The following is a 72089-nucleotide window of genomic DNA, read 5'->3' as shown; positions in this document are numbered from 1 at the left end:
CCTGGGCCAGGTGAGCGCTTACGTCACAAGCTGCTCCAGGAAGGACAAAATGAAACAGGAAACGCGAGTCAATTAAAAAGGGGGTAATTATTATAAAGTATTAACATATTTACATAACAGAAACAGGCCATTCGACCCATCTGCTCCATGCTGGTGCAATGCTCCACATTAGCCACCTCCCATCCTTCATCTTCAGCATGTTCTCTATTCCTTGTGTGTTTGTCTATCTTCCCACTCACCTCAAATACTCTTGTGGTAGCGAGTTCCACAATCTCACCACTCTTTGAATAAAGAAATTTCTCCTGATTGATCTATTGGATCTATCCCTAGTTATGGTCTCTCCCACAAGGGTTTTCTATCCCAGCTACCAAATCCTTTCATAATCTAAAAAAGTATCTATCAGGGCAACCTTCTCTTTTCTTTTTTAAGAGAAAACAGGCTCAGCTTTTTCAATCTCTCCTGGTAGGTAGGTCTAACCTCTCAGTTCTGCTATCATTCCTGTAAACCTTTTTTTTACACCTTCTCCAGCGCCTGATCTATATTCTTTTTATAACATGGAGACCAAAACTGCACAGTGTGCCAAATGTGATCTAACCAAGGTTCTATGTAGGTTCAACATAACTGCCCTGCTTTTCAATTCTATCCCTCCATTAATGAGCCCAGTGCATTGCTCACTTTTTTAAACTAGCTTTATTAAATTATGTTGCCAATATTAGCGATTTGTCCTGTATGCCCAGATCCCTTTGTTGCTCTACCCAATTTATTTTCCAAGGAGTATGTGGGCTTTCCTTATTCTTCCTAGCAAATTGTGCCACCTCAGACTTCTCTATATTGATGTTCATTTGCCAATTACACACCCATTTTGCCATCCATTAATATCTGCCTGTATTTTGTTGGAATCCTCCTCTCTGTATTAACTACACCCCTAATTTGATACCATTCCCAAATTTTGAAATTGTTTTTCGGGCTCCTGAGCACAAATTGTTTATGTAATAGGTGAATAATAGTGGTTCCAGCACTAATCCAGCACTAATCAGATCTTTTCCCAGTCTGAGTAACTACCTTTTATCTCTATTTTCTGTTTTATAGCCCGCTGGCTCTCCATTCCGCTGACTCCACATGTTCTGACCTTAGTCATGTTAACCAAATAGGCAGGTTCCTACCAAACTTGGTGGAAATTACTGAGCTGTTACAGCAGCTGTTGAGACAAGGTCAAACAGTGGTGCTGGAACGTGGTGTGCCTTTGACAAGATCAAAAATCTCCTAATTTCACCAGAAATTCAAGAGCACTGCGATGCAGAGTTGCCAACAATTGTAGCAGCAGGTGCATCAAGCTTGGGCACAGTGCTGTTCCAAGTTCAAAAAATGGACAAAGAAGACCGTTTCTTACATCTCAAGATCTCTCATGGACACGGAGAAGAAGTATTCAACCATTGAGAAAAAAGCCTTAGCAGCCAATGGGCCGGCAAGAAGCTCACCCAGAAAGGAAACAGTTTGGACCAGTACTCTTTTTTTTCTCAGTTTTACTGGTGTTCCATCTTAAGGTATACAAGACCAGTTCAGACCAGTATTCTTATTTCCCAGTTTTTACTGTTTTTTCCTTCTGGGCACTGATTATGTCATGAGATTAAGGCTTAAAATTGAAACTGACCACAAACCTTTGATTACTCTCATTAACCTAAGGGAAATTGCAAAAATGCTGCCTAGAGTTCAGCATTTTAGAATGAGACTCATGAGATATGATTCATTTACTGAGTACATTCAAGGGAAGTACCAGTGGATGCATTTTAAAGAATACCAGTGGAAGAAGTCAAGCTGGAAGATTTAAATTTTATTGAGGAAGTGGAAACATACACTTCCCCCATTACCAAATACTTACCAGCTAAATTAAGCAAGCACAACAGCAGGATGGTGAGTGCATCAGCCAGAACGGATGGCCAAAGTACACTCCAAATAATCCTGTACTTCGCCAATATTTTGAGCAAAGGAAACATCTCACAATCATCAACGATTTCTTAGTTTTTAACTACAGACTAGTCATCCCCAAGACATCTAACTCAACGTTCTCCAGAAAATCCATCAAGGTCACTTGGCGATAGTTAAATGCTGAGCAAAAACCCAGCAGTCAGTCTGGTGGCCTGGCATCAGTCATTCCATTGAAGAGTTAACCATGAATTGCCTTCCCTGTGCAGTGAATAGCCAACAGCAGAGTGAACCATTGGCATCCTCCACTTTTCCTTCAAGGTCATGGCAGCGCCTGAGAATGGATTTATTTGCATTTAAAGACAAAGGTTTCATCACCATCATTGATTACTACTCCAGATTGTTTGAAGCATGTAGACTGCACAGCATCACAGTGGAGGCAATCATTACATCACTAAGAATCTTCACAACGCATGGCATCCCGAAAGTTGCGGTGTCAGACAAGGGGCCTCCGTTTGCTAACAAGCTGTTCCATAACTTTGCACAGGAATGTGGTTCCATGCATGTGACTAGTTTGCCTAGATATCCTCAGTCAAAAGGAGAAGCAGAAAGAGGAGTTCAAACAATTAAGGAATTGATGAAAAAGAAATATTAATTTAGCCCTTTTTAACTACAGAACCTCACCATTAGAAAACAGGTTCTTGCCATCAGAACTATTGGCGGGAAAATGGCTGTGAACGTAACTTCGAGCTCTACAATAAACACCCCAACTAACATTACCTCAGATGATCGTGAGAAAGTTAGGAAATGTGAGGAGTAACAAAGACACAGTTAAGCCTATAATTTCAACTTAAGGCACAGGGCACGAGACTTGAAAGTGCTACAGCCCAGGGAGAGAGTGTGGATACAAGATCAACAGAAAGAAGACATTGTAATACAGATAGCTCCTCAGCTGAGATCTTATAGAATTGAGACGGACCAGAAAAAAATCAGAAGGAACTGAAGAGCCTTGATATTATTGGGAGGGAAGCCAATGAAACTTTGGACATTGAATTTAGATCCAGATGGAGAGTTTCTAAACTCTACAACCACCCAGGTGGAAGACACTCCTATCAAATGATGAGAGAGTGCAGTTCGTCCTCAAACTCAAAATGAAATTAGGACCAGATCAGGGAAATTGGTCAAGGCATCACAGAGATAACCATGTGAAGTCTCTGTTGGGGGGAGATGTAGGAGTATGTACACAGTTGGGATAAAGACTTGGGGGGAGATATGGCATAAAGAGTGAACATCAGGAGCACCTGATACTGATGTAACTACTGATGTAATTATGATGCAATGTCACATGACTAAGAGACTGAGATCTGGTGAGAAGCAGAAGTACAACCTCGTGTAGATTACTGAGATGTATATCGATCTGTAAATAAACAAGAATGTTTTTTATGAATAGCAGTCTATGGTATTCTTAGGGTAACAGGTATACCCTAAAAAAAACCCCATCTAGACTCCAAACCCAAGATGAAATATTTACTATGCAGTACCTGATCAAAGGCCTTTTGGAAATTCAAATATATTACATTCGCTGCATTACCTTTATCCACCCTTTCTGTTACTTTTTTTTTATTCATTCATGGGATGTGGGCGTTGCTGGCTAGGCCAGCATTTATTGCCCATCCCTAATTGCCCTTGAGAAGGTGGTGGTGAGCTGCCTTCTTGAACCGTTGCAGTCCATGTGGTGTAGGTAGCCCACTGTGCTATTAGGGAGGGAATTTCAGAATTTTGACTCAGTGACAGCTAAGGACCAGCGATATATTTCCAAGTCAGGATGGTGTGTGGCTTGGAAGGGAACTTCCAGGTGGTGGTCTTCTCACCTATCCACTGCCCTTGTCCTTCCAGATGGTAGCTGTCATGGATTTGGAAAGTGCTGTCTAAGAAGCTTTGGTGAATTCCTGCAGTGCATCTTGTAGATGGTACACACTGCTGCTACTGTGCATCAGTAGTGGAGGGATTGAATGTTTGTGTATGGGGTGCCAATCAAGTGGGCTGCTTTGTCCTGGATGGTGTCAAGCTTCTTGAGTGTTGGAGCTGCACTCATCCAAGCAAGTGGAGAGTATTCCATCACACTCCTGACTTGTGCCTTGTAGATGGTGGACAGGCTTTGGGGAGTCAGGAAGTGAATTACTCGCTGCATGATTCCCAGCACCTGACCTGCCATTGTAGCCACAATATTTATATGGCTGGTCCAGTTCAGTTTCTGGTCAATGGTAACCCCCAGGACACCCAACAGCCATAACCATCTCCCTTTGTGCTAGGTATGACTCAAATCAGCGGTGAGTTTTCCCCTGATTCCCATTGACTCCAGTTTTGCTAGGGCTCCTTGATGCCACACTCTGTCAAATGTTGCCTTGATGTCAAGAGCAGTCACTCGTACCTCACCTCCGGAGATCAGCTCTTTTGTCCATGTTTGAACCAAGGATGTAATGAGGTCAGGAGCTGAGTGCCCTGGCGGAACCCAAATTGAGTCAGTGAGCAGGTTATTGCTAAGCAAGTGCCACTTGATAGCACTGTTGATGACTCCTTCCATCACTTTACTGATGATCGAGAGTAGTCTGACAGGGTGGTAATTGGCTGCTTTGGGTTTATCCTGCTTTTTGTGGACGGGACATACCTGGGCAATTTTCCACATTGCCGGGTAGATGCCAGTGTTGTAGCTGTACTGGAACAACTTGGCTAGTGGCCTGGCAAGTTCTGGAGCACAAGTCTTCAGTACTACAGCCAGAATATTGTCAGGGCCCATAGCCTTTGCAGTATCCAGTGTATTTAGCCATTTCTTGATATCACTTCTTCAAATAATTCAATATGTTTGATTAAGCATCACCTTCCCTTTTGAAATCTGTACTCAGTGCTCTATTATATTTTCATTATCTGGATGTTTGTCTTTTACATTTTTGAGTAAAGACTCCATTAATTTTTCTACCATTGAGGTTAAGCCAATTGATCTGTATTCCCAGGAATTGTTGTATCTCTTTTTTAAATATAGGGATCACATCTGGCAATTTTCTCTTAGCTTTGATTAGTTTATATTCTCCATTTCTATCCTAAATGTCTTTATATCTTTTTTATCTCTTCTTCTAATGTCATGTCCACCATGGTAAATACTGAGACAAAATAATTATTTAATATTTCTTTCATTTCACTGCCATTAGCTGTGTGTTTTTCATGTGGAACTCTTGGTAGCCCTACCTTTATTTTTCCTTTGTTATTTACAATATATGTCTGTAGAATACTATTTCTGATTGTTTAATTATGTAGATTCTTTTGCCTTCCCCTTAGAATCAGCTTTATTCCAATTTATTGTTTTCTTTATCTTACTTATGTCCTCCTCAATCTTTACCTTAAACCTTATTATGTTGTGATCACTATTGCCTAGATGTTCCCTATACTTTCTTTTTTGGTCTAGTTTGTTTCCCATTACTAAATTCAGCAGGGCTCACTCTCTTGTTGGACTTTTTACATACTGAGTATGAAAGGAGTCTTATACATTCCCTGTACCCCTTTTATCTCTTCTTGACAGATTCTTTGGGTGTAGTTAAAATCTCCCATGGTTATTATTCTATGTCCTTTACTCATTTCAAATATTTACTTACATACTTTTCCACTATTGGTCTGTAGTACACGCTGTTACTGTGATCAATCCCTTTGTGTCTTCTATTTCAGTTTATATGGATTTTATTTCCAACCTCTGTTAATTGTATCCTTTTTTCCTACTGTATATTTTTCTAATTCTATAAAAGGGTAAGTACTACCATTGACTGAGCTGGCTGAGCCCTGAAGAACATAACTTGCAATCAACATGAAGCAATGGGTTATTTGACTTCATCCTCATCAATGTATCGGTCACACATCCATCTGTCCATAACAACATCGGTAGGAGCGATGATTACATAGTTCTTGTGAACACCAAATCCTGTCTTCACACTGAGGATGTCTCCCGTGTCATATGCTCTTACACCATATTAAGTTGTATAGATTAAGAACATATCTACTTGCTGGAAACTAGCCATACGTGATGCACTGTGGGCCATCAACAGCAGTAGAACTATATTTTATCACAATCTGTAACCTCTTAGCCCAGAAAATCTCTCATTCTTCATCACCATCAGGTCATATAATCAATGTTCATTCAATGAGGAGTGTAGAAAAGTGTGCGAAAGGCAGCACCTGGAGTATCTGAAAATGAGATGCTAGCCTGGTGAAGCTACAATGCAGGACTACATGAATGCTAAACAATGGAAGTAGCCTGTATAGGAAGAGCAAAGTAATCCCACAACCAATGGAACAGGTCAAAACTCTGAGGCCCTGAATGGTAGTGGACAATTAAACAACAACAGGAGGAGGTGGTTGCGTGAACATTTCCATCTACAGTGACGACAAAGTTCAACACATGAGTGCAAAAGGCAAGGCTGAAGGGTTCTCAAACATCTTCAGCCAGAAGTGCTGAGTAAATTATAGATCTTGACATCCTTCTGAGACACCCACCATCACAGATGCCAGCCTTCAGCCAATTCAAATAATTCCGCAAGATATCAAGAAATTACTGAAGTGCAAAGAACACTAGCAGCTATGTCCTTTAGTACTTGGCCAGCTCAGTCAGTAGTGGTGCTACCAAGCCTCTCTCAGTGATGGACATTGAGTCTTGCCACCCTCAGTGCTTCCTTCAAGTGGTGTTTAACATGGAGGAGTACTAATTCATCAGCTAAGGAGAGATGGTAGTTGGTAATCAGCAGGATTTTTCCTTGCTCATGTTTGACCTGATGCCATGAGACTTCATGGGGTCCAGAGTCAACGTTGAGAACTCCCTCCAGACTGTATATCACTGTGTCACCACGTCTGCTGGGCCTGTCCTGCCAGTGGGTCAGGACATTCCCAGGGATGGTGATGGTGGTGTCTGGGACATTGTCTGTAGAGTATGATTCTGTGAGTGTGACTATATCAGGCTGTTGCTTGTCTAGTTTGAGAGACAGCTCTCCTAATTTTGGCACAAGCCCCCAGATGTTAACAAAGAGGACTTTGCAGGGTCAACAGGGCTGGGTGTGCTGTTGTCCTTTCCAGTGCCCAGGTTGATGCCAGGTGGTCTGTCCAGTTTCATTCCTTTTAGAGTTCGTAGCAGTTATAACATACAACTGATACAACTGAGTGACTTGCTTGGCCAGTTCAGAGGGCAGTTAAGAGTCAGCCACATTGCTGTGGGTCTGGAGTCACATATAGGATGGACAAGGTAAGGACAGTGGATGTCCTTCCCTAAAGGGCAATAGTGGACAATGGTTTCATGGTCATCATTAGACTTTTAATCACAGATTTATTAATTGAATTTTAATTCCACCAATTGCTGTGGTGGGTTTCAAACCATGTCCCCAGAGCATTAACCTGGGCCTCTGGATTACTAGTACAGTGACATTACCACTACACCACCGCCTCCCCATCCCACATCCACTCCCTCCACCACCAGTGGACTATAGCTGCGGTGTTTTATCTACAGGATGGTCCAAGGTTTCTTTAACAGGAACTCCCAAATCCAGAAGCTCTACCACCTAGGACAAGGGCAATAGGTATATCGGAACACCAGCACCTCCTGGATCCCCATCAAGCCACACACCATCCTGACTTGGAAAAATATCATTACTCCTTCATCATTGCTGGGTCAAAACCCTGGAACTCCCTCCCTAACAGTATTATGAACTGCAGCAATTCAGCTTGTCAAAGAAATTTAGGGAAGGCAATAAATGGCAGCCTTGCCAGCAATGGCCACATTCTGAAAATTATATTTATAAGGTACAAAGGAAACAATTAGCATCTAACTTAATAAGGTTGTGTAAAATGATGGATGATTAAGAGGTGTAATAATATCCTGTATAATAGAGGGGATAATTATTAGTCTAGAGTTGAGTAGTCTAGCATGGATCAACAGCAAACTAATCACAAATGCAAAGTTTCTTGTGTGCCAGATTTGTGTTCTCAGCACCCTCCTTTAGTGAGGCAAGGACAACTTATGCAAGCCAAGAAAATCAGCTGAACAGCTTCCACCTCTGCTGCCTTAGATAAATATTGGACACCTCCTGGAAAGAAAGAGTGCCATATATGGAAGTGCACCAATGTGCAGGGATCCCCTCTTGAGTCAGTGGTGACTCTGTTGGCTGGGTCATGTGAGTCAAATGGAAGATGACCGCATCCCCAAAGACATGCTCTATAGCAAGCTTTCTCTTGGCACGAGACCAACAGGTCGCCCATGGCTGCGATACAAGGATGTTGGAAAGCGAGACTTCAAGTTGACTGGGATCAGAGTTGATGCATTGGAAGTCCTCGCTGCTGACTGGAGTGCCTGGAGACAAGCCTTGACAATATTCCGGCAATAGCATTGAAGACTTGTACTCCAGAACTTACTGTGTCCCTAGCCAAGCTGTACTAGTACAGCTACAACACTGGCATCTACCCAGCAATGTGGAAAATTGCCCAGATACGTCCTGTACACAAAAAGCATGTCAAATCCAACTCAGCCAATTACTGTCCCATCAGTCTACTCTTGGCCTTCAGTAAAATGATGGAAGGGGTCATCAACAGTACTATCAAGTGGCACTTGCTTAGCAATAACCTGCTCACTGATGCTCAGTTTGGGTTCCACCAGGGCCACTCAGCTCCTGGCCTCATTACAGCCTTGGTTCAAACATGGACAAAAGAGCTGCAGTTCAGATGTGAGGTGAAAGTGACTGCCCTTGACATCAAGGCAGCATTTGACCCAGTTTGGCATCAAGGAGCCCTGGCAAAACTGGAGTCAATTGGAGTCAGAGGGAAAACTCTCCATTGGTTGGAGTCATACCTAGTACAAAGAAAGATGGCTGTGATCGTTGGAGGTCAATCATCTCAGTTCTAAGACAGCACTACAGGAGTTCCTCAGGGTAGTGTCTTCGGCCCAACCATCTTCAACTGCTTCATCAATGACCTTCTTTCCATCATAAGGTCAGAAGTGGGGATGTTCGCTGATGATTGCACAATGTTCAGCACCATTCATGACTCCTCAGATACTGAAGCAGTCCATGTGGGGTGCAGGACCAGAGGGACCTGGATGTATATGTACATAGATCGTTGAAGGTGGGAGGACAGGTAGAGAGAGCAGTTAATAAAGCATACAGTAGCTTGGGCTTTATTAATAAGGGCATAGAGTACAAAAGCAGGGAGGTTATGCTGAATTTATATAAGACACTAGCTAGACCTCAGCTGGAGTATATACAGTTCTGGGTGCCACACTATAGGAATAGTGTGAATGCATTGGAGAGAGTGCAGAACAGGTTTACAAGAACGGTTCCAGGGATGTGAAACTTTAGTTCTGAAGATAGAATGGAGAGGCTGGGACTGTTCTGCTTGGAGAGGAGAAGGCTAAGAGGAGATTTAATAGAGGTGTTCAAAATCATGAGGGGCTGGATAGAGTAGATAGGGAGAAATTGTTCCCGCTCGTAAAAGGATCGAGAACGAGGGGGCACAGATTTAAAGTGATTTGCAAATGAAGCAAATGTGATATGAGAAAAAACTTTTTCACACAGTGAGTGGTTCAAACCTGGAATGCACTGCCCGGTAGTGTGGTGGAGGCAGGTTCAGTCGAGGCATTCAAGAGGGCATTAGATGATTATTTGAATAGAAACAATGTACAAGGGTATAGGGAAAAGACAGGAGAATGGCATTAAGTCATGATGCTCATTTAGAGAGCCGGTGCAGACACGATGGGCCAAATGGTCTCCTTCTGCACCATAACAGTTCTGTGATTCTGTGATACTATGTCCAAATGCAGCAAGACCTGGACAATATCCAGACTTGGGCTGACAAGTAGCAAGTAATATTCATGCCACACAAGTGCCAGGCAATGATCCACTCCAACAAGAGAGAATCTAACCATCGCCCCTCGACATTCAATGGCATTACCATCGCTGAATCCCCCACTGTTAACATCCCGGGGGTTAGCATTGACCAGAAACTGAACTGGACTAGCCATTTAGATACTGTGGCCACAAAACCAGGTCAGAGGCTAGGAATCCTGCAGTGGGTAATTCATCTCCTGACTCCCAAAGCCTGTCCACCACCTTCAAGGCACAAGTCAGGAGTGTGATGAAATACTCCCTACTTAGTTGGATGAGTGCAGCTCCCACAACACTCAAGGAGCTTGACACTGTCCAGGACAAAGCAGCCCGCTTGATTGGCACCACATCCATAAATATTCACTCCCTCCACCACCGACGCACAGTGGCAGCAGTGTGTACCATCTATAAGATGCACTGCAGGAATTCAACAAGGCCACTGAGATAGCACCTTCTAAGCCCATGGCTACTACCATCTAGAAGGACAAGGGCAGCAGATAGATCACTACCTGTAAGTTCCCCTCCAAGCCACTCACCATCCTGACTTGGAAATATATCTCCGTTCCTTCACTGTTGCTGGGTCTCCCTTCCAAACAGCACTATAGATGTACCTACACCACATGGATTGCAGTGGTTCAAGAAGCAGCTCACCACCTTCTCAAGGGCAACTAGGGACTGGCAATAAATGCTGGCCTAGCCAGTGATGCCCACATCCCATGAACGAATAAAAAAAAAGTCAGAGAAGGCATTGGCAAAGCTGAAGACGAAAGAAATGTCCAGATGACAGAAAAGAGAGCCCACTGGAAGGAAAACACCAGTCGTATTCGGACCATGCTGGCCATCTGTGCCAGCTGCGGAAGACACTGCCACTGATGAATCGGCCACTGCAGCCACAACAGACGATGTTCAATACAGAAATGATGGATGTCACTATTAATTATTAGTTGATATAAAGAGGGCAAAACAACATGTAAAAAATGGGGTGCCAACAATGCCCTATGTTAGAGGGAACAATTAATGCCTATGAATTAACAACCCATGCCATTAGCAACCTGTTGCAATCTATTGCTTCTGTGTAATTATTTCACTTGCAAATATATCTAACTACACGCTAAAAGTTCATCTGCACCCATTTTCAGGCCTGGTGATCACAAGTCACAAATGTTGGCACCCAGTCTCATTGAGGCAGACAGTACACAAGCTTTGTACTGCTTCCTCGTTTGCCCATTGTATCACAGTGGTGCTACATGGAGCCTGATTTAGTGGGCAACAAGTTTTAGCCACAATGCGGGGTTTGACAGTGTGGTGTTTATCACCTTTCCAAAAAGATGGGACGAAGTGGTAAGAATACATATGATCCTAGTACAAACTATGTGGTTGAGAAAGTTAGGAATAAAGGAACACTATCCCAGTCATCACCTACATAAGGATGTAATTTTCTGTTCACAGCAGACTCAACTGCTCTTGGAAATGTTCTTTCTATTTTGACCATGAAAGGGGGAGTTCATGAGTAGCTAAAATAAAAGGGGGTCAATGGAAGATAATAATACCCCAGGTTAGAAGGGACTATATGACTGGAGATTACAATAATACCCCTGAAGAGAGAGTCATTACTATCCAATGTAAATACAATGTCATACCCTATACAAAGCCTGCATGCCTCACCCAGGGAAAAGGTGATAAAAACTTCCCTGTGAACACCAATCATCACCCATCGGTTGCACGTTCCCTACATTACTCGCAGTGTGGAGTAATAACATTCCTGGGCTTTTGCTGTATAATATCCACTGACCTTTACTTAATGAGTTCACCCGAGGTTGCTCCCTTGATTTATTTTTGGCAACTATTAACCCATTTACTATTAATACCTTCATTAAAATAATAGAGAGAACATTTGAAATAAAAGCACTAAGGCCTGGTTTGCGAGTATCCCAAGGCCAAATTTCAGACCAGTCGATCATGCAGAAAACAGCAAAAGCTAATTAAACTGTAATTAGTCTGACTTCATGCAGAATGGCTACATTGTTAAATTTCCTGGTTTCTCCGTATTCTCAAACCCCATACCTGAATCTGAGGCAATATTTGCAAAATGGCATCAATCTGAAAGAGCACTATATGTATATCAATTAAATTAACGGAATGACTTAACTTGGGCAGTGAACACAGCCCAAATAGGACACACATTTTACAACTTGTCATAACAGAGAGACCAGGTGAACAGGTGAGTCTCCTATGAACAGAAATCTCATACATAGCATGAGTGGCATAGTGTCCCACGGGAATAACATTACCTTCTTAACTACAGTATATTGTACTAGGATCAGATAGTACTCAGCACTTTGTCCCATCTCTAGATTCAGAAATTGCACCGTTGAATTGGAAAATTGCAAATGTCACTCCATTAGAAAAGGAGGAAAAGAGAAAACAGATAATTACAGGCCGGTTAGTTTTACATCAATTGTGGGAGAGTTACTGGAATCTATTAGCGACACCGACTGAGCTTTATGTAAACCATAACAAATGATGGGGTGACATATAATCGATGAAAGTGACATGATAAATGATATGAGTGACATGGGATCAATGACGAGGTGACATGTATTTTGAGACAGTTACATTTCACTCCTGGTGCAGACCCCAGACCCAGACACTGACCATTTCCTCAATCATTTCCTGTTAGAACTAATGCACTGGCCCGCTCTTCCATTGACAGAAATCTCACAATTTATACTAATGATGTCTAATTCAATGTACAAAACAGTAGGCAATATGAGTAAGTTATATTTTTATTAAATTAACATTTTATTTCAAATAATATTAAATTATCAATGTTCTGTCCAGATTCTGGGATGCTCATGAGTATAATTCAGATGTGATAGTCCCAACCAGTGAGTGTGGATCCTGTTTGATGAACTTCCGACCTCATATCTGCTCCATCACCAAATCTATTTCCACCTCAGTAACATTGCCTGCCTCCACGCCTGCCGTGGCTAATCTGTTGCCGAAACCTTCACCATGCCTTTGTTATCTCCAGATTTGACTATTCCTGTGGTCTCTTGACTGGCCTTCCACCCTCAATAAACTTGGGCTCATTCAAAACTTTGGTTGCTTGTGTTCTAACTTGCACCAAGTCCTTTTTACCCATCATCCCTGTGCTCACTTACCTACATGCTCAGTTTAGTGAGGCCTAGAATTTAAAATTCTCCTCCTTGTGTTCAAATCCCTCCATTGCCTCACCCTCTCCCTATCTCTATAATCTCCAGCCTTACAACTCTCCCAGATTCTGCTCTCCTCAAATTCTTACAACTTGTACATCCCCAATTTTAATCAGTCCACTATCCGCAACCATGCTTTCAACTGACTAGGGTTAGGTTCTGAAAATTCCTTCATCTCTATGCTTCCTTTCTGACACTCTTTAAAACTTAACTCTTTGACCAAACATTTGGTCACATGTCCTGATACCTCTATATATGGCTTGATGTCAAATTTTGTCTGATAGCACTCTTGTGAAACACTTTGGGACTGTTTACTACATTAAAGCTGCTATATAAATGCATGATCTTGTATGTTCAGTAGGTCTCACAAAGAGGTTCTGAGTCTTCTGAACATTGAGGGCGGAATCATCCCAGATTTGCACAAGATGCAGTAGCGGGCGGGCAAGAGGACATTTTACCTGTTGGCTGCAATGATGGGTTTTCATGTCATATTGTCCCATTCCTGGCCTGTCCCACCTCATTAATTATGCATTCCCGGGGAACACGCTGGATCGCTGGTGGGGTGGCCTCTGATTCGCTTGCCCCACTGCCACCTCAGGCCATCAGTAACCCGGGCTCCATATTTAAAGGGTGCCTTTGCACAGAGCTGGAACTCTCTAAGGGATCGGCAGCTGCTGTAAAGTCATGGCTGCCAAAGGGAGGAAACATGCTGCCCCCAAATTTAGCAACACCTCCCTCGGGCACCTACTGGATGCAGTGGAGGCTCGCCATGCAGTCCTCCACCCCAACTCTGGGTGAAGACCAGCAAACAAGGTCACTAATCCAGCATAGGAGGTGGTGGCAGCAGTGGTCAACACCAATGCCCTGCAAAAGAGGACAGCCACCCGGTGTTGAAAGAAAATGAATGATCTCCTCTGTTCCACCAGGGTAAGTCACTCTTCTCATCACTCTCCATTCACACACTCACAAACCCATCACACATCCTCAGGGATCGCACTTACTGTCAGTTCAAGGGGACATCATCATTCACTCTCTCATACACACCTTCATCTGCCTTGCGGATCATGTCTTCATCCTGCCCATGGCACCACCCACCACCCACACGTACCAGGCATCCTTCTCATCTGGCCTGGAAGGCATCCTGCTTATACTTTCTCCATCTATATTCATGCAGGACAAACTGGTACACAACAAAAGGGAGGGGTAGCAGACTGGTGGGGGAATGCCTGACATCAAAGTCCTCACAGACTTTGAAAATAGAGTCATCCAGTTGGCCGGCGAGGATCTGGACCAGTCCTGTGCTGACAGTGAGGTCGGCGGTGCTCAACCAAGTGAGGATCCAGCAGTGCAACATCCATCACCCATACTGTGAGACGGTTCCCCTGTTCCGCAGTCCCCTGCCATGCACTAATTATCTCTCCTTGCTTTCGCAGGCACATCTGGGATGCAGCCAACAAGCCAGGCCCTCGACTCAAGCCTCGAAAGCACCTCGGAAGAAGATGCTGATGACATGTTAATTGAAGACCCATCACAGCGCTCACCCACACCCTCCACCAGTGCAGAGACACACACCTCGGTGGGACCTAGTGCTGCAGTAGCCTCAGGGTCACATTCTGGTGAACACATCGCACTGTCTGATACACAGCTGGTGGTGGCAGGAACTTCCCAGATTTCCAGCACTCGGAGGGCTGCTGGAGGCCAGAAATCTGCTGAGTCCGAGTCAGATGAGGAGCCTCTGGACTCGGTCATACCTCAGTTGCTGGAACTGCTAAGGCAACCTCGGGAACATCAGGAAGGGATGTCCATTGCACTCCTCAGATTGTAAAGCACGATGGAGGAGTCTATCTGCCTTCAGTCTGAGATGATAGCGCTGGCAGGCCAATGTACCAAGGTCAACACTGGTAGGATGGCAGCCGTCATGGAAACCTTGGTCCAGGACATTGGTCCTGCACCACTGCATGGGCCGTACTCCCATCACTGACGCCATATTTGGCCTCCAGCAGTGTCAACACAGGAGGGGTACGGGGCAGCTCGATCTCACTCCAGATTCCCCTTCTCCTCAAGGGGTCAGTCAGGGGCCCTCAGGCACCCATAGGGAAGAGGATCAGCAGGTGGACACCCTGGGGCCATCCGCCCAGATGACTCCGGGAGTGTCCGGCCCATCCAAATCCCCTTTTCCTGTGATCCCAGCAGCTCCATCTCCACAGGCCGAGAAGGGTGGCACTGCCAGGCAGCAGGACCCCGAAATCAAACCTGGGCCCTCCAGTTCGTGACTCTTCAGAGGACGCCTGCCAAGGTCATCACAGACAGGGCGTAGCAGTCAGCAGGCTGCCTCCACCTCCACTGTGGATTTCAAGGGAGAACCAAGACAGGGTTAGAAAGGTTAAGAAGATGTAGTTGTAGTAGGCATGGGTGGTAATCACTTGTACTTAATGTTCACCATTGTATATAAACTCCCAAGGATGTCTCCTTGCCTATGGTTCCTTGTTCTGATGAGCAGTGTTTGTGTCACTCAAATGTGAGTGATAAAGGCAGGTGTCTCAGTCCAGGGCCTCTTCCCTGTGCAGTGTGTAACTCCAGACCAAAGTGATGGTCAGGCCTCACACTCACTGGACACACTAGTGATGCCTGCACCGTTCCTTCACTGTCGCTGGGTCAAAATCCTGGAACTCCCTCCCTAACAGCACTGTGGGTGTACCTACAACACATGGACTGCAGTGGTTCAAGAAGGCAGCTCCCCACCACCTTCTCAAGGGCAATTAGGGATGGGCAATAAATGCTAGTCTTGCCTGTGATGCCCACATTTCATGAACAAATACAACGAAATTCTGTTTCTCAACTACTCAAACAGTAAAATCCTAAATTTACGTGCAGGTAATTTTGTAGATTCTTTAGCTGAATTGAGGGTGTGGGTGAGGTGGACTCCATGAGTAATAATAGAGTTTAAACGCAAAGCCACAGCCGGACAAATTCATACCAGCAAAGGAGACTGATTCTTAAGCATGGAAGAACACATTAGACAAAATTGGACTGACACAGCTTTATAGTCCTATTAGGCATCAATGGCCCAGCATGTGACTGACACAGTGTGACAAACCCATTACACACTATGCGACTGGCTCAGTATCAAAACCCCATTATACAGCATTGGCACAGTGAGATGAACCAATTACATCCGGTGTAACTGAAGCAGTGTGACAATCTAATTTCAACGCAAACTGGCTTGTGTTACTTGGATCAGCAAACCTAATCTAACATGATTCATTTGTAGGTCAATAGCTGAGAGGTAAAATCCCAGATGGTTCCTTAGAAAGTAGATCAAAGAAGGGATTTAGCTGGTCTGGTTCCTTCGTATAAATTTGCCAATTTACCGAAACCCAGCTCTTTTATATTGTTGTTAACGGTTATTACTGTTATTATTATTATCACTGTTGTTTTTCCTGTTACTATTTTTGTTTGTTATTACAACTGTTATTGTTGCTAATATTGTTAGTGAAAAAAAATTCTCTAGGCGTGGGCATTGCTGGCAAAGTCACATTTATTGTCCATCTCAGTTGGTGGTGGGCATTGTTCATGAACTGCTGCAGAGCAGTTTGACACAACTGTCCATTTCAGAGGTCAGTTAAGAATCGACCATGCTAATGTGGGTCTGGAGTCACATATAGGCCATGCTGGGTGAGGATGGCAGGTTTCTTCTTAAAGTACATTAGTGAACCAGTTAGGTTTTTACAACAATCCAATAGCTTCATTATAACTTTTGCTGATTCTAGTATTTTTTTCCCAGCTTTTTAAAGCTGAATTAAATTTCTTAAATGGCCCTAATGGAATATGAACTCATGTTCCCTGGATTTCTAGACAAGTAACAGAACCACTAGACTACTGCACCCCACAGGGCAGTGTGGTAATCCATTAAACAGTATAACTGGTACCAAATGTAAATCCAATACACAGTGTGACTGGAGCAGTGTGACAATTCCATTACACAATATGGCTGGTACAGTGTGACAATCCCATCATACAATGTGACTAGTACAATGTGAAAATACATCATACAATGTGACTGGTACAGTACGGAAATCATAATACACAGTGTGACTGGTACAGTGTGTAAATCACAATACACAGTATGATTGGTACCATGTGTAAAACTAATCATACAGCGTGACTGGTACAGTATGTAAATTGTATTACACAATGTGACTGGTACAGTGTGACAATTCCATTACACAATATGACTGGTACCATGTGTAAATCCCATGACAGTGTGACAAGTACAGTGTGAAAATCACAATACACAGTGTGACTGGTACCGTGTGTAAATCCCATCATACATTGTGACTGGTACAGTGTGAAAATCCACTATACAATGTGACTGGTACCGTGTGTAAATCCCATCATACAGTCTGACTGGTACAGTGTGAAAATCACAATACATAGTGTGACTGGTACAGTGTGAAAATCACAATACATAGTGTGACTGGTACTGTGTGTAAATCCCATCACACAGTGCAACAAGTACAGTGTGAAAATCCCATCATACAGTCTGACTAGTACAGTGTGAAAATCGCAATACGCAATGTGACTAGTACAGTTTGAAAATCACAATACACAGTGTGTCTGGTACCATGTGTAAATCCCATCATACAGTGTGACTGGTACAGTGTGTAAATCCCATCATACATTGTGACTGGTACAGTGTGAAAATCCACTACACAGTGTGACTGGTACCGTGTGTAAATCCCTTCATACAGTCTGACTGGTACAGTGTGAAAATCACAATACCAAATGTGACTGGTACTGTGTGTAAATCCTATGACACAGTGTGACAAGTACAGTGTGAAAATCCCATCATACAGTCTGACTAGTACAGTGTGAAAATCGCAATACGCAATGTGACTAGTACAGTTTGAAAATCACAATACACAGTGTGACTGGTACCGTGTGTAAATCCCATCGTACAGTGTGACTGGTACAGTGTGAAAATCCCATCATACAATGTGACTGGTACAGTGTGAAAATCACAATACACAGTGTGACTGGTACCATGTGTAAATCCCATCGTACAGTGTGACTGGTACAGTGTGAAAATCCCATCATACAATGTGACTGGTACAGTGTGAAAATCACAATACACAGTGTGACTGGTACCATGTGTAAATCCCATCGTACAGTGTGACTGGTACAGTGTGAAAATCCCATCATACAATGTGACTGATACAGTGTGAAAATCACAATACACAGTGTGACTGGTACCATGTGTAAATCCCATCGTACAGTGTGACTGGTACAGTGTGAAAATCCCATCATACAATGTGACTGGTACAGTGTGAAAATCACAATACACAGTGTGACTGGTACAGTGTGAAAATCCCATCACACAGTGTGACAGGTACAGTGTGAAAATCCAATACGAAATATAATTGGGGTGTGTGGCAATCTTCCACATGTGCTATGTTTAGTGAATTCACTAACCAGAGAGCAGCGGAGACTGGGTCATTGAATACATTCAAGGCTGAGTTAGATAGATTTTTCATTTACAAAGGAGTCAAGAGTTATTGGGGGGGGGGGGGTGGAGGCGGGAGCAGACAGGAAAGTGGAGTTAAGTCCACAATCAGATCAGCCATCATCTTATTGAATGGCGGCGCAGGCTCCAGGGGCCACCTACTCCTGCTCCTATTTCTTATGTTCTTACATTACATTTGACAGAACTTAAAAAGCCCATTAGGTAAGAATGATATTGTTTTAATGGACTATTTTGTACACAAGGAATAGTTCTCATTTCTGATTGGACACCTCAGGCAGGTGCATCCACTCCAAATCATGATGAAATGAGGTTATTTAGCAGAACACACTAAATCAGACAGATAGCAATGAGGGAGTTATTACTGGGATCACAGCATCTCCAGCCCAGGGGTTGAGCGAATGATTAGTCTACTAACCAGGGGTTGCTGCCTCAGGACTGATTACTGAGATCAACAAATGGCTAAAGATTAATTACTGAGGGCATGTTACAGGATGAGCAAATTGCAGGTTGCTTGAGGCTGTATGGGCGAGGCAGTTACTCAGAGTAAGTTGCTGTAGGCTGGTTACTGAGGGTCAGTTACTGGGACAATTTACAGCAGTTGGTCATTGGTCACTGGTTACTAAGGCACTGGTCATGGCTTAGGTGATTTGCAGTTAGAGTATGGGGATGTAGTTGTCGATACGAGTGCGATGCCTCTGGGCTATACATTCTGCGATCCAGACGATATTCCGACATTCCTGCTCCTTCAGCTTCATGTAAGCGTGAAACACCCCAAAGTGAAACTGGTTATCAAACGCCAGCACATTGAGTTTCACCTGGGAAGGAAGAGAGTGAGATTTACAGTTGGATAAAGAAGGGTGAGGCCATGTAGTGTGTGAGCACCCTGGACTGAGGTGGGTGAGCCACTTATTTTGGGAACAAGTTACTTTTGCTGAAAGCCCCCTGTCCTTTTCCTGGTCCGTTAGAATTGAGCACTGTCAATGTCTTCGTATCCTTTGGCAATGGTCCCTGTTACCTCACTCCTGCCTGATTTGGGCGGGAAACATTTCAATGTATTGTAACTAACATAGGACTGTCCATCCCCGGTGTTTCTACCCAGGCTGCAGTTCAGGATGTTTCCCCAGTGTTTCTCACACAAAGCACCAAACCAAAAGAATCGGCCATGGTTTGGGATGCTTCAGGTTTTTATAGCTTGCAGCAGCTCCATCCTTTACTCTGGAGCGTGTCTTGATCACCAGGCCAAGTCTGACCCAGCTCCTGGCCAATGTATTTAATCCACAAATACAGCCTCAACTCAAACTCTGCAGAAACAAAATGCACCCCACCTGATACACATTGTGGTGAGGGGGTTGGAGGAGGGTGGAATTGGTAAGGGTGGAGGTGGGTGGGGGGGATTGAAGGAAGAAGGAAGGTGTAGGGGTGAAGGGTGAAAGGGGGAGAGGGGATTGAGGTGAATGAGGGTGGGGTATAGGTGATGAAAAGGGATGAGGGGGTGAGAGGGGATGGGAGGACTGAGGGACCATTTTGGGGCCTTTACCTCATATTCAAAGAACTTGTCCTCCAGCGTCTTCTCATCTGAATTCTTCTCTGCACCTTCAAACAAGAATTTATATTCCTGACAGAAGGGAATAAGAGGCAGGTCAGAAATAAACATAATCCTGGGAAAGGGTCCCACAGCCTGGAATTCAGACCAACCCACCCCACCCCCACCAATAGGAGCAGGCTGGATGTTGGCGGGGAGGGGGGGGCAGCGGAGTAGTGCAAAATCAGATGGGATGGGATGGGAGGGGTGCCTTGCCTGTTGCCTACCCATCCCTACTGGTATTTACCAGTGGCAGGGTAGGCGTCAAGCAGCTCACTTGCCCTTAGGCCAATTGAGGCCTTTAAATAGTTAATTACCGGCCACTGAAGGGCCTCCTCCCAACGCCAGTGGGAGCAGGTGCCATGTGACAAGGTCGCCAGGTAAATCCTGAGACAAAGATGCTCTCAGCTGCCCAAGTAGAGTCAGTCCCAGCCGCCCAGACGGAGACGGCCTCAGCTGCCCAGGTAGAGTCAGTCCCAGCCGCCCAGACGGAGACGGCCTCAGCTGTCTGGTCAGAGATTGTCTCAGCTGCCCGTACAGGAAATTGTGGGCTCTGGATTGGGCTCAGAATCTTCTCATTCACCCTAACACAGGTCAAGGTCCAGGACAGAATGGGAAAGTTTGACTGGCAGGGAACAGGAAGAGCACATTGAATGAACATTGATTGGAGTAACAACGAGAGCTTTGGTATCAGTTAGAGAACGTACCGCATAATATTCAGCAACTGCACGCACATGCTCAAAATCCTCAGCTTTGGACAAGAGAGTCAAACTATCTGGGTGAAGCCTGCCACAGCAAGGGTAAAGTGCAGCCCGATCCTCTCTGCTTAGCTCGGTGCCAAAGGAGTTCAGAGTGATGATAAACGCACGGCGGTCAGCTTCAAACTAGACAGGAACATACCAGCGAGTGAGATAAAACCCCAGAGTGAGGCTGTGCTCATGGAGGGATACCTCAGAATCAGACATACTGAAATGCATAGACAGCACAGCACAGAAACAGGCTATTCTCTCCAAATGGTCTATGGGAGTGTTTATGTTCCACATGAGCCTCTTCCCATCTTACTTTATCTAACCAAATCAATATATCCCTCATGTACTTATGTAGGATCCCCTTAAATGCATCTATTCTACCTATTGTATTTGGTAGTGTCTGTCTACATTCTTACTGTTCTCTAGGTAAAGAAGTTTCTTATGAGCTCCTTATTGAATTTATTAGCAACTATCTTATATTTGTTTGGGTTTGAAATGCAATTGGTTCTACATGTCCTATCTGGCTTTCTGTAGTCATGTGACCTCTACCATGTCGCAGCTCTCTGGAAGCTGCCATCTTGAGTTCAGTTCAATAAAGACTTGCAATGAGAAAGCACTGAGAAGCACTGCTGTCTTTAAACACGAGACAATATTCATGGTCCCTAGTTTTGGGTTTTGGGCTTCTCCCACAAGTGGAAATATCTTCTTTACTTCTCCCCTATTTTCATAATCTTAAAGACTTCTTTCAGGCTGCCCTTCACTATTCTTTTTTTCTGGAGAAAAGAGCCCTAGCGTGTTCAGTCTTCCCCAATAAGTATATCTTCTCGGTTCTGGTGATATCCTTGTGAATCTTGCACTTCTCCAAATCTCTATGGGCAGAATTTTCAGTTTGGCAGGCGGTGGGTCCAGGATCGGCTGGGAAATGGGTCGCTGCCCCCGACCGGCCCCCAGCTTTGATTTCACGTTGGCGGGCCAATTAATGCTCGCCCAGCATGAAACGCAGCTCCTCACTGGTTGGGAAGGGCGGGGCGGGGGAGGGGGTCTGTCAGCTGCTGAGTCCAACAGTGACCCGGCGGCTGGTTTAATAATAACAGCCCCTTGAAGGCTGCCATGGAAGAACATCTCTTCTGTCTCTCGTTACCTAATGTGATGGAGTCGAGTGTGGCTCGGGCCAGTAGGTGGAAGGGCAGGTCGGGTGGGCACTCGGCCGCCTGCTTTTTGGATGGGTGCCTCGTGATCCTCCTGGAGGAGGTGGCCACCAGGAAGGACACCATTGTCCCCAGAGATGGGAAGAGGAGGCCACCGCATCTGACAAAGTGGGCATGGGAGGAGGTTAGCAGCCATGACGTGATGCAATGCACATGGGTACAGTTCCTGAAGAGGTTCAATGACCTGCTGCGCTCAGGAAGGGTAAGTACAGTGTTGGCATGGATCAGTGTGCATAAGTGTTAAGATCTGGCCGTTCCCCCCTGGACCTCGGGTGCTAGAGTCTGAGTGCCAACTGTCAATGATGCCAGAGCTGGCCAAGGGGGTGAGCCCTGGCTGCTTGGACTGAGTGCCTTGTGGCTCAAGGGCTGCAACTCGGATGTGCCCTGTGAGGTGTTCCTCAGCTGGGGTTGGCCAGGCTGCAATGGCGCTGCAGGTAGAGAGTGGACTAATCAATGCTCCTCTGTCCTTTCAGGAGAAGACAAGCCATAACCCATCAGAGAGGTCACATACAGGCGGAGGCCTGCTCAACCTGCTGCTGCTCACCAGATTCAAGCAGGATGCCCTAGAGCTAGAGAGCTGGCACGCTCCACGTGCAACTGGGTGTGGAGAGGTGGGGGTGCCAGATGAAGGTGAGAACGCAGTACACAGAGGTGAAAGTTTTGTACTGTGCAACCATTCTAGTGTAGCCTCTTTGTTGATGGGAGCCTCAAACCAGCAGTCCTCACTGATCATTGAAAGATGATGGCACCATGATGCAGATCTCCATTGTCTCACTAGGGTGCCTGGCATGCACAGTGACAGTGTGATGGCTTTAACTAATGACATGTCCTTGTTCTCCCTTAGATTCGCCAGCGCGCACTCACTCTCTGGACACCGAAGGGCCACCCTGATGCAGGAGGACCACCGGGCTTTATTTGCACCTGTTTCACACCCACTCGCTGAACCAGGCAGCAGCGCAGATACCAGCACCTTGGTGGGCATTAGATCGGCGGCTAGAATGTCAGTGCACATTGATGAGGGCACTTTACACTCGCTTGAGGTGCAGTTGGAGGCAGAGTGTGCCCAGGGCGCCAGCAGTCGGAGGACTGCTGGGGACCAGGACTATGCTGAGTTGAAGGCAGATGTTGAGCCTCTGGAGTTGTCCATTAGGCAGCAGATGCTGGATGTCCAGCAAGATGTGCAGGAGGATTTGGCGGAGGTCCATGAGGAGCATGTGCACTGTATTGACCCTCATGGCCGAGCGCACTGCCTCCTCCATTGAGACAGTGGCGACTCTCATGTCAGTAGTCACCTGAAAAGAGTTGCTTGATGCAACTGTGGACAGCTGATTGGGAGACTCCACACAGATCCCCAACTGACCCCTGGAAAGAGCTGGAGGCAAAGAAGTTGAGAACCACCGTGACCTTCAAAGCCACTGGCATGGAGTGTCCACCCACACGGTCGGAACTGATCTCAGGCCCAATCACCTGACAAATGGAGGTCACTGTCTCCCTTGAGAGGCGGAGCCTTCTTTGGCATTGCACCTCAGACATATTGAGGTAGCTGCATCGCTGCCTGTAAACCCTGGCAGGAGGTTAGTGACGTCTCCTGTGGCCCCTTCCACCTTGGACTGCCAGCTGGCCCTGCGCGCCTTGTGCCTGAGCCACTCCTCCCATTGCTCTCTCCCCTCAAAGCTGCATTGGGGCACCTGGCCTCCTCTCCCTTCTGTCCCTCTCTTCCTCCACAGAGGAGGTGCCACCAGCAGAGACCACAATCCCCATTCCCAGGGTAAGGGAAGGCTGTTTGACACCTGGAAGGGTCCACACGGTCTGAATCTTCTGGGGGCCTTGGCGACGCCAATAAGTCCTGAACTGAAGCCTGGAAATGCTAACAATGAAGCCCTGAACAGAGATGAAGCTGTCAAGTGCCAATAAGCAACCAGCAGCAAACTATCTCCTAAACTCCTCACTACTCGCACTGGCAATGCTGTGGACCCTTTTTATCCCGCCCTTGGATGAGGTTTAGCAAATTGTCGGCTGCCCGCCTGCCCATTTTGCCTGTGCGACAAGCACAAAGTCACACAGGCAATGTAAAATCTAGCTTAATTGCCTTTTTAATGGCCTTAACCAGCCTGGTAATTGATGGCGGGCGCGGCTCCGATTCCTGCGCACACCAGCTGACCGAAATATCATGCAGAGTGCGCGATGATGTCAGGACCCTCGCCCAACATCATCACGTGTTATTTTACACTCGAGCGGGTCGGGCGCGTGCCCACCCACTCAGCGAAAAATTCTGCCCTATATCCTTTTTACGATATCAAGACCAGGACAGGGCACAATACTACAAGTGTGTTCCAACCAAGGTTTGATACAGCTTTAGCATAACCTCTCTGCTTTTCAGTTCTATCCTTCCAGAAATGAACCCCAGTACTTTATTTAATTTTTATGGCCTTATTAACATGTGGCACTATTTTTAGTGCTCTCAGATCCCTCAGTTTCTCTACCCCATTTAGACACTTTTTTTTCATCAGTATGTGGCCTCCTTAATCTTCCCACAAAATGCACCCCCTCACATTAGTCTATATTGAAATTCATTTGCCAAAAACATGCCCATTTTGCAAGTTTAGTAATGTCTTCCTCTAGTTTGTTGCATTCTCCTTTTGTATTAACAACAATGTAACTTCGTGTCATCTGAAAATTTTGAAATTATACTTCTGATTTGCAAGACAAAATTATTTACTTAAATGGTGAACAACAGTGGTATCAGCACTGGTCCCTGTGAAACACCACTCCCCACCTTTTACCCCTACTTTCTGTTTTCTGTTTAGTAGCTATTCTGCTACCTGTCCCTGGCTTTGTATGCTCTGACCTTACTCATGGGTCTACTACCTTATTAAAGGCTGGAACAGGAATCGAACCAATATTGTTGAGGTTATTCTGCATCACATCCTAGCCATCTAGCAAACTGAGCTAACCGGCCCCCAACTGGTCTGCGGCTCCCTGGAATAAAAACAGAAAATGCTGGAAATACTCGGTTATTGACCTGAAATATTAACTCTGCTTTTCTCTACAGGGGCTGCCTGACCTGCTGAGTATTTCTATCTTTTTCTATTTTGATTTCAGATTTCTAGCATCTACAATACTTTGCTTTTGTATAGTTCTCTGGGCTTGTTCTATCTCCCTTTTTAAATATAGGTATAATATTAGATGTCTGACAGTTCTTTGCTATTATTCCCTTTTCTAATGAATTGTTATATGTATGTAATGGTGCCTCTGCTCTCTGTTCTATAAGTTATTTTAATATGCATGGTTACAAGTGACAATCCTTCCAGACCAGGAGTCTTATCCTCTTTAAGTTCATCAATTATCATCCCCCCCCAAATCTAAAATGTCTTTATCTCTCTTTTTCTAATGTCATGCCTACTTTGTTAGGCTCCCTGTAAATACTGAGACAGACATTCATTATTTCTGCCATTTTGCTGAGAGTACCTGTGAGTTTAGCTTGTATATTCTTAGTGGCCCTATCCTTTGTTATTTAAAGTTATGGAGTCATAGCCGTAATTTCACAGAAGGAGGCCATTTGGCCCTTTAAGTCCCTGACAGCTTTCTGTAAGTCCGTAAGTCTGTAAAACGAGTCAGTCCCACTCATCTACTTCAGTCCTGCAGCCCTGCGAGGTTATTTGCCTCATGTGCTTTTCCAATTTCCTTTCAAAATCATTCTTCGTCTCTGCTTCCACCACCTTTGTAGGCAGCAAGTTCCAGATCATTACTACTCACTGTAAAAAAAGGTTTTCCTCACATCTCCACTGTATCTCTTGCCCAAAACCTTAAATCTTTGTCCCCTATTCCTTGTACCATCAGCCAATGGGAACATTTTTTCTTTGTCTACATTATCTAAACCTGTCATAATTTTATGTGTTGTTAGAATATTTTATTTTGTTTTTTACATTGTTGAGTAATTTAGTTTCGTAGTTCCTTTTTAAGTTACTTAATTCTCATCTTTTGACTTCTTTTGTAACCTCTTTATATTCCTATTTGTCATCCTCTCCCATGTTGTTCATATACTTAGTGTTTGATATTTTTCAATCTGACTCATCTTTTTACTCATCCATGAATCTTGTTTTTAAGTGGAATAGATGTCTGCTGCACTCTATTGATCACTGATTTAACTATTTCCCACTGCTGCTCTCACTCCTTCTCTGTATTTTTTTTCCAGTTGCTCTTCCCTATTTCAATTCTCAACCACTCAAAATTAGATTTCTTCCAATCTGTTAATTTGATATTTGTCTTGCTTACTCAGTCCTCATACAGAGACCCTAGAACCATATAGCACATGCTCTGAAACCCTTGGAATCAAGTGACAATGGTGGAAACCCCTATAAATGGTTGCACAGATCCCATCCTAACTGCTGGTCCCTGAACTCCCTTTGACTGGGCTCAAACCTGACCTTCATTGATCACTGATTGTTCATTGTTCAATGTCTATTTTAATGATTCCCTTTATTGTTCCAGAGTCCCAGAGCCAGATTGCGAGAGTTACACTTTACAGAGACATGCAGTCACAGTGGGGGAAGTGGTTAACTTGCTTACCTGCAGGATGGGACACATCACTTCTTCAGTCTGCCCACCCTGTTCTTTACAGAAGCTGTAAAATGATTCGAGATAAGCCTGAAACAGGAAAATTGACAACCCTGAGGCTAGTGAGCAAGAAATCATTTATCAATGGGTTCTGCTCAGATTGATGAAAGAAATAAAAATAATCTCACCAGGGTTTCAGGGGGGCTTATAGGTAAAATAACAGATACCTAGGAGTGAGTTACAGGCTGAAATTTAATCGAGGGGTTGGTGAGGTTTATCTGTAAAATAACAGTTATTCTCTGGATAAGGGGTTGGCCGTTTAGCACTGAGATGAAGAAAATTTTCTCCACTCAGAGGGCTGGGAAACCTTAGAATTCACCACCACAGAGAGCTGTGGTTGCTCAGTCAGCAGATAGATAGATTGATATCGAGGGATATGGGGAGAGTAGGGGTAACTGGAGGTGATGTAAAAGAATAGCCATCATCTTAATGAATGAAGAAGCAGGTTTGAGGAGCCATAGAGCAGACTTCTGCCCCTATTCCTTTTTGTTCTTATAACAGATGCCTGGGAGAAAATTATGCATTCTGATCAGATTTATTGTTCTTACCTTGTAGAGTTTATTTCGTAATATTTCAATATTGACTTCATCAAGGTCATTCTCCGAGATGCAATCTTGGAAGAAGGAAGCTGGGAAATGGAAATTACCAGGTGAGTGTTCAACATACTCACACAGTCTGACATGCTCTATGATCTAACACATGGCCTGTGTTGTAACTCAGCAAGTATGAGACAGTCAGACCCCTGCACTGACCAATACACAGTGAGATAGTCAGAGCCCTGCACAGTGAGACACTCAGATCCCACACTGACCAATACACAGTGAGTCTTCAGACCCCTACACTGACCAATACAAAGTGAGACACTCAGATGCCTGCACTGACCAGTACACAGTGAGACACAGACCCGTACACTGACCAGTACACAGTGATACATTCAGACCCTGTATTGATTGGTACACAGATACTAGGACCCCTGCATCAACCCGTACACAGATACTAAGGCCACTGCACTGACCAGTACACAGATACTAGGACCCCTGCATTGACCAGTACACCATGAAACATTCAGACCCCTGCACTGACCAATCCATAGTGCGACATTCAGAGCCCTGCACTGACTAGTACACAGATACTCGAACCCCTGCACAGACCAGTACACAGTGAGACACCAGACCCCTGCACAATGAGACACACAGACTTCTACACTGACCAATACACAGTGAGACACTCAGACCCCTGCACTGACCAATACACAGTGAGAATTCAGAACCCTGCACTGACCAATACACAGTGAGACACAGACCCATACACTAACCAGTACACAGTGAGACTTTCAGACCCTCGCACTGACCTGTACACAGTGGGACATTCAGCCCCTACACTGACAGTACACAGTGAAGACATTCAGACCCTGTACTGATTGGTACACAGATACTAGGACCCCTGCACTGACCCGTACACAGATACTAGGACCTCTTCACAGACCAGGACACAGCGAGACACTCAGACCTTTGCACTGACCAATACACAGTGAGGCACTCAGACCCCTTCACTAATTATTACACAGATACTCAGTCCCCTGCCCTGACCAGTACACAGTGAGATACCAGACCCCTGCACTGTGAGATGCTCAGATTCCTACACTGACCAATACACAGCGAGGCATTCAGATCCCTGCACTGACCAGTACACAGTGAGACATTCAGACCCCCGCACTGACCAGTACACAGTGAGACATTCAGATCCCTGCACTGACCAGTACACAGATACTCGATCCCCTGCATTGTCCAGTACACAGTAAGTCATTCAGAGAAGTTCACTGACCAGTACACAGGTACTCAGACCCCTGCACTGACCAATACACAGTGAGACAGTCAGACCCCTGCACTGACCAATAGACAGTGAGATATTCAGACCCCTGCACCGACCAGACCAGTACACAGTGAGACATTCAGACCCCTGCACTGACCAATACACAGTGAGACACTCAGACCCCTGCACTGACCAATACACAGTGAGAGACTCAGACCCCTGCATTGACCAATACACAGATACTCGGACCCCAGCACTGACAGTACACAGATACTCCTCACTGACCAGTACACTATGGTCCTACATCGTATTGCAGCTGCTCCAGACTATTGATCAGATGGTGCTGAACGCCATCTGGCCGGTACTGGGGGCCGTGAGTCCATCTCTTACCTAACGGTGTATCGACCAGGATGGCGTTGTAGAGTTCAGCGGGGGTCTGGGCAATGTGAACGGCCTCCATCTGTTCGAAGCTGCCCAAGGGATGGCACTTGGGAAGGAGCTCAGAGATAGGACGCTGGTGCAATGTGCCAGTAATCAGCAGGATAACGTTGTCAATCATGTAACTGTACCTTCAAAACAGAGCAAGCAATGGGCACAAGTTACACTGAACTGCACAGAACTGGAGCCATGGGAAAGTTCACATCAAAACTCAATGTCCAGGCTAATGTAACCCAGCAGTCATTCACTCTCTGTCACTCTCACACTTACTGTCGCTCACTCAGTATCACTCCCTCTATCACGCTGTCACCCTCTCAATGTCACACAGTGAGCAATGTGACTGAGTTACTAATGAAACACTGATTTCCTCAGACGTGCTTTCAACTGACTCTTCAAAATATTCATGTGACAATAAACTAAACGCAAAACCCCGATTACTAACGTGATATAATCCAGGAAGGTGGTGAGAGGCTGCAAGGAATGATTTCGCAGATAGACAAACTCCACCAGCAGTTTTTGTTTCAGTTTGTCGTCAATGATGGAGACGGTGAGAGGGCCAGTTTCGTTGGACAGAAAGCTGCCATAGTCTGTACTCTGAAGGTGCAGCTTCAGGTCTGCAGAAAGACAGCACGAGTCTCTGGTTAGATAAGGGTTTATTCTGCACGAAACAGTGCTCGATAAACACCACTTATTAAATGCAAGATTATTAACCCTTGCTGGGACTGAGGGCAAGAGGCGATTAATTCCCAGGATTAACCTCCACACTCTTTGAACCAATGGGGAGACTGACATCTCCAGCTCCACCATTTCCATTATCAAAATAGCTCATACCTCAGTGTCCACAGCAAATCGTCACCTTGACTCACTACCTCTAATATAACCAGGCACATTTGCTACATGTTTGCTGTCAGCTCACAGGCCAAAGAGGGAAATCACTGAGGATCCTACTTCCCGCCTTTGCTGGGCCCTCACACTGGAAGCTGCACCCAGCCAGACACTGAGCGAAGGCAGGAGCAGGCTCGGTTACCCTTCAACCTACATCCCCCTCCTCCCCATCTTCCCTCTCCTCCACATATCCCCCTCCACTTCACACCCCACTCCCCTTCCCTGGATTCCCCCGACAATCCACCCTACTCACCCTCCCCCTCCTCAACCTCCCCACCCCCAACCCTATTCTCTACCTATTCCATCCGCTCCTCAATCCCCCCACTCCTGTACCAGCACCCCCACCCCCTCTCCCCACCATAGCCACAGCAATTCCAACTGATACTCAGGGGCTGGGTCCACAGGGGAAAAATTGCACTTTGAGCACACCCCATTTGCCCTCTCGCGAGGATGTAAAAGACCTCACTGCACTGTATTAAAGAAGTGCAAGGGAGGTATCCCCGGTGTTCTAACCAATATTTATCTTCTAATCAACATCACAAAAATGGATTACCTGATCATTAGCACATTGCTGTTTGTGAGAGCTTGCTGCTCGCAAATTGGCTGTTGCATTTTCTACATTACAACAATGACAACACTTCAAAAAGTACCTAATATGCGCTATGGGGTGTCCTGTCTTCGCTATATAAATGCAAGTCTTTCCCTTCTTTTGGTCTCCCAGCAAGGGAACTGGAAAAACAAAGTTCAATAGGAACTCACCCTCCAGAGTCTGACACTGCACTAGATTGAGGAAATCCGCCTGTTTCAGTATCCCACCTTTAAACCCTCTGACCAGTCCCTCCAGGTAACCGCTGTCCACATTGAAATAAAACTCTGCGAAGCCCATCATTCAAGTAACAGTTTGCAGCTCTCACTATGATGAGTCTCTCCCTTTGTCCTCTGCTGCTCTCCTCATAATGAAGGTCAGGGCTGTTAAAGCTCTCGATGACATCAGCAGCAGGTCTGAGTGAAGCTGCTGGTTCTGGGTCATTCTGGCTATTTGTGTTTTGCACAATATTTCCTGGTCCTCGGGACCAAAAAACCCTCCTTATCCCTGGCCCGAACCCCATTTTCACCTCCCTCACATGTTGTTATAAAACAAAATCTACAGGAACGTGAAAGTGTCATGCTGCAGATTAAACAATAATCCTTAAAGAGACAGCAGTGTGCACATTAAGGGAATTGGAATCATTTCTGAATCGGTTCCCCAGTTCCTGTGATCCATTAGCCTTCGTCCTTCCTACTAACTATAGCATTGCCTGAGCTGGCTCCGGCAAGCCTTCAGTATGTTATTATAAACGCAGCCCTCGATGGGTGTACAGAGCCCTAAACCAGGTAGATGTGTGAACAAATTGCTGACAGGTATATGCAGACTCCGCAGGTACAGGTGTGTGCAGGCTCCTGACCTAGGAACAGGTGTGTGCAGGTTCCTGACCCAGGTACTGGTGTGTGCAGACTCCTGGCCCAAGTACAGGTGTGTGCAGACTCCTGACCCAGGTACAGGTGTGTGCAGACTCCTGGCCCAAGTACAGGTGTGTGCAGACTCCTGACCCAGGTACAGGTGTGTGCAGGTTCCTGACCCTGGTACAGATGTATGCATTTTCCTGACCCTGGTACAGATGTGTGCAGGTTCTTGTCCCTGTTACAGATGTGTGCAGGTTCCTGCACAAAGATATGCAGATCCCTGACCGAGGTACAGGTGTGTGCAGTATCCTGACCCAGTTATAAGGTTTGTGCTGGTTCCTTCCAGTCACTATCTGGTTCCCCTCAACCCACACTGACCCTGAAGGTGAACCAAACCAGTTTCCACCTGAGGAAGTTGCTTACTGTTTGGCATTTTTCTGTGTGGTACTGACTTCAACCTGATCATTTTCATAGGGCTCAACATAGCAGAGATAGGAAGAGTGTGTTAGAGAGGGTTAGTGTGACCAGCTGGGAGTAAGGTATTTGTGTTAAAAAGCGACTGAGGTTGGGGAATGTGTCGATGAGGGTCTGGGATTAGGTGTTCTGGGGATATTTTTATAGGAATATGATTCGGAGCTGGAAATAGGGTGAGTGTTAGTGAGGGCCTGGGTATATTTTGGGGTGGGGAGGGCGGCTGAATTTAGGGGTAGTGGAATTAGGGGAGCTTGGTTAAAGGGGGTCCAGATTAGGGGAGCTGGGATTAGGGTTTCTGAGGTTAGGGGTTGACTTTAAGGGAAGGCTTTGATTAGGGATTGGATTTAGGGGAGCTGGGTTTATAGAGCCTTGGAGTCAGTATGGCACAGAAGGAGGGTATTTGGCTCATCAAGTCTATGCCAGCTCTCTATACAGCGATCCAGTCAGTCCCATTTCCTCAAGCCCTGAGGGAGGGAGGTTCTCAAGCAAGGGTTGTGCTCTCTCTCTCCCTCTCTTTTTGCTTTTTGTTGCTTCTTTGCAGCAGTTTATACCCTCCGTTTCCTACTGTATTGCGGCTTGTTGATGAGGCGCTGCCACATGGGACGGTTAGCAGCAAGTTTGTTCCCGTTTCAATGAGGCCTTCAGAGTGTCTTTAAAACATTGTCCCTGTCCTCCTTGATATCTGGTGGCATCTTCAAGTTGTGAAGCAGTTTGGGGATTGGGTGAATGGCACAGGCTGCAGCCCTGGAGAAGGTACCAAAGCCCCCGCCAAGCTGCTAGCCCCGCCCACCTCACAAAGCCCCGCCCTTACCAGTCCAACTCACTGCGGGAGCCCCGCCCACCGCACTAGCCCCGCCCACACACCCCTCTCCTCCCCACCCCGCCCACTCTCCGCAGTCGGAGCCAAACTGCGGACGCGGCGATGGGGAAACTCCGGGAAAAGCTGTCGGGCCAAAGAGCCGCGAGTTCGCCGCCAGCCGCCGGCGAGGTGCGGGAGAAGGAGCAGCGGGGCCCGGCCAGCGAGCCGGTGTCCCGGGCCCTGACCTCGAGCAGCGGCCTGGAGTTTGCGGAAGCCCGGCGGAGGCTGCTGGAGATGGAGCGGCGGCAGCGCCGGGTCCGGGAGCTGGAGATCGGCCTGCAGCAGCTGCGCGATATCCTGGTCCGGGCCGAGCAGGAGGCGGTGGAGCACGGGGAGCTGGTGAACCGGATCCGGAGCGGCGCCCAGCTGGGGGAGATTGGACTCAGCGCCCGCAGCCAGAACATCAAAACCCGCCTCAAATTCCGGGGACACCGGGCGCCGCTGATAGTGGCCGCCGTCCTCGGGCTGCGCGGCTGCGTCCCCTGGACCAGAAAATGAGGGGAGCCGGGGGATAGGGGGCCGGGTGACGGGCCGACCGGCCAGGAGCCGCAGGTCGGTTGCGTAATTTCCCAGGACCCTGAATCTTCTCTCAATCAGAATGTAAATTAAATTAAAATAAATATTTATTTCACTCATAGACCGAGAGAGCTTTACTCTGTTTCTAATCTGTGCTCTACCTGCCATGAGACTGTTTGATGGGAGGGTGTAGACGGTGTTACATGATTTACAATCTCTGCCTTTGAATCTGGTGGGACTACAGCTTCCAGGGCCTTTCCTGGAGATCGTTACCCGTTCTCAAAGGGAGGAAATTTAATATCACTATCGAGGTTTAGCTCATACAAATATACCTACAGCCACCAGCCTACACTAGATTTCCCAGATCTCTTTCCTGCTTTTTCCTAAAGGGTGAAAGCAAGTTCAACATTTGCCCTATCCACTGCTTTTACCCAAATCAAAAATCCGTTCCCGCAGCTCTCAAGATCCGACTGATGTGGTCAAGTATTGTCCACTGTCCTAGCACTGGCACAGATCTTGGTTTAATTGAGCTAACATCATCTGCATCTTTAAATAGAAACAATAAAGAGCAATGGTCCCAACACCAATCCCTATGAGACACTCCTGGTTCCTAAATCAATTCAAATCCATCTTGAACTATTCTGCCTACATCCAACCAGTCAGTCAGTGTATTAGCAGAGTCTTCAATCGTGTATTGGTGCATTATCCAAAGCTTTTTGTAAGTCAAAATAGACATCCATTGGATTACTCTCCTCCCCCATTCAAAAACAAATGTTTACATATTATTTGTTCCATGTGACAGGTGCCCTTTCCCCATAGGATTGCACTGCTGGCTGTGCTGATATTAATGTTTAAAGGGCCCAAACAACAGATCACACACCTGGACACATTCATTAAAGTTGTTGCTTTTGGTCACATTGACTGGCATCAGGAGAGCTCACCTCATCAGTTGGCCATTGCACAAACAATTTCCAAACCCCAGAGAGGTGAGATTTTAAATCTGACATTTTCGATCTCAAGTCAAAATATTCTCCACACCATTACAGAACCTTGAAAAGACTGATCTCCAATTGATCACATTGCACTGAAGAGGGGGATGGGCAAGGGGGTGACAATTTCTCCTTCCACCTCTCAGCTCATTCATCTCCATAAATAATCTGGTTTAGTTTTTGTACTTTTACTTTTCTACTTGGATATAAAAAAGGAAGACCTTTATATTGAGACAGCGTCTTTTATGACTTTAAAACATCCCCATAGCTGTGTAGGGAAATGCAGTTACCAATTAGTGCATAGATTCCACACACAAAGGGGTAAATAACCTAGTAATTCTATTTTAGTGATGTTGGTTGAGCGCTAAATGTTTGCCAGGATACTAAAGGAGAATGCCCCTGCTCTTTCAATAGTAGCCATGAGATCTTTCCCATCCAACTGAGGAGGTAGGAGGTGCCTCAGTTTAATACTGCATCTGAAAGATAGCACTTTTTGCAAGTGTAGCACTTTCACAGTGTTGCAATGGAATCAGTCTGCTAAAGTCTTTGGAGTGGGACTCAAACCCATGATTTTAAGCCGAACTGAGATGTGCACTGGTCAGTGACAGCGCTCATGCACAGATTGTGGCTGTTGGAGAGCGTGCAGCACGTTTAATATTTGAATGCAAGCAGAGTACTGCGGTTTGTGTTTTTATTGCACTGATGTACATTGAGTGTAACTACAAACTTGAAAGCAGCAGCCCCCATACAAGTATGAATTATTAGCAACCAAACCAAACAGCATTCTGCTAAACTCGCCATTTAATGCTGGCTTTAAACTCATCACAACCGTGGATTAACAATTTAATTTTTACAGTTAGCAGCTTCCCACGGATAATTCCTCATCAAATCACAGGCAAGGACAGGAGCAACAAACTGAGTGAGGTTTAAACAAGCAATTGGCACTGAGCTCATGAATTGGGTGGGAGTGGGGAGAATGCAATTACTGCAGAGGAATATCTAGCACACTGACTGACCCAAACACCTACCCCACCACTCAACCCTGCTGACTGACCCCACTGATGATCTTTTCCATGTCACATACTGGCTGACCCCACAGGGGGTTACAGCTTCAGATCAAGACTCAAACAATGGCAAATGAGCAACAATCCCAGTGAAGATATTGGGCAGGATTTTAAGTGGAATAATTTTTCCTATTAACAGTCCCACCAAAACCTAAATTATACTTTAAAAATGTAATTTAACAAAGTAGTCACGGGCATGATAGCTGATGGTGGGAGCAGCTGGCAATGAAACACTGGGTCTGGCAACATTTCAATCAAGCCTGCTCCTCCACCACAGCCTCTCTGTCCTAGGATTAGGCACCTCACTGAGCCATGAGCTCCTGGTTGAATTCTAATGCTATAGCCCTTAGGGAGGATTTCAGGAAACACCAGCCTGCAATAATCTAGCAGTTCACGCTCTCAGCAACTGATCAATAACTAGATGATCAATCAGCCACAGCATACCCAGTATAATAACTGCAAGGGCAGTCATAGGTGATTGGTGACTGACCCTGTCAAATTTGGCCTTTATTGCACAGGCAGAGGAATTTCTAACTGAGCCTTGCAGATTGCAGCCAGCTCATGAAAGCAATAAATTAGTGGCTATTAAAATACATTGATGAACAAATCTTTCCAAGTGAAGCTGGATTAAGTGACCACTATTACACAAACTCACCATCAATTCAGTATAATGCAACTGGACATGTCTTAAAATGCAAATAGAACTTGTAGCAGAGGAGCCTCTGCATGCTATGGATTTGTTTGTCCAGGAAGTGAGATGATCATTAATGTTGACTACTTGTAGCATCAATCACTGCAAAACCAATCAATACACAGCACCTTAACCCCACCTTCTGCTATACACAACATCATAGCTCCTCACAATCATGCCTCTTTATATATAGCACACCCTCTTAAAACAGCACTCCTTTATACACTGCACTCTGCCCTAAAACATTATCCCCTGCTGTCAGTAAGACATTCCATTTCCCATATCTGCCACTCTTGTGAACATATCAGTTTGGGTGCCACATTTTCAGTCAATTTGAGTGGAACCTCCTGAAACTTTCACGAGCTGGAACTTTACACTGGCAGGCAAAATCCCATCTCTTCATTAGATCCCAACACAAGTTTCAGAGGTAGAACAATAGCTTGCTAACCCACTCTACAAATCAGGTAGAGTGCTCAGATTGCTTGGGTCAGTGTTTAACAGAATGGTTGCAGTTAGTTGTTGCTATTTGAATTACTTCCTACCGCATTGTCAGTTTGCTTCCCTCCCTTTCCAGTCTTTCACACAGTTACCCAGTGTTTCCCCAACCTGCCCAGAACTGAAACATTCTCCCCTACCTCACACTACAACTTTCAGCCAAACCCCACAAAATTTGCTACACTTTGAACAGCAAATTAGGAATCAGAATGAGAACTAAACCAATCAATCCTTCTCTAGCTTTACCAACAGCAATGCTGCTTCTTCTCAAAGCTGATAGCTCAATACTTAAACTAGTTCACACATCGCAACAGAAGTCATCAAAAAGAAACAGCCAGCAAAAGAAACCAAAGATACTTAAGAAATCCTCCCCCCCCCATATTCATCTTAAATCTGTTCTGCTAATGGAATATTTGATTCCGAGCTCCTGATGGGACTGGGGCTTGGCAGAGTTTTAGTGACACCCGAGTAAAAGGACACCCTGGAAGAAGCATTCCAGGAGAGGGCAGTATTACACTTTGCAAACCCCACCCTAGATTGTTCACAACAAAGTATTCCTGACAACTCCCATTCTTCACCATGGACAGTCTCCTCGCTGCATGTACATTGTGATTTCATCCTGTGTCCACAGTCCTACATCCCCATTGATGATGCAGAGATCTCTGTTAGATCGTGTTTAGCTACACATCCTGTATGAACATTGTAAACTGGGGCAGAGTCAGGCAAAGGAGTCACAAATATGGCAGTGACTGAGGGGTGTGACAACTGCCATGACCCTCTACTGCCTGCAATGAAAGCTGCATCAAGATGCCCTGGGACTCTAAGTGATGGCTCCAGGACTATGAAGGGAGTGCATTTTGCCTCCATATTATTGGCTGCTTGTTGCTAATGGATTGTGCAGAACCCATTACTACAAAGGGACTGAATGTGATAGAGGAGGAAGCATTTATACAAACTGAAAGCAGCATCTAGACAATTTACAAAAAGATCTGCTTATCAAATGAGTCTTTTCCAATCACCAGAAACAATTTGAAGTCTCCTATATGCGATTCAGGCCAGGTTTGGCCCAGTTAGCTGTTCCTGAGAGGGTAGTAGCATCACTCTCTGAGACTTCTGCAGACTGGTATGGGGCTCATTCATAAGTGAGTCTGATAGGTGTTGGAAAGAATGCAAACCCTGTCAATGCTTCCTGAACCAAGCTTTTGGTGCGTAGCTGAGGACAGTGCAGTGTTTTCAGCCACAGACACACTGAACTGAGAGTTGTTCCTGGTCTGTCCCAAGTACGCTGTTGTTGGGGTTGCAGTTTAGCTCGGCCGGCACTGCACCTGGCCTTCAGAGTTTTCCTCATCATCTGAGGCCATCCCGCTGTTGGTAAGTCCAGTAATCCTGTATCCCATATTCAAGAGCATGACCTCAAGTGGGTCTGCATTCATTCGCCGCTGGTTCGCCTGTGAAGCCCCCTCCATATCTTCAATCACTCGCTCATTTTGATCTTCACTCTGGAAAAACAACAACATAAATCAGCTCTCCCACCAGGCTCTAATCAGCTCCTCAGTCTAACACATGTGCTCAACCACTGGGGCAGGATGGTACAGCAGTGATAGTGCTGTGTGCTGATGGTACAATGCAATGTTCCATGCAAGATTCCTCTGGTGCCATTTTAAAGTTTGCTTTGTTTTATTTTAAAATTTATATTCCTTTTGCACAAAATTAGTAAGTCTACTTAGCAGTCCCTTCCTCCTCAGTACAATTTCCATTTCAGAAGTTACTCTCTCTGCCTCGCTCCGTGATATGTGCTCAGCTTGAGCTGGGCTTGAACAATTACATTCCTTTCAGTCTCAAGTAGTTTCAAGGGTCAGTCAGTCCCAAACTACAAAGGAACTAACAAAACCTGACCAGTGACCCACTCTCTATTAACTGACCTGCAGTTACAAAAGTTAAAAGTCAAAGTTTAGGTTTTAGTTCAATAAAAAGGACATTTTCTGTACTACTTCCCCATAGCTTCTCTCCTGCTCATCATTGATACCCACTGACACCAAATTTATTTCGGAAGCCTTTACTGTTCCCACTTCACCTCACTCAAAACAACTTGTTGATGCCCTTAACATAATAAAACGCATCAAGATGCTTCACAGAAGTGTCAGAAAACAACATTTGGCAGCAAACCACAGGAGGTATTGGGGTAGATAACCAAAAACTTGACCAATGAGGTAGGTTTTAGGGGGAGGGAATTCCAGAATTTAGGGCCTTGGCAGCTGAAGACATAGCCATCAACAACAGGCCAATTAAAGTCAGGATGCGCAAGAGACCAGAATTAGAGGAGTGCAGATATCTGAGGGCTGTCAGGCAGAAAGAAATTACTGAGATAGGAAGGGGCCAGTAAGTACATAGAAGGATTTCAAAACAAGGGTGAGAATTTTAAAACTGAGGCATTGCTTGCCTGCGAACCAATGTAGGTCAGCAAGTACAGGGGTGATGGGTGAAGAGGACTCGGTGCAAGTTAGGACACAGGCAGCAGAACTTTGGATGACCTAAGTTTATGGAGGGTAGAACTGTGTGGGGCCAGCTAGGAGTGTGTTGAAATGGTCAAATCTATAGGTAACAAAGGCATGCAGCAGATGAGCTAAGGCAGATGATTTCAGAGGTGGAAATAGGCAGTCTTACTGATGGCACAGTATGTGGTCAGGCACTCACCTCAGTGACAAGTATGACACCTAGGTTGCGAATGGTCTGGTTCAGCCTCAGACAATTTCCAGGGAGACAGATGGAGTTACTGGTTAGGGAGTAAAGTTTGTGGAGGGAACCAAAGACAATGGCTTCAGTCTTCCCAAAATGCAGTACAGTTTGAAAACCATTGACTTATAGAACACATTGTATGGCAACTTAGGAAGGGCATTGGGTCAGACCAATTGAATTTTTTTCATAGAATTTACAGCACAGAACAGGCAATTCAGCCCAACTGGTGTATGCCTCTGTTTATGCTTCACCTCCCTCCTCAGCATAACTTCATTCCTTCCTCTCTTGTGTTTATATATTTTCCCCTTAAATACATCAATGTTAATTTACTCAACTACTCTATAAGGTAGCAAGTTCTACATCCTAACCACTCTCTGCGTAAAGAAGTTTCTCTCAGAATTTAGCATCGACTATCTTGTACTTATGATCCCTATATTTGGACACCCCACAAATGCAAACATCACTATACCTATCCAATGAATTAATTGGGCAAATTGCTCCGTCCTATTGATTTAGTTGGGATAGTATTGGGTCAGCAGGTAGCTATCTCATTCAGGGCTAGTTTTGGGTTAATAGGTAGCTTTTGTTCTCTCCCAATAGGGCTATCACTACAGGGTCTACAGTCACTTAGAGTTCATACTTCTGGTCTCGGGCTCCAGAGGCGAACCACAGGATCAATGCCACTTGTCGCGAGGAAGCAGTGCTTTGGGTGAGGCTGCAGACAGTTGACAATCGACTCGTCGCCTTGCAGAACACGAACAAGATTTGTTGTCTCTTTCTCCCAGATGAAGAAGGATCCATCATCTGAACCACTGACAATGTACTGGCCATTACTGAAAGACAAGAGAAATTCATTGCAGGAATCATTTGTCACAAAAAATGAACAATTTTAGCTACAGTCACACAGATTTCCTTTTACTATGAATCACCTTCCACACTCCTATGAATCACCTTCCACACTCCTATGAATCACCTTCCACACTCCTATGAATCACCTTCCACACTCCTATGAATCACCTTCCACACTCCTATGAATCACCTTCCACACTCCTATGAATCACCTTCCACACTCCTATGAATCACCTTCCACACTCCTATGAATCACCTTCCACACTCCTATGAATCACCTTCCACACTCCTATGAATCACCTTCCACACTCCTATGAATCACCTTCCACACTCCTATGAATCACCTTCCACACTCCTATGAATCACCTTCCACACTCCTATGAATCACCTTCCACACTCCTATGAATCACCTTCCACACTCCTATGAATCACCTTCCACACTCCTATGAATCACCTTCCACACTCCTATGAATCACCTTCCACACTCCTATGAATCACCTTCCACACTCCTATGAATCACCTTCCACACTCCTATGAATCACCTTCCACACTCCTATGAATCACCTTCCACACTCCTATGAATCACCTTCCACACTCCTATGAATCACCTTCCACACTCCTATGAATCACCTTCCACACTCCTATGAATCACCTTCCACACTCCTATGAATCACCTTCCACACTCCTATGAATCACCTTCCACACTCCTATGAATCACCTTCCACACTCCTATGAATCACCTTCCACACTCCTATGAATCACCTTCCACACTCCTATGAATCACCTTCCACACTCCTATGAATCACCTTCCACACTCCTATGAATCACCTTCCACACTCCTATGAATCACCTTCCACACTCCTACGAATCACCTTCCACACTCCTACGAATCACCTTCCACACTCCTACGAATCACCTTCCACACTCCTACGAATCACCTTCCACACTCCTACGAATCACCTTCCACACTCCTACGAATCACCTTCCACACTCCTACGAATCACCTTCCACACTCCCAAGGGCCATCCCTCATATGTCTCAGGGTAGGTTAAGGTTTAGACATCGAAAGAGAGGGTTGACTGTCACTGATTCGGCACGAGGGACAACCAGTTCTCAGTGTCTGGGTCAGAGATTGGCAATTACCAGCCGGTGACTCCTGAAGCAAAGTTCAGTGTGTAAGGACGGAATCAAGCTCAATTGTCAGCCCCATCCAGTTAATCATCACTGTGAGGTTCAGACAATGTGAGGTTCAGACAAGGTCACTTGGGCACATTAGCAGCAGAATTCACTCCCAAGCTTGTTATGGCACAGCAGATGCAAATCTCAGAGGGAAATTTGAAATAACTGCCAAAACTATTTTACAATTTGTATTTATTTCGAGATGCGTGCCTTGAATTCAGTAATAATAAGACCACTGAGTCTTATAGGTTTCTTACAAAACTAAATTAATAAAAAATGATTTTAAGCACATACATAGGTTTACAAATTACTGCTATGATAACTCCTAGCTCTCCTAGTTAATCTAACTATGTTAAGGCAACAGTAAAAGAGATTTTAAAAAATCCAGGTAAATAACACGATACCCTGAACAGTCAAATTCAAAGTGAGTTTTCTTCACTTCAGTTCATGTAGACAGCAACTTGAGGCTTAGAGGCTGGAGCCTTTTCACACTGTTAAGTCTTAGAATGCCTTCCTCTTACACATATCCTCATCTCCTTTTTACAGGTTTCTCCCTTCTTAATGCAAATCCCATTGTCCCAATATGTCTTTTCAGCTCTACTTTGCTAATAATAAATATCTTTCATAGTACCAATTTTATCAATGAGCTTTGGTAAAAATAAACTCACTGTTTAGCTTCTTCCGACTAAGTCTTTCATTTCACCACCTCTTTCAAATTCAAATTACTCTGATTTATCTAAAAATGCAAATTTTCCCTTTATACCTCACATTCTAAAACTTCAGCCATGTTTACCTATTCAACATTTCAAACCTAGCTTCTCTTCTGACACCTCAAAGCCTTCAGACCAGCTGTCTTTAATTCAATTAAGTTCCACACAGACACACACTATTCCTACCTTACAATAAATTCCAATAACATTATGAAAATTATTATATTTTCCTAACAGCCTGAGACAGTGCCTTCAGGAGCAAGAAACTACAAAACATGGCGATCTGTAGCCAGTGACACAGCACACTCACTCAAATTAAACAAAGTCAATTATTCTTCTTTTAGACATTCAAACATAAAAGGAGACCATTCAGCCTTTCTTGCCTATGCTAAGCTAGGCTATTTTCAAAGGCAACTCCACTTTGTACCAAGCCCCAAGACCTTTCATATTCTATTCCATAGAGTTTTCAATGCTGTAATAGTTTAGCCATTTTGACCACATGAGAATGCAGCATACATGACACATCCCAATAAATCCAGATTAGAGCATCTGACAGGGAGAATCTCAGGCTATTCCCACTGAATTTTAGCATCAAGCTCTGTATTTGCATTCTTTGTTCCTGTTTCCAAAATTTATTACCTCACTTCTTTCTGTATTTTCCACCTACTACTTATCTTCCCATTTCTGTAGCCTGTTTCTGTCTCCAGGAGAGTTGCTAGTCCACTTAGCTCAACAAACCTTGAAATGTTATATTCTTTTTAAACCCAGCCAAACAGTTCCCCATCCAGCAATTTGTCAAATACTTTAAATTTATATAAGTGTAATCCACCCTATCCTACCCACTCCCAGCCACACCCATGCTTTCCATATTCTCTCAAAAGAATTCCATCATTAGCCAGCTCTTCACTGACCATCTCTGATCAGTCCATGCCCTAGTCATTTACTTAGGCAATTTAGGAAATCAATTGGAGCCAATCAACAACTAACTAGTTCACCAGAAGTAGTTGCCTGGATTATCCCTTTCCCCCTATTTGAACAGCTGTATTATTGCTGCCATCTCTACTGAATTTGTTAATGTCCTAATCCTCTTGAGAACTGATTCCTTAATACAGGTATCTACTGATTGTCATTATCATTGACCATTTAACCCCACCTCTTAGATTAATTCTTTTCATCTCCAGATAAAGTCCCCCCAAAAAAAATCGAGACTTCCCTTACACTCTTCTACAAATACTGAGCAAAGTTTTCATAGATACACAGAAAAAGCCAGCAGGCCCATCAAGCCTGTCTCATGGATTAGGGTATAGAGATCCACTGCCAGACCATGCAATCCCTTGATACAGGCACAAAAACACAGAACATCGCAGCCATTTTATGGAAAAACTCTTGGAAATTCCCTTTTGAGCCCAAAATGAACATAGTAAAATGTATCAAAGCACTTCATAAGAACATTTTAACAAAATTTGACACTGAGGACATATTACGATGGGTGACTAAAAGCCTGGTTAAAGAGTTAGGTTTTAAGGAGTGTTTTAAAGGAAGGGAGAGAGAGATAGAGAGAGGGGTTTAGGGAAGGAACTGCAGAGCTTAGGGCCAAGGCAGCTGAAAGCACGGACAATGGTGGAGTAATGAAAGTCGGGGATGCACACACAAGAGGCTAGTATTGAAGGAGGAATTTGAACACAAGGATGAGAATTTTAAGCCAATTTAGGTCAACAAGCACAGGGGCAATGAGTGAATGGGACTTGGTGTGATTTAGGATACAGGCAACAGAGTTTTGGATGAACTCAAGTTTATGGAGGGTGCGAGATGGTAGGTCATTCAGGAGAGCATTAGAATAGTCCAGTTTGGAGGTGTCAAAGGCATGGATGAAAACACCACAGCAATCTCTGGGAAAGAAGATTAAAAAAAGCACGAGGGAGTAAGACTGGAACTGCCATTCTGAGAATGCCCCTTATGTTTACTCAATTTGGACCTATCCCCAACAGCTAGGGAAACTGTCCTTAAAAACAATCTCAGGAACATTTTACAGAATAATGGACAACTGCATACTTTCTTTTAAGTCACCTTTTGTTGCAATATATTCAAAGATTGATTCTGCACACATTCCAGTTTAAGAGTGTTAAACAAAATCTGCTGCTTCCTTGTAAATTAGGAAATTACCTTCCAAAAAAGTTGGCTTCCTTGATGTCAGTGGTAGTATTACAGTGACCACAATAGCGTGACTTGTAATCATAACCTCGCTCTCTCAGAATCACTTCATCATCGGAGATGGAATCCTTCCTGCCACTCGATCGGATGCGGATTGGGGTGGTAGCTCCTGCCTTCTTCTCCTCAGCTGTAAAACCCAGGAATAAGAGCAGCGACTCAGTTCAAACACAAAGTAGATAAATAAAATATAACGACTAAGGTTGGAGTCTCCTTGGCCTCTGTCCAAGACTGGTAGTGTTAGGGTACTGTTAGGCCAAATAAAAATGACCTTTTATTAATGTTAAAGGTATTGCAAATAACAGGACGTTAACAGCTGCCCAATGCCCGTGTCACCATGGAAACCGGTTGTACAAGCTCCTGCTCAGTGTCACTCACTAACGAGTTGATTGCTCTTCACAAAGTTTAAAATGTTGCTCTTCCAGCCAGGCCATTTCCTCACATTCATCTCCGCAATCCTTCAAGGATCTATCAACAACCATCTCGTCTTCTCCATTTACCTGCTGCTCCTTAGTGGCACCATTAATATATACCCAGCTCTGCCTCTCCACCACAACCTCCTCCATGATGCCTCAAACCATATCTGAATGAATTACAATTTCTGTATTCACAAACCTCAGCTGATCCAAAATCCTGGTACCTGTTCCCTACCCCTAGTTATCCCATAGTTATCACTCCTGTCCCTGTTGACATACATTGGCTCCCTGTTCCCCATCGCCTCAAATTTATATTCTTACCCTTGTACTTAAATCCTTCTGTGGCCTCATCGCTCCCCATCTCTGGAAATGAGCAAGGGAGGTTAAAATCACCAAGGACACAGTTATTTGATGCAGAGGCTAAGCCAATGGGACAAGAGTCAATCTGAGGCACGCCAATGTGGCAAGACCCCATCTCACTCAAATTTCTTTCCCAAGATCCCATGCTTGCTGACATAACTTTTCCCTGCATCCCCTTTCAAAACTCTCCACCACCCACTCTTTAGAAAACACACTTTGACCTTTGTCCCCGCCATCTAAAATATCATCCCTAACATTCCCAAGGTACCTGAATGCATTGTTGCTTGTAGCCTTCTCTCCACCTCTCAAAACTCCCAATTCAATTCCCAGCAATCTGGTTTCTTTTTTTCCCAAAGCAACATATCCCTGACCATTTCTTCACATTCATCTCTGCAGTCCCCCAAGGGTCTATCAGCCATCTCTTCTACTCCATTTACTTGCTGCAACTTAGTGGCACCATCTATAAAGAAGGGGACACCTAGCTCTGTCTCTCCACCACCAATCTCCTCCCTGCTCCCTCACATCAAATCTGGATGAATTACAATTTCTTCCATCCTAACATCAAAGCATTGTTTTCAACTTCCATCAATTCCAATCTCTTTCCACCCAGCCACTCACTCACTCTGGACCAGTTCACGAAATGCTGGCAACCTGTTGAACCCAGAGCCGAGCTACAAACCCACAACCCAACAGTCACCAAGGCCACTGAGGAAGTCTTGTGGCTCACTAAGTATCACTCCAGCCTCTGAACCAGAAGCTCTGGGTTAAAGCCCCACTCCAGGACTTGTTGGGCAAGGAAGGACATTCATGATATTGTTCAACAGGCCGATAATCAGCCTACTAATCCTTCCAACACTTTCCCACTATTTCCCAAAGGGAAAAAAAATTGTGTGAAGATACAAAACAAATAAAACCAAGGCCACTCATTTCAATCTCCACTACACTGCCTCGCTCCAGCCCCACTGTCTCCCCTACTGAAACCTGCAGCACCTCCAGACTTGATGACTCCAATGTCCTCCTTCCTGCCTACTGCCCTGTATCTTCCTTAACCTCCAACTTGTTCAAAACTTTGCTACTCTCTTCCTGCCCTGCAATAAGTCCCACTCACCAAGCTATTAAGTGGAACTTTGTCTCCCAATATTTTAAGGTTAAAATCCTCATTTTCCTCTCCACAGCCTTTCCCACCATCTCTGCAAGTGCCTCCAGTCTTGTATCGATCCTGCAGCCTTTCACCCTCCGACTCTGGCCTTTTGTGCGACTCCCTCCAAATCTGACACCTGATTGGTGGCAGAACCTGCTGTTGGCTCGGCTTATTCTCTAGAACTCCTGACTGATCTCCAATTCTCTCTCCACTTTTAAAGATCGTCTCAAAACCCATCTTTCCAGACCTTTCCTTCCATGGTTGAGGCTCTTGCCACTTTTGAAGTGGGATAGGATATATTAAAAGTTCTATTAAATACAGATTGCAGGAGGCCAAAGATGAGTACCAGATCAGCTCAATGTAGAAAAACAGGAGGTCACATATTTGGAAGATTAAATAGGATTTCGAAGGAAAGACAGAGGGGAGAGTGGGATTAGACAGGGTATTAAAGAGCATGGGGAGTGAGCACAAGAGTGGTAATAGACAGTGTGGTTTATATAAGGATAAACACTGGTGCTGACTTGATGAAATGAATGGCTTGTTTCTACACTCAAACATTGTGATTCCATGAGCTGTAACTTACTGCCTTTCATGTAACAGATTTCCTATATGAATCCAAGGCCCTCAACCCATATCTGGGGGCTCGTAGCTGGTACCAAATAAGCCCAAGTTTGGAGAGTTTTTAGTGCCATTCCTACAGTATCTACTTCTCCATACACTGGTTGCTGGGATTTTATACAATGAAAATTTAGCATTCTATTGGTTGGATTCTTATATCCCCTTAGGTTTAAGAATAGAAAGTGTGTCAGCGTCACCACATGATAACAGGGCTGTTGAGACTCACAGCTGTCGGTCTTTGCGAAGAGCACAGCCTTGATGTCTCGATCCAGTGCATCACAGGCGCTGCTGTGGGCTTGTTCAGGAAAACGGCCCTTAAAGTCATCGAGGCACTCCAGAGCCTCAGCAACGTACTTCAACTCGAACAAACAACGTGCCAGGCGGAAATGGGCCTTCAGGTGGGAGGGATTCAAAGAAATTGCTTTCAAACAATCTCTGAGGGCATCGTAATGGTCTCCATCCCTGTAAAAGAAAGGACAGAAATTAGATGCTGGGTTTAATAAGCCAGAGGTCACTGTTGTTAGGGAAGGAAACGGTTAAAGAAGTTCAATTGCTAATTATTAGGTTGTTTAACTAAGTGCCCATTTGGTTGCATAAAAGGGATAACAGCTGAGACTAGTGCTGTGGAGAGTTTTATGACAAGCAATAAAACTGTCTGAAGGAGTCGGGTCTTCATATCTAAACAACTATTGGAACTTAACTATGTCACAGTTACTGAGCAACTAGCCTGCTTTACTATGAATAGAACACTAAATGTATATCCAGGTCTAGTGATTCAAAATATCCAGGGAAACCAAGCAAAAATACAAATAGCATATATTTTCAAGAGAACATAAGTCATCTCAAGTATGTCACGCCACTTATATTTTGCTCTTGAAATTCTCGTGAAGTTAACTTAAAAACAGAATCAACCTCAAATAAAAGCACTTCAATGATTAAATTGCCCTGACAGGCAGGCTTGACGGGCAGGGGGCAGTGGCACTTGGAAGTTTCAACTGCAATCAATAAAAGATTGACTAAACTAATGGCAGTCTTTATTCCATCTCATTGAGAGAATATGTTTGAAACTGAGTGACTGAAGACTAAGTGTGATTTTCAGTCTTATATTATTCAATAATCATGAGGCTGCTGTGCACTGAATCACATGACCAAGGATTTTTATCTAACGTTACTTCAGAGTGATTTGGTAAGACCACATTCACTGCCCTGAAGTTGTTTGAGTGGCTTACTAGGTGACTGCATTGTCAGTCAGCAATGTAGTACGGGGTAGAGTCATGTATAGGCAAGAGTTCCCTTCCCTGAAGGACATTAGCGAACAGGCTGGAGTTTTACAATAATCAGCAATTTACATGGTCATTCTCCTGGTGCCAGATCACAGATTACCAGATTTACTGAATTCAAATTTAGCTTTCCATGGTTGGATTTGAACTCTGGGCTGCTGAATTGGCATCATAACCACTACCAAGCATAACAGCTGTTAATGTAAATGTAACCTCCAGAACTCTGTCTCAGACTACTGCTAACAAACAGACTCTGAAAAAATACATTTCGAAGTTTAAAAAACGCTACTTTTTAAACAAAATGATGTACATGGATCCGTGTACATGTTTTTAATCTTTCTTTTCTCAAGGTTAAGAATGTTTTAAATCAAAGACATTAAATGGAGGTTATGTTAGAATCTAGATGGAATATACACAATCCTATTAACCCTGCCACACACAATGCTGCTGCTGAGAATCATGAATTCAACACAGTCAGTGTACATCTGCTTCATAGCAAAATCCAAAGAAATACTGAACCCATAACACAGAGTCTGAAGTCCCATTGAATACAATTCTAGGAGAACTCTGTCCCTCTCAGAATTGGAAAGAAATGTAACTTTCTTATAGCATGCCACAGAAATATGGAAATGGATAGTTCAGAAGTCATGAATAATGAGTGGTTCAGCAATACAAGAGCCAGGCTGTCTCTGTCGAGGGTGTTACTGATTAAATGCAGTTCCCACTTGCACCCGCTCTCTGAACTCTGGTCTGTTTAGCACCTTTCCCAACCCTATCCCCCCTGCTCTACCATTGGGAGTAGAGCCTCCAAGACAGCACGACCATACATTATGTCACTCTCTAACTCTACCACTTCCCTAGCCTTTGACTCTATCAATTAGCTTATGGAGTATCCTCCTCAAATTTGGCTGCCCTCAAGAAATTTGGCGTCACACTTCACCTATTCCATGCAAGCTGTGATCCTCACTAACGGAACCACCAAAGACCCTAGCTCAGTGAAAACTGGGGTCAAACAAGGTTGTGCCATCGCACCAACCCTCTTCTCCATCTTCCTCATTGCAGTAATACACCTCACCTTCAGCAACTTACCCACAGGTGTGGCGATAATTTACAGAACAGAAGGGAAACTTCTCAACCTATGCTACCTTCTATCCAAAGCTAATGTCACTCCAAGCTCCAGTGTGTAGGTGACGCTTGTGAATGCTCACTCAGAAACTGAGCTTCAGGTCACTGTTGACTCCCTCTCCAAAGTATATTAGAAAATGAGCCTTTCACTAAACACCCAGAAAATGAAGGTTGTCCTCCAGCCAGCTCCCACAGCACGATGCTTTCCCTCATTAATGAAGATCAATGCCAAAATCCTGGAAAATGTGGACCATTTTCAAGATTTTGAGAGCCTTCTCTCAAAGACAGACAGAGACGACGAAATTCACCATTGCCTCTAATATGCCAACCCAGCCTTTGGCCAACTGAGGAAAAAAGAGTATTCGAGGGCTAGCATCTTAAACCTGACACTAAGGTCATGGTTTTCTGGGCAACTGCGAGACCAGTGCTCATATAAGCTTTGGAGACTCGGACAACTGACAACAGGTTCCTCAAATCATTGGAGAAGTACCACCAGTGGTGCCATTGCAAGATCCTCCAAATCTGGCATGAACGGTGGTCCAACAGCAGTGTCCTCTCCCAAGTTAACATGCCCAGCATTTCGGCAATAATCACTCAAAACCAGCTCTGCTGGCAGGGTATGTGGTTTGTATGCCTGACACCAGACTCCTAGAACAACTGGTCTACTGGGAACTTGGCTGTGGCAGAAGACTCCCAGGAGGACAACGAAAACTTTAGGGGTGCCCTCCAAGTATCCCTGAAGGGATCAAACATTCTCATCGACTCATGGGAGTCCCCGGCTTCTGACCAACTGAACGCATCAAGAGACTTTGTTGGGAACACGCAGAGGTGAAATCAAGTCACCTGAGAGAGCGCACAAACTTACGAACAACTAAACTACCCAACCCTCTAAGCATCACCTGCATGCATGTGGCAGAGTCTGCAGATCGCACATTGGACATAGCCATCTCAGAACCGATTGAATCACAGTGGAAGCAAATTATCCTCGAAACTGAGGGACTGCCTAAGGAGCATTCTACCGCACGACCCACCCCACCACATTGCTCCTCGACTTTCCATAGCCCCCATGGAACCTCTAGTTTTGACCACGATGTTCTTCCCAAATTTTACCCCTATTTTTGCTTGGGTCCATTTCCAACATAGAATGTTGTGGGATATTTTGCCAACATGAAAGTCTTACAAAAGTGAGCTGCACCCACTGTTTCATGTTTGCAGAGCTCCAGGATGTGCAAATAGCAAACATCTATCACCACAGTGCAGTATGGAGTAAATAATGGATTCTGTGAGAAGACAAAACCGGCACACATGGCAAAACTGACAGTGCACAGGGTACTCTGGCAGGTCTGGTGCTGGGGCAGGATGTTCCTTACCACTTGCGCTTCATGAAGGCTGCTGCTCTGTTGCCATAAAGCATGGGGTTCCCAGGCGCTTGCTGAATGGCCTTGCTGTAAAGTTGGATGGCCTGTGTCCATTGTTGCCGGGAGAAGGCATCATTTGCTTGCTGTTTGAGCCTCTCTAAATGAAGTGGCAGCTCATAGGGAACACTGCAAGGAGAAAATAAATGAATGAGATGCAGAATTGACTAAAAAAAGTAGAAAGTGTTAAATATCCATAACTAGCACTAGTCATACACAACACACACTTCTTTTAAAAAGTTAGCTGTTTGCAGTTTTAAGATTGTCAGAAACAGGTCTGGACTGTTCTCAAATTTCCCTAACAGCCTTAGCACCAGAAATTCATCTCAGTTCAGCCTCGAACCCTATTCGGCTCTGGTGGTCACCAGATTGAGAGAGACTTCAAAATGTCAATGCCATGAGGCAGAGTACTGCAGCCAACTCAAGACCAGAGGGACAACAAGCTTTCTGTGGGATATGCCTCTCCTACTCAGTGTCATGAGCCATTGTCCCCTATGAATTAAGGTGTGACATTGTACACACAATAACTGATAATGCGCTACCACCCAGGATTGAAAAGAACACCTATGAGACTGCAATTTGTTCAAAAGGAATGAACAAACTCTCTCATACCCATCTAGTCTTTGACTAACATAAGAATAATCACTGTCACAAATGATTAATGAATCAGTTTTAAAGTAGAAAGTAACTGGCAGCAAGTAGGGACATGGTAGCTTTCGATGACTTGACATAAAACCCAAATCCCAACTGTAAAGCAATATATGGCATAAAATTTCACAAATTGTCCCAATTCTGAATCAGAACACAAAAACTTTTAAAATGACTTTGAACCTTTGTGTGTTTCATTCCTATATTGGTTGAACAGGAAAAACTGGGTAAAACCTGCAGGATATTGTTCTCTCCCTAAACTTGGTGCTGGGAAACAATCATTTCTCTCAAGGTCCCTTTAGGGCACCCTGTGCTGGAGAAATTAGGAGTGTAGGTTTGGGCTCCACAACTATTTGAGCTGATCAATCAAAAGATACAAGGCTACCCAACGAGCTTTTTGCTGAGCAAATCCAGCTGACAGCCCAGCCAATCCAGATTGTAACTGCTATTGGCGTGAGGTAACAGAATGACTGCTTGCCAGCTCTAACCCTTAGAAGAGTCAGAGTTTCCTGCAAGGAAAAGCAACCCAAGTTTTCATTTCTGTACTTTGCATTATCATAAGGATGATACAGCACAGGAGGAGGCCATTCAACCCATCATGCCGTTGCTCTTTGAGAGAGCTTACTACATTACTGAGATTTGAGGCATCTGCAAACTTAGAAATTATACTCCGTCATACTCAGGTCCAGGTCATTCACTTAACTATCAAAAAGCACAATGGTCCTAACACAGGTTCCTGGGGTGCATTGCTGTATAACTTCCTTATGTACAATGGTGCTGTTATAACATGGCAGATGATGTGTGCCAGGCGGACCAAATCCACGAGGGAAACTTGGTCACGCTATCACAATGGTTTTGCAATTTGTATTTATTACAAGATGTGTGCATTGAACTCAGAGGTAATAAGTCCACAAAGACCTTTAGAGATTTTAAAAATTAAATTAAAATATTTATTCACAAAATATAAAAGATTTCAAGCACATACACAAAGCTACAAATTACTTACTACTATAGTAACTCCTAAAATTCCTAATTAACCTGATTTCCAGTTACACTCCCTTTAAGGCAATGGTCCAAAATAGATTTGGGATTTAAAACAAACTCAGCAAGTTCACACAATACTCTGGACAGTGGAATTCCAAAGGGCTTTTCCCTCAGATTCAGTTTCATTAGATAGCAGACTTATGCACAAATGCTGGGGGCTTCATTAAGGCTATTTCACACACTCCTGTTACATCTTACATGGCCTTCTGACTCATAACCTTTCATTCTCCTTTATATATGTTTCTCTCTTTTTAATATGTAAATTCTATCGGTCCATATGTCTTTGAAACTGTATCTCCCTCATAATATAAAAAACTTTCAAGTTGCCACTGTATATTGTCAGTAACCTTTGGGAAAAATACATTCTTTAGCCTCGCTTATCTGGCTATTTGTAAACAGACTAAGATCCCTTTGAAATCAAAATATCCTTTCATTTACCTAAAAATGTAAATTCCCTTCACACATTATATGCTAAGCCAGCATCCATGTTTACTCATAAGCATGTCGAGCACCAAGCTTCTTTTGATGATTTCAAACTTGCAGTCTACTTGACTACAAAATGTAATTAAATCACACACAGACTCAACTATACTTACCCCCATAAACCTGCTTCACAATAAATGAGAAAAATATTAGGAAAATGATTATGTTTTCATCACAGGCACAATTAACATTTAAATTCTATAAATTTGTATTATTTCTCAGCTGATATGCATCAGATTTTGGATTTATCCTTCAATGAAGCATTAATGCTACAATCCCCAGGCCAATCAGATTCAAACAGGACAAGTCAGGAAATGAGGAAGGTCAAAATATAATTACGATCAAATGGTCCACAAACTGGCAGCAACTGGAGCAGACCATTCAGTCCCTCTAGTCTGCCCCGCTGAGGGCAGACACCCCTGCCACCAAGCCACCCCACCCCCATCCTATGTCATTTTCCACAAGAGAAATAATAGATCACTAGCTCTGGAATTTACTGGGAAATGACTGTAACCCTGACACCACTTCAATGTTAACCATCCTAAAAACACCATAATTTCAACAGTACTTCAATGGTCTATGCATTAAAAATTGTGTGCAAATTTAGCACATCTGATCGACAAACCTTACTTCCTGGGTCACAACTGAGACATACTTTTTATGTCAGTGTCCAACGTTGAAACTGCCCATGACAACTTTCATATAATTGCAAAGCTCCCTCACTCTTGTTACAGCAATTTCAGTCTCTGATAAACCAACTGAATTACTCAAAATGTTTTCGCAGGAATAATTTTTCAATTGTCATTTCTTCCCCTTCATAACAAAATTTTGCAAACAGTAAAATTTTAATCTTGAAAAAAAAATTAGAAATTCTGCGTGACCGAATTTACCTATTGAATTGTTTATATTGTTTATAATGATATGTTTTAAGTTGATTAAAGCTTCTAATTCAAGGCTTCACCCTGCCTCAAAAGCCTTGGCAACAGCTGAATAGGTTTACCTCAATAACTGGACAGAGCTTTCAACCACTTTGAAACATGTTAAGTTTGCTGAATTTCCCCACACATTCCAAATGAAGGCAAAAGGGAACAGGGATTTCTCCCTGGAGCCCTGAACCAATATTTGTTCCTCAACCAACATCACCAAAGCCTGCTCATTTCTTATTCCTGTTTGTGGGACCTTGCTTTGGGCAAATTGTTGCAATGTCTTCTATGTTACGACAGCGGCTACACTTCAGAAAGTGCTTGTTATGAGACATCGAGATTGCAGTAAGTGCTTTATAAATGCAAGTCTCTCTTTCTTTCTCATCCTGAGGATTAGAGAAATTATTGCTTTTCCAAAAGGCTTTTAAACTGGAGATTGGATTGTCAAAGATATATTTCAGTCAGGTCTGTCTTAAAATACTGTCAGGTTCTCTATTACGATTAATCAGGCAAGTTTGCTGATTAATATGTCTGGGATTAGAAGCAGCTGTGGTCTCTTTGCTTTCCAACATGTCATGATTATTTACGAAGACTGATTTCTTTTTCTCAACAGATAGGTTGAAAATTCAGTGACAAAATCTTATTTTCTGAACCATTTTTAAGGCGCAGTGGAAATTTTTTGTATTATACTGGAGTTGTATAAGTGATGGTCAGACCACCTCTGGAATACTACATTCAGTTCAGAGCACAACACTTCAGGAAGGATATATTGTCCTTGGAGGAGGTACAGCAAAGGTGCACCAGAATTATACCAGAGTTAAAATTATAATTATATCACCTGAGCTTAGAAGGCTGAAGGGACAAACTAATAGAGATGCTTAAAATGATAGGGGATTCAACAAGTTGATACAGAGAAACTATTTCCTCTGATGGGGCAATCTAGAACCAAGGGGCACAAGCTTAAAATTAGAGCTAGGTTCAGAAACTCACTCTCCCCAAAAGGCTGTGCATACCGCATGTAAATTGAAATTTTCAGGGCCAAGATCAATAGGTTTTTGTCAGGCAAGGGACTCAAAATATATGGAACAAACATCCACAAATGGATAAATGGGAGTTGATATAGATCAGCATAATTTGATTGAATGAAGAACCAGCTGGAGGGGTTCCTGTTCCTAAAAAAATAAAACCGTAGCTGATGAACTGTTGAGCATTTAATGTTCCAAATTTTTTTAATGCAATTTTCCATTTATTGAAGACCGTCAGAAGTGGGGAGATTTAATCACTGAATTAAATCATTTGACATACTGACAGAAAATGTGAGGAAAGAATTTGAATGCACTAATTTGCTCTAAGGCAGGAAATTAATACAGAAACTGGTGCCCCTCCCTCCTCTACAAGGCTATAAGACCCTGACCCCCATATCCTGATTGAGCCAACTCCGCCTCCTCAAAGCTCCTAAGCCTCAACTCCAGCAAGACTCCAGGGCCCCCTTATCACCCCACTTCCGTATCGCAGGGTCCCCTCTGTATCAGTCATGACTCAGTCGGCAGCACTCGTCTCCAAGTCGGAAGGGTGTGGATTTAAGTGCATTTCTGGAGCACAAAGATCTAAGCTGTCACTTTAACGCAGCACTGATGGAGTGCTGCACTGTTGTAGGTGTTGTCTTTCAGATGAGACATTAAACCGAGGCAGAACATAAGTACAGAAACTGGTTCGCTCAGGTGGATGTAAAAGATCCATTGGTACTATTTTGATGAGGAACAAAGGAGTTATCCCTCGTGTCCTGATCAAAGTTTGACCCTCAATCAACATCACTTAAAATTAAATTGTCATCATCACATTGCAGTTTGCAGGAGTTTGCAGTGTGCAAAATTGGTTTAGGTGTTTCCTATTTTACAGTAGTGAATACAGCCAATGTTGTACTTTTGAATTGTAAAGTGCTTTGGGACATCTGAGTGAAAGGCACTGTAAATGAAAGTCTTTCTTTTCATAGATTTTTAAATTGTATTTTCAGTGCTCTCTAATCCCAGGGTTGCTCTGTTGGTCCCAGACCAAACACATCCCAGTTTCCAATCCCAGTGTTTCCACAACTAGCGTGCATCCAGTTCAATCCTATTGTCAGAGCTGAATGTTCTCTTACCTGCTTTGTGCCCATGCATCCGACAGCCTGAAGCCATTACTGTGGAGATGGATTCCATTTGTAACTCCATTTGCTATTGATTTTCCATTCTGTAAATCTGCAAGTTGAAAGACCACCATTATAGGCTGGGCTCGTAGTTTCAGGGAGAGTACATATGTGCAGATGTGGCAATTCAGTTTATTATTTCTTCTCACATAGAACTGATGATAGAATAAGAATTTCCGTTCAGAAGACTACTCAGTTCATCATGCGCTTACTACTCCCTACACTGGAGCCATCTTCTCATTTCCCAGCTCTTTCCCTGTGTTCCTTAACACAATTCTTCGTGTTTATCCAATGCTACTAAAATAAAAAAAGCAAACGCTGCAGATCTGATATAAAAACAGAAAATGCAAGAAAAACCCAGTGGATCAGTGTGAAGGGCCCAAAGTTGTTGAATTGCATTCAAGAGAACTATTTTAGCCAGCACTTATGTCTAACAAGAAGGGGCACGATTCTAGATTTAGTCTTTTTTTAAATTTATGCATGGATGTGGGCTTCACTGGCTGGGCCAGCATTTATCGCCCATCCCTAAGTGCCCTTGAGAAGGTGTGGTGAGCTGCCTTCTTGAACCACTGCGGTCCATGTGGTGTAGGCACACTCACCGTGCTGTTAGGAAGGGAGTTCCAGGATTTTGACCCAACGACAGTGAAGGAACAGCGATATATTTCCAAGTCAGGATGGTAGGTGATTTGGAGGGGAACTTCCAGGTGGTGGTGTTCCCATCTATCTGCTGCCCTTGTCCTTCTAGGTGGTAGTGGTCGTGGGTTTGGAAGGTACTGTCTAAGGAGCCTTGGTGAATTCCTGCAATGCATCTTGTATATAGTGCACACTGCTGCTACTGTGTGTCTGTGGTGGAGAGTGTGAATGTTTGTGGAAGTGGTGCCAATCAAGCGGGCTGCTTTGTCCTGGATGGTGTTAAGCATCTTGAGTGTTGTGGGAGCTGCACTCACCCAGGCAAGTGGGGGGCATTCCATCACACTCCTGACTTGTGCCTTGTAGATTGTGGGCAGGCTTTGGGGAGTCAGGAGATGAGTTACTCGTCCCAGGGTTCCTAGCTTCTGACCTGCTCTTGTGGCCACAGTATTTAAATGGCTAGTCCAGTTCAGTTCCTGGTCAATGGTAACCCCCCAAGGATGTTGATAGTGGGGGATTCAGTGATGGTATTGTAATTGAACATCAAGGGGCGATCGTTGGATTCTCTCTTGTTGAAGATGGTCATCGCCTGACACATGTGTGGCGTGAATGTTACTTGCCACTTGTCAGCCCGAGCCTGGATATTGTCCAGGTCATGCTGCATTTGGACATAGACTGCTTCAGTATCTGAGGAGTCGCGAATGGTGCTGAAACATTGTGCAATCATCAGCAAATATCCCCACTTCTGACCTAATGATAGAAGGATGGTCATTGATGAAGTAACTGAAGATGGTTGGGCCGAGGACACTACCCTGAGGAACTCCTGCAGTGATGTCCTGGAGCTGAAATGACTGACCTCCAACAACCACAGCCATTTTCCTTTGTGCTAGGTATGACTCCAACCAACGGAGAGTTTTCCCCGATTCCCATTGACTCCAGTTTTGCTAGGGCTCCTTGATGCCACACTCGGTCAAATGCAGTATTGATGTCAAGGGCAGTAACTCTCACCTCACCTTGGGAGTTCAGCTCTTTTGTCCATGTTTGAACCAAGGCTGTAATGAGGTCAGGAGCCAAGTGGCCCTGGTGGAACCCAAACAGAGCGTCAGTGAGCAGATTATTGCTGAGCAAGTGCTGCTTGATAGCACTGTTGATGACCCTTTCCATTACTTTACTGATAATTGAGGGTAAACTGATGGGCTGGTAATTGGACGGGGTGGATTTTCACAGAACCAGTGTTGTAGCTGTACCGGAACAGCTTGGCTCGGGGCGTGGCAATTTCTGGAGCACAAGTCTTCAGTACTATTTCCAGAATATTGTCAGGGCCCATAGTCTTTGCACTATCCAGTGCCTTCAGGTGTTCCTTGATATCACGTGGAGTGAATCGAATTGGCTGAAGATTGGCATCTATGATGCTGGAGACTTCCAGAGGAGGCAGAGATGGATCATCCACTCAGCACTTCCGGCTGAAGATTGTAGCAAATGGTTCAGCCTCATCTTTTGCACTGATGTGTTGGCTCCCCCATCATTGAGGATGGGGATTTTTGTGGAACCTACTCCTCCAGTGAGTTGTTTAATTGTTCACCACCATTCATGACTGGATGTGGCAGGATTGCAGAGTTTAGATCTGATCTGTTGGTTGTGGGATCACTCATCTCTGTCTATCGCTTGCTGCGTATGCTGTCTGGCGCGCAACTAGTCCTGTGTTATAGCTTCACCAGGTTGACATCTCATTTCTAGGTATGCCTGGTGCTGCTCCTCACATGCCCTCCTGCATTCTTCAGTCAACCAGGGTTGATCCCCTGGTTTGATGGTATTGGTAGAGTGGGGGATATGCCGGGCCATGAGGTTATAGATTGTGTTGAGTACAATTCTGCTGCTGCTGATGGCCCACAGCACCTTATGGATGCCCAGTCTTGAGCTGCTAGATCTGTTCAAAATCTATCCCATTTGGCACGGTGATAGTGCCACACAACACGATGGAGCGCATTCTCATTGTGAAGGCAGGACTTCGTTTCCACAACAACTGTGTAGTGGTCACTCCTACCAATACTGTCTTGGACAGATGCATCTGCAGCAGGCAGGTTGGTGAGGATGAGGTCAAGTATGTATTCCCTTCTTGTTGGTTCCCTCACCACCTTCCGCAGACCCAGTCTGGCAGCTATGTCATTTAGGACTCTGCTAGCTTGGTCAGTAGTGGTGCTACCGAGCCACTCTTGGTGATGGACATTGAAGTCCCCCACCCAGAGTACATTCTGCACCCCTGCCACCCTCAGTGCTTCCTCCAATTCAACATGGAGGAGCACTGATTCACCAGCTGAGGGAGAGTGGTACATGGTAATCAGCAGGAGGTTTCCTTGCCCATGTTTGATCTGATGCCATGAGACTTCATGGGGTCTGGAGTCGATGTTGAGAACTCCCAGGGCAACTCCTTCCCGATTGTATATCACTGTGTCACCACCAGGGATGGTGATGGTGGTGTCTGGGACATTATCTGTAAGGTATGATTCCTTGAGGATAACTATGTCAGGCTGCTGCTTGACTAGTCTGTGAGACAGCTCTCCCCATTTTGGCAGTTAGAATCAACAGGGCTGAGATTACTGTTGTTATTTCCAGTGCCTAGATCAATGCCGGGTAGTCCATCTGGTTTCATTCGTTTTTAGTGACTTTGTAGTGGTTTGATACAACTGAGTGACTTGCTAGGCCATTTCAGAGGGCATTTAACATCAACCACATTGCTGTGGATCTGGAGTCACATGTAGGCCAGACCAGGTAAGGACGACAGATTAGTGAACCAGATGGGTTTTTACAACAATCGACTTTTAATTAGACTTATAATTCCAGATTTTAATTAGATTTATAATTCCAGATTTTTATTTAAATCAAATTCTACCATCTGCCATGGTAGGATTTGAACCCAGTGCCTAGAGAATTACCCTGGGTCTCTGGATTACCAGTCCAGTGACAATACCACTATGCCATCATCTCCCCTAAATGAGGGGAGGAAATGAAGCTGGACAGGGGAATGAAGTAGCAGTGGGGGACCATTTTGGAGATAGTGACCCATAATGCAGTTAGATTTAGCATCATTATGGAAAAGGACAAAGATAGAACAGGAGTAAAAGTTCTAAATTGGGAGAAGGCAAATTTTATAAAGCTGCGAGGTGAACTGGTGAAAGCGGACTGGATACAGCTACCAGAAGGGAAAACAGTGTCAGTTTTATGTGGGAGGCATTCAAAAGCGAGAATCTATGGGCACAGTGTAGACATGTCCACCAAATCTAGAGCCCTCTGTTTATCCAGAAGCATACAGGTTAAAATAAAGCAGAAAAAGAAAGCTTATGACAGTCATTAATACTGTAGAAAGCCTAGGGGAGTATAGAAAGTACAAGGGTGAAGTAAAAGAGGAAATGAGGAAAGCAAAGAGAGGATACGAAAAAATATTGGCAGGTGAAATCAAAGAAAACCCAAACATGTTTTACCAGTACATTAAGAGCAAGAGAATAACTAAGGAAAGGGTAGGGCCTATCAGAGATGCACGTGGTAACTTATTTGTTGATGCTGAAGATTTGGATAGGGTTCTCAATGAGTACTTTGTCTCTTTCTTCAATAAGGAAAGGGATAATGCAGACAAGGAGGAGTGTGAAATATTAGATACAATAAGCATAATGAGAGAGGAAGTACTGGAGGGACTGACACCCTTGAAGGTGGACAAATCACCAGGGCTGGATGGATTGTATCTCAGGCTGTTAAAGGAAGCCAGGGAGCAAAGAGAGGATGCTCTGAGGATCATTTTCCAATCCTCATTAGATACAGGCAAGATACCAGAGGATTGAAGGTCTGCAAACGTTGTGCCATTATTTGAAAAGGGTGCGAGGGATAGGCCAGAAAATTATAGGCCAGTCAACCTGATTTTTGTGGTGGGAAAATTATTGGAATCAGTTCCGAGACACAGGATAAACTGTCACTTAGAAAGGCACGGATTGGTCAGGGATAGTCAGCATGATTTTGTTAGGGGAAGATTATGTCTTACTAACTTAAATTAATTTTTTGAGGAAATAACAAGGAGGGCTGATGAGGGCAGTGTAGTGGATGTTGTCTACATGGATTTCAGTAAGGCATCTGACAAGGTACCACATGGCAGACTGGTCAGAAAAGTGAAATCCCATTGGATACAGGGGAAAGACATGAGTTGGATCCAAAATTGGCTCAGTGGCAGGAAACAAAGGGTAATGGCCGAAGAATGTTTTTGAGAATGGAAAGTGGTTTCCAGTGGTATTCCACAGGGCTGAGTGTTGGGGCCCTAGCTGATTGTTGCATATGATTAAATTGTTTGGATTTAAATGTGGAAGACACGATCGGGAAATTTGCGGATGATACAAAAATTGGCCGTTGATAGTGAAGAGGATAGCTGTTGTCTCCAGAATGATATCAAGGGTTTGGTTGAGTGGGCGGAAAAGTATCAAATGAGATTCAATCTGAAAAAGTGTGAGGTAACACATCTGGGGAGGGCAACAAAGCAAGGGAATACTCAATAAATGGGAGGATATTTAGAGGGGTTGAGGGAATGAGAGAGCTTGGAGTGCATGTCCACAGGTCCCTGAAGGTGGCAGGACATGTGGATAAGGTGATCAAGAAAGCATATGGAATGCTTTCCTTTAATGTACGAGGTATTGAATACAACAGCAGGGATTTAATGTTGTAACTGTATAAAATGCTGGTTAGGCCACAGCTGGAATTGTGTACACAATTTTGGTCACCACATTACAGGAAGGACATAATTACTCTGGAGAGAGCACCGAGGAGGTTTACAAGAATGTTGCCAGGGCTTGAAATTTGCAGCTATGAGGAAAGATTGGATAGGCTAGGGTTGTTTTCATTAGAACAGAGGAGTGATCTAATTGAGGTGTACAAAATTATGAGGGGCCTAGATAGGATAGACAGGAACGACCTGTTTCCCCTAGCTGAGGGGTCAATTACCAGGGAGAATAGATTTAAGGTGATTGGTCGAAGGATGAGAGGGGACATGAAGAAAAACCTTTTCACCCAGAGGGTGGTGGGCATCTATAATTCACTGTCTGAATTGGTGGTTGAGGCTGAAACACTCAACTCATTTAAAAGGTACATGGATGTGCACCTCAAGTGCTGTACTGCAAGGCTACAGACCAGATGCTGGAAAGTGGGATTAAAACAAGCGCCTGATTTTTTTCTTCTCTTTTTTGGTTGGTGCAGATACAATGGGCTGAATGGCCTCTTTCAGCACCGTAACCTTTCTATGGTTCAATAGTCTGGCAGCAGCTGTGGAGAGAAACAGGGTTGATGTTTCAAGTCTGTGACCTTACATCAGAAGCAGTTGTATTTCCAGTATTTTCTGTTTTTATTGCTATTTAAATAATATGGCTTCAATAACCATTTATGGTAATCTATTCCACACATGAGCAGACCAGTGGTTTGTAGTGTTAATCCTGGGAAGGGAGGAAGGAGCGTAAAAAAACAAAATGAAATTGCGGTCAATTTCAGGAAAATTTGATGGAACTTCCCTTCAGATTGCATAAGGCAAGCAAGCTGCTGGATATTATAGGTCATCCAGATCACAGCTACCTTCCACAGCCTAATGTCCTCCCTTAGGATCTCCTAAAGCATTTTCAAGATTTCTTATATCCGCTGGTAACCTGCTTGAGGTCAGCAAACAGAATGGAAAGAACTGAGTCTCTGGCAGCTAACCTAACCCTTTGTCAATGTTATCAGCATCTATCACCATACATTTCAATAGTCATCCAAAAATGTTACACCCAAATGATTTACAATTTTAAAAACATTAAGTCTCATCCCTTGAGTCACTATTTTTCAAATGAATGATCTGAATTCTCATTCTGTAACTATTAGAATAAAGTATAGATTGCCTCCATATTGTCTTCTTCTGTACCCCCTCTTGTGCCTCAATCTCCCTTTTTGTACAGGCATGCAATATTTGCAACCCTCTAGTCCTCTGGCACCACTTTCATATCCAAGTGCAAATGTAGCAAAGCCATACATTACACTGAGTTACAGAGCCTTAATACTTTACTAGACAAGTAATAATTCCTTAAACCTTATTTACTTTCCTTACAGCTTGAGAACCTTCGGTGGCTCATCAATTATATCCCTCTCCACTCCATTTTCCTACTTATTTCAAGGAAATTGGAGGTAGCCAATTAACTTCAGTTGGATATTGGTTGGAGCGGGGGAGATGAGAGAGTATGGAGAAAACATACGTGCTCAGATTACCAGGATGTAATAAGTGTTTTTTTCTCAGGGACGTGTTCTCGAGCCTTAGCTTATCTATCAACGACTTTGATGAAGGAACAGAAATTGTATATTCAAGTTTGCAGATGACACAAATTTGGGTGGGGCTAGTAATTAGTACAGATGGAGACAGGAAGCTACAAGGGTTTCTGCTGTGAATAGCACATGGACGAGGCGCTTGCACATTATCCGTGCAGAATCGATATCAAGAGATTTCGGAAGCACAATTTTTGTTTCTTGGAGCTGCTGGTGGATCGTTTGTCTCAGTACTCCGGAAAAAAAAACAAGTTAGAGACAAATTAAGTGAACAGGCAAAACCGTGGCAGCTGGAGCTCAGTATGGGCAAGTACGAGTCATCCATTTTGGACGCAAAGATAAATCTGACCATTTTCTAAATGAGAAACCAGGAACAAACTAGGAACTATCAGCAAAGAGAATAGGAATTAAAAGCTAGTACAGTACAAAATACAATTACAAAAGTGAATGTAATGTTGGCTTTTATCTCATGGAGGCTAGAAAGTTATGCTCAGTTGTATGAAAAGCCTGGTTAGTCTGTGTCTGGAGTGCTGCGTGCAGTTTTAGGTACTGTACCTCAGCAAAAATATATTGGTCTTGGAGCAGTGAGCGCAGGATCTCCAGAATAATACTAGGGCTTAAAGGGTTTAAATTACGAGGACAGATTAGATTTATATTTCTTGGAGTATAGAGGATCAAGGGTGATCTGATCTAGCTGGTTAAAATGTTTATTTGAAAGGGTGGATACTCTTTATGGGTTGCCCCAGCAGAAGTAAATAACTTTAACATGTGTGTCTTTTGAGAGAATTCTTGGGGGAAGTAAGAAGTAAACCTGAGTGCATAACGTATGTAATTATATGTTGAATTAATAGCGTGTGTTTTATTTAATTCTTTTATTTTACTCTTTTACAATAAAGTATGTGTTTTGTTTAAAAAGAAAGTGAAATCTTGTGGCATAGTTCTACTGGTTAAAGACAGGTATTCGGATTTCTCTTTAAATGTTAATTCTCCCTAACCAGATTGTAACAGTGAGATCAAAGTTCACATGCTGAACAAAATAAAAAATACACAGAAACTGAATACAAATAGAATAAAACATAGAGAAGCACAAGACTCAAATTATCCAAAACTAGCCCCTCAAACCCAATACTGATCTATCATCAAAATCCTGATGAGCGGCAAGGCTGCACCGCCCAGGTTAAATCCATGAGTGTATGTGTGTGCGCACGCGTGCGTGTGATGTTTGGGAACAGAGAAAGATAAACAATTACAATGAACCAGGGTAGAGAAAGAATCAGAGGGCGAAGAAGAAGAACCCTCCATGACAAAGGCGCTATAACTGAAATCAAGCTGGTCTGTTCTCCCCACAGAAGCAAGCAGAATACCCGTTTAGTGTTTCCAGCATTTGCAATTTTGGGCCTTTTAACGAATCTCTACAGAAAGGGAGCAAATGCACAGGTACTGTCAGGATTCTAGGGGAGAAGCGAGAGCATTTGAACTACTATAGTGGTATCTTTCAGTCAAGGATTTGTGAAATTAAAAAGGATACACTTTTCTGAGTCAAGTTTTAACTTTTCTATTCACTAGCTGATGTTTCTGGTTCTTCCTGATGTTGACCCCATGTCATAACTCTGGAATTAGGCTTTCATATGTTTGGGACTCTTACAGGGATATTTGGGAATCTCAGATTTTTGAAAGAGGCCACCACTAATATAGCAGCTGCTGGCACTCTGTCCAAGGCCTGAGCAGAGTTAGAGTTTGTGAGTAAAGTACTTTGTAATCAGGTTTCTCACAACATCTATTGACCTTACAATGAAAACACTGAACTTTGGTCAACTGGATGTCAGCTTGGCTCAGTGGGTAGCACTAACTCTGGGTTACAAGATTGAGAGTTCAAGCCTGACTGCTTGAACACATATTCTAGGCTACTCAGTACTGTGCTAAGTGCAGTAGGTTGTTGGAGCTTCAAACAAGGTTATGCCTGTCTGTTTCAGTGTTGTAATAGGGAGATAGCAGAGTTGGTATTCTGAATAAATGAGGTGAAAAGAATTGATGGGCCTTCATCCAAATTCATCTTGATCCTTTGTCCCTGGTTTCAGTGCCTGCTAAACATGAAAATCCCATGTCACTTAATCCTGGAGAAACCTACATTTTTCAATATTAGTATCGATGTCTGCTACTCAGGAAAACATCTAAAACTATGGACTGAGAAGATGTGCGAAGTTCAGGTGAAGTTTGGGGTGGGGGATAATTGAGTAAGAGCACAGATGTGAGTCAATCCCATTTTTAAAGTCATACATTTTGTTCTCATCTGTAAGTAAATATTTTATAGAATTTACAACATAACAGACCCTGCATAAGCACCCAGTCTATTAATTTCAGCTCACTTTATCAGCATATCCTTTTATCTCTTTATCTGTCAAGCAGGTATGTAGCTTCCCCTTTCTAATGGAAACTGTACACCGTATCAGTGTAATTACGTCTACTGCCAGTAGTGGACTGCAGCATTCCCACAGGCAGGAGAGTGTAATTATAGCATCACAAGTTTACATAGGCAGTTTCCATTAGAAATGTGGACACGGGGTTTATAAAGGAAAAGTTAACAAATGATGCATGTAGATTTTTGAGATATTATTAATTGATCTTCCTTGGCATTTCAGACATCATGGATTATGGTCCCAAATATCCACCCCTGCTTATCTGAGTTATCTGTGGTGTCCTGTCCAAAATTTATCCCTCAATCAACAACACAAAAAATAGATTATCTGGTCATTAACATATTGTTGTTTGTAATTTTTTTCCATCCACCCCTGCAAGCCACTGGTTTTGAGATAGTCCCAGGAACTGTCCCCTCTCAGTCTCAGATTTTGTACAGAAAATACTTGGGGAGGACCTCAGACATGGGCAGTGAGGATGAAGGAGGCTAGACAGTGTGGTGCACAACATTCACTGTCCCTTTACCTGCCACAGATATTACACACACTAAACAACTCACCAGTAGAGGAGTGGCACTTCTTGGGTAGCAGAAATGTGTAGGGCTTTTGCTTATTCGTCAGATCAAACAAATAGACCTGCAAACGAGAGACATTTATTTGCTTGCTGTGAATTAACTTGTGCAGTGTAGCTGCAAAACCAAACTGGATTAGTGCAGTCTAGCATCCAATCAACTAATTAATCCTTCAACAAAGCTCTACAAGGAGCTTGGCAAATGGGAAGAATGAACGTTCTGCCTTATGTACATCAGGAATCCGGGATGGGATGTTTCAGTTATACTACAGTTCCCTTAAAATCAAAGAAGGAAAACGGAATAGGGTAAAATCTACCCAAGCAGGCTCTAACTTATGCACATGCAGCAAGCTTTGAATGAGTTCCACTTGTGTGAAATATTTCTGTTTGTGTTCCAAGTTTAACATTTCCACAGCAACTGTTCTGCTGCTGATCAACAATGGGCATAATTAGCAACTAAATCATGTTTGCAGGGACAGTGTAAGATGGGGAGTGGGAGGGAGATTTCTTTCATGGTTGAGGGTTCCTGTCCCTCCCACACAGCCATTATCTGCTGTGTCACACAAGCGTGCAGCAAATTTGGCACATTTCCATTTCAACTTTTTGCTCAATTGCAACTCAAGCTATATTTATCTAAATTTATACCCAAAGTACAAGCGGCCCCCAGCCTGTCAAACAGTCTGGTTTGCCTCGAACTTTAAAGCAATCTTTCTAAAGGAATACTCAGTGATGTCTCATGCAATATCTGAGTAATTACTCATCAACACCCCTTCAAGGCACTGTGCATGAGTGTTCCTGTCTTATATCCCATTAATTACCTCAACATATTCAAATCACAGATTTCGATTGGAGGGGATAGAAAACATTCTGTTCTACATCTATGGCTCTACGGGGCTGGGGGAGCGGTGGTGGGAAAACATGCACTGTTGTAGCCATCTGACTCCTGGGAATAGTTTGCGGTTTTATAAATGATGGAAGAGGGGCAGGTTACAATTTGCCAAAGAAAAGAATGATTTTATGTATATTTTTTGGACAAGTATGGCTTTTAAAATGCGTGAATATTGATTGCTAGTTGGTTCAGGGAGGGGGTGGGTGTAGAGTGCTCCCTCAGGTACAGGGCCCAGGGTGTGAGGAGGGGTATCTCCCCAGCTACAGGACCTAGGGAGCAGTATCCACCCAGTGTACAGGGCCCGAATATAAAAGGCTCAAACCCTAATATAAAAGGCTCAAATACTGGTCAACTTTTCTTGGGTTCCTTTGGAGATAAAGATATTGGGCCGTAACTTCCAAGTTCCCCAGTGTTGTATTGGGGGGCACCCCAAAGAAACGCTGGGGAATCCCCTTCAGAAGTTCCCAGGTAAGGTTTGCAAGGCAATTGCCCAGAAGTGCAAACTTCCTCTGGGCAATTGCCCTGCACTGAGAACCATCCGGAAATACGAATTCAATTGTAAACTTTGGAATGGTTCCAAATGAGTTACACCAATAGTTAGCCAGAAAAAGTTAAAAGGGGTAAAACTACTTCCAATTTCTGGGTACCTATTGTACAGGCTCTGGTTGACCCCTCACAGGACTCCCCCCACACCACCAACCCCGCCAGGCCCAACACCCTCTTCTCACATCCACAGACTCAACAGCAACCCCCCCCACCCCTCGAGGCCTGACTGCCCAACCCCCCACCATCAGGCCCAACACCCTCCCCCCACCACCACGCCCCCAGGCCCGACCTGAAGCACACCACCCCCGCATCATGAGGCCCGATACCCTCCTCCGAACCATCCCCACAGGCCCGGCCTATCCGAGGCCAGACCACCCCCGCCCACCTCTCACGATCCTCCAGCCCCTCTGACCTATCCCCCCCGACTTCACAACCCCTCCCCAAATCATATCCAATTAGCTTAGACACTTACCTTATCCCTGGCCTGTCAAGGACCTTCAAACTTATCTGGTTTACGGCAACTAGTGCCAGAAAAAAGGGGCGTGGCCTCCTTCTCTTCGACTCGGCTGCAGTTCGACACTAGGCCCCAGGGATGCACTGCACTGCCCGGATCTTGCCCAGCCTGAGTCAGAAGGTCAGGCGAGACAGGCTGGGAAAAAATTTAGGTAAAAAATTAGGCACGGAGTGGCAATCCAACACTGATTGCCACTCCAAGGAAGTTCAGGCCCTTTAAAGAATTGCCCTCTGTCCTACCTGCTCCCCTCCCATGTTGACTAAGAGTTCAGTTCCATCAGGGTTGAATGCCACATAAGTGGCTACGAGCACACGGAGGCGATTGTTATAATCGGGCTGTTTTACTGGCAGATGACCTACAAGAGGGGGGGAGAGATAGAGAGAGAGAGAGAGAGAGAGAGAGAGAGAGAGGGAAAATTAACCAGAAGCTACAGAACATCAAGAAAATGTCTCTACAGCCAGAGAATCTCATTTAGGCCATATTGACTCTCTGACAGTACTGGCAAGCCATTCAAATGCAAGAGAAGCTATTCAACTGTAAGAGGATTACATGACCACATTCAAGATCCAAACATGCACTTTCTAGCACCAATATTCTGGAAGTGATCAGAGGAATGTAGAATTAGGGTCATGGATGGTCTCTGTTCAGAACAGGGATAGATACACAATTCCCCACTGGTTAAAGTTTAAACTGTGATTTTGTTGTAAATAAACCTGATACAAAAATCTTTAAAAATACACAGCTGATGTATGCTATCAGGGACAAGGGAGAATTACTGTTGGATTAACAGATTAGTTTGAGGTTTTATCCTTTAGTAACATTGGTCACACACTGCACATCCTCTCATTCATCTCTTACTGGCCCCACAGACAGACCCATTAGCAACACTTCGGTCACAATGACAAGCTGCTCCAGGAAAGGATTAACATCTTGTGAACATGACCTGCACACAATATTCAGCACAAACAACTGTTTCCTCCAGCATCCATACAGGAAAGTCCCACTAAATCTCGACCACTCTCACCACCTTTACAAATCTCAAACACATGGCTTTTGACTACCCACGATTCCTGGCTCATGCCTATATTCCATACACCGTGTTAACACCATAGGAGGTTTTAAATTAAAGGCACTCTACATGTGGCCAGCTGTTGTATTCAAGACTCACTTCAACAAAAGTCTAATGATGGAATGAGTTATAGGAAAGAACTCCATTAATTGGATGCATTTGTGCAGAGAGAAAGGATTGGTGAGAAGCTGGACTTTTCCTGTGTTGAAACCTTAGGAACAGGTCGAAGTCTTTGAGCCCAAAACAGGAATCAGTTACTGTGGCAAATGAATGAAGTCTTCAGACTGTCTGGCTGAAATCAGAGGACTCTCTGATGCTTCACATCAGATTTTATGGAGCTCATGCAGTGCAAAAACTGCCATCCGATTATTGATGGGTCCTCAATTACTGTAATGAAGAACATACCATTTCTCAGCAGCTACAACCTTCATTAGATTAGCTCAAGGTCAGATACCCCACAAGCACTTGGCTTGGTTCTGGGCTGGGTTAGGGTTCCCAAATATATGCCACCAGGGTTCAGCAGATGTATCACAAGGACCACTAATACTACACAAAGACAGAGGGACATAGAGAGGAAAAAAATTATCACTTTGAAACTGGAAAAATAAAAGTAACCATAGTTTTGGGGTCTGTAAACAAACCTGGGAACATACATGAAGAGGGAACACCAAATGCTGCATACCTGCTACATAATACTGAACAGCTCCATCTGGCACGGACTTGTACCTGTCGCAAAATGTGTGCAGTCCAGGGGTTGAGCTCTGCTTTGCTGTTTTTCTACCAAAAGGAAAAGTGAAAAAGATTACACGCAACAGAAAGCGAAGAATTGAGGCGGCAGAGCGATAGAAGGCGGTGGGAGAAATCAGACAAGAAACCGCAGTGACCCTCCATTCAGTTGACAGAAATGGCTTTAATCCCAAAATTTACATAAGTGAATTCATATATCATGAATTCTATTAATTTGCACTGCATAAATACCATTGGATGTTTTGAATGCTGCACCATGATGTGGCCTTATATGGTGAAGATAAACAGGAGGGGGCAGCTTTGTCCAGGATACCAGAGTGCAACGTCTTCTGACAACCAGAGCACAGGAGGTAGCAATGGAATGGTGTTGGACATGATAGAGGGAACAAGGGGAATTATTTCACAGTAACTCCCTCCATTACCAATCACCCTCTTGCCTCCATGTTTGAAGTCGGCTGAGGTTAGATTTCCTTTCTCAACATGTTAGACATGATGAAGGGTGTATCAATCCAAATGTTAATCTGTCACTTTCAGCAACTTGTCCAAAAACCACTAACTCCACGCAGCTTTGGGGCCCCAGTGGATAGTTTCACAGCCACAAAAAAAGAACAATATCTCTAATGACAGATTAGCAAATTGCTAAGTTCAAAGATTCACCTCCCAGACCATGACCAGGCAGCTCAACTCAGTTGGTCTGAGATAACTGGTTTAGGTGTTTTGGGTCATGGAGAACAGAAAACAATCAAAGGTCCTGCTCCTGCATGCAGCCTATTAAGCTCTGTATATGGATGGATATTTGATGAGGACAGCATTGGGCTCAAAACATGAGATACTGTTTCAATACTCTCTTTCTAGGCTTATACATGAAGAATTACCAGTGGGCTGAGGCAAGGGCAGCCAATGCCTCAAAAAACAAAGGCCCAGCAATCCAAGCATTAGAAACACAGTGTAGGGATGCATGCTGGACACAATGATTTTCTGATATTGTCCTAACCACTCTTACAAGGATCAACTCTCAAAACAGCAGGCACTCATTCTTCTGAACCTCAGTATAACAGGAATAATTCACTCTCTCCAAGCTGAAGGGCCTAAATTTGCACTGAATGGAAGGGTGACACTTGGGGCACTGCATCTATTATAACTGAAATAATGGGCTCGCCACACACTTCCTGTTGGAAGGGACCCCAGAAATTTATTACATACAATTTCTGGATACAAGCAGCATTTTCTGAATGGAATATTCTGGACAGCATGTACATGTTGCTCTCACTGTACCAGCAACTTCCACCTTACCTGTGATTGTGAATCATGCGAATGTCATAGACTCGCACAAAGGGACCACTTGCCCCGACAGCAAGGTAGTTATTGTTCTGAGGATTAATGGCTAGGCATTTAGCTTCCACATGCTGCCCGCAGTATTCTGTGAGGTCCACCAGTACCTGCGAGCGCTTGCTGCTCTCTCTCAGGTCATACTGCCTGTAATAGAAAAGGAAAGAGTGCACATTAATGGAGATGAAAGAATGCTCAGTTACTAACTGCCCCTCTCCACGGACTTCCCTTGCCCCTCTGTCTCTATAATCACTCCCAGCCCCACAATCCATCAAGATCTCTGTGCTCCTCCAATTCTGGTCTCTCATGTACCCCCCTCTTTGCTCCATCATTGGCAGCCATGCCTACAGCTGCCTAGGCTCTAAAGTTCTGGAATTCCCTCCCTAAATCTCACTGCCTCTACTTCACGTTTTAAAATGTTTCTTTAAACCTACCTCTTTATAGGAATATCAGAGCAGGCGTTGGCCATTCTGCCCTCAGTGCCTGCTTGCCATTCGATTAGTTCATGGCTGATCTGATGTGGTCTCAACTCCACTTTCTGCCGCCCAAAGCATTTGACTCTTTGTCTATCAAAAATCTAACTAACTCAGCCTTGAATCAATTCAATGATCCAGCCTCCACTGCTTGCTGGGGAAGAGAATTCCACAGACTAGCCACCCTCTGAAAGAAAAAAAATTCTCATTTCCTTCTTAAAAGGGAGACTTCTTATATTTAAACTGTGCACCTTAGTTCTAGTCACACCAACAAAAGGAAACATTCTCCTGGCAGCCACCCTATTAAGTCCCCTTAGGGCCTTAAATGTTTCACTAAGATCACCTCTCATTCTTAAACTGCAATGTATATAGGCCAATTTGCTCAATCTTTCTTCACAAGATAAGCCTAGGAATGAGTTGACTGAACTTTCTCTGAACTGCTTCTAATGCAATTATACCTTTTTTCAAATAACAAAACCAAAACTGTTCACAGTACTCCAGGTATGACCTCACCAAAGGCCCGATACAGCTGCAGTAAAACTTCCCTACTTTTATATTCTTTTATAATATTTGCCTTCCTAATCACTTGCTGTACCTGCATACTAACTTCTTGTGATTCATGTACTAGGACACCCAGAACCCTCTGTACCATCAAGCTCTGCAATCTCTCTCCATATAAATAGTATATTGCTTTTCTATTCTTCCTCCTAAAGTGGGCAAGTTCACATTTTCCTATGTTATACTCCATCTGCCAAATTTTTGCTCACTCACTTAACCTATCTAAATCCCTTTGTAGATTCTTTACTCCCTCTCGACAATTTACTCTCATACCTACCTTGGTGTCACCGATAAATTTAGCTACATACATTCGGTCCCTTCAT

General features: G+C 44.1%; 3 protein-coding genes and 1 non-coding gene across 4 annotated transcripts; 2 read left to right on the top strand and 2 right to left on the bottom strand.

The window, feature by feature from the left end:
• Window positions 1-19095: 19095 nt before the first annotated feature.
• On the bottom strand, window positions 19096-30780 carry LOC144676411 (V-type proton ATPase subunit d 2-like). The gene is made up of 8 exons (XM_078536832.1): window positions 30617-30780; window positions 29415-29586; window positions 28925-29103; window positions 27271-27350; window positions 26675-26752; window positions 20856-21032; window positions 20104-20181; window positions 19096-19381 (listed from the first exon to the last, which is right to left on the bottom strand). Exons 1-8 carry the CDS (start codon window positions 30744-30746, stop codon window positions 19220-19222), a joined length of 1056 nt encoding a protein of 351 aa, XP_078392958.1. The 5' UTR covers window positions 30747-30780; the 3' UTR covers window positions 19096-19219.
• A 1873-nt stretch (window positions 30781-32653) lies between these two features.
• On the top strand, window positions 32654-33270 carry LOC144676409 (TMF-regulated nuclear protein 1-like). The gene has a single exon (XM_078536830.1). The coding sequence runs from the start codon at window positions 32697-32699 to the stop codon at window positions 33129-33131; it is 435 nt and encodes a 144-aa protein (XP_078392956.1). The 5' UTR covers window positions 32654-32696; the 3' UTR covers window positions 33132-33270.
• Window positions 33271-34815: 1545 nt separating this feature from the next.
• wdtc1 (WD and tetratricopeptide repeats 1) lies at window positions 34816-71204 on the bottom strand. Its single transcript, XM_078536831.1, has 11 exons — window positions 71170-71204; window positions 70700-70882; window positions 69342-69436; window positions 67830-67945; window positions 65631-65706; window positions 55664-55760; window positions 50381-50554; window positions 46832-47067; window positions 44026-44200; window positions 39765-39957; window positions 34816-37887 (listed from the first exon to the last, which is right to left on the bottom strand). The coding sequence occupies exons 1-11, from the start codon at window positions 71202-71204 to the stop codon at window positions 37693-37695; spliced, it is 1575 nt and encodes a 524-aa protein (XP_078392957.1). The 3' UTR covers window positions 34816-37692.
• Window positions 62759-62894, top strand: LOC144676412 (U11 spliceosomal RNA). The gene has a single exon (XR_013575326.1). It is a non-coding gene; the product is annotated as a U11 spliceosomal RNA (small nuclear RNA).
• Window positions 71205-72089: the final 885 nt, after the last annotated feature.

This window comes from Cetorhinus maximus, unplaced genomic scaffold (assembly GCF_964194155.1).
Source record: "Cetorhinus maximus unplaced genomic scaffold, sCetMax3.hap1.1 HAP1_SCAFFOLD_1576, whole genome shotgun sequence".
NCBI classification, from domain to species: Eukaryota; Metazoa; Chordata; class Chondrichthyes; order Lamniformes; family Cetorhinidae; genus Cetorhinus; species Cetorhinus maximus.
Note: the sequence above shows the minus strand (reverse complement) of the source record. Positions and strands in the feature narration are given on the sequence as shown.

Bases quoted from the DNA above. Each gene is read 5' to 3' on its own strand.
- LOC144676411 (XM_078536832.1), bottom strand. From the start codon at position 30,746: ATGATGGGCTTCGCAGAGTTTTATTTCAATGTGGACAGCGGTTACCTG. The intron at 27,351-28,924 runs GTAAGAGATGGA...TCCATTTCCCAG, and splicing joins CCTGGTCGATACACCGTTAG to CTTCCTTCTTCCAAGATTGC. The intron at 26,753-27,270 runs GTAAGAACAATA...TTCCTGTTTCAG, and splicing joins TACGAAATAAACTCTACAAG to GCTTATCTCGAATCATTTTA.
- LOC144676409 (XM_078536830.1), top strand. From the start codon at position 32,697: ATGGGGAAACTCCGGGAAAAGCTGTCGGGCCAAAGAGCCGCGAGTTCG.
- wdtc1 (XM_078536831.1), bottom strand. From the start codon at position 71,204: ATGGCCAACGCCTGCTCTGATATTCCTATAAAGAG. The intron at 69,437-70,699 runs GTAAGGTGGAAG...TCCTTTTGGTAG, and splicing joins CGCATGATTCACAATCACAG to AAAAACAGCAAAGCAGAGCT. The intron at 47,068-50,380 runs GTAAGGAACATC...TTTCTTTTACAG, and splicing joins GCCTTCATGAAGCGCAAGTG to GGATGGAGACCATTACGATG.